The sequence below is a fragment of the Engystomops pustulosus genome, chromosome 1, assembly GCF_040894005.1.
Source record: "Engystomops pustulosus chromosome 1, aEngPut4.maternal, whole genome shotgun sequence".
In the NCBI taxonomy this organism is placed as follows: Eukaryota; Metazoa; Chordata; class Amphibia; order Anura; family Leptodactylidae; genus Engystomops; species Engystomops pustulosus.
The window spans coordinates 49,133,618-49,205,706 of record NC_092411.1 but is presented as its reverse complement, the minus strand read 5'-3'; the positions used below and the strand labels follow the sequence as shown (position 1 = coordinate 49,205,706).

The 72,089-nt window shown below is 41.2% G+C and overlaps 1 protein-coding gene across 3 annotated transcripts; it reads left to right on the top strand.

Annotated features, from left to right (window-relative positions):
• Window positions 1-28,431: 28,431 nt before the first annotated feature.
• On the top strand, window positions 28,432-61,120 carry CHD1 (chromodomain helicase DNA binding protein 1). Of its 3 annotated transcripts, none has more exons than XM_072140017.1 (37): window positions 28,432-28,591; window positions 31,539-31,699; window positions 32,967-33,159; window positions 33,297-33,431; window positions 34,493-34,563; window positions 35,237-35,401; window positions 37,191-37,441; window positions 38,313-38,538; window positions 39,229-39,329; window positions 40,056-40,234; window positions 40,594-40,721; window positions 42,247-42,463; window positions 44,115-44,204; window positions 45,168-45,358; window positions 45,470-45,658; window positions 45,925-46,087; window positions 46,552-46,704; window positions 47,696-47,767; window positions 48,367-48,516; window positions 49,439-49,587; window positions 49,696-49,792; window positions 49,884-49,979; window positions 50,108-50,281; window positions 50,392-50,555; window positions 50,819-50,860; window positions 51,241-51,368; window positions 52,067-52,205; window positions 52,346-52,496; window positions 53,643-53,762; window positions 54,154-54,291; window positions 55,109-55,342; window positions 55,437-55,574; window positions 56,568-56,746; window positions 57,286-57,382; window positions 57,463-57,511; window positions 58,916-59,129; window positions 59,583-61,120. In XM_072140017.1, the coding sequence occupies exons 2-37, from the start codon at window positions 31,653-31,655 to the stop codon at window positions 59,941-59,943; spliced, it is 5,391 nt and encodes a 1,796-aa protein (XP_071996118.1). In that variant the 5' UTR covers window positions 28,432-28,591; window positions 31,539-31,652; the 3' UTR covers window positions 59,944-61,120. The 3 variants fall into 3 exon arrangements, with proteins under 3 accessions (XP_071996118.1, XP_071996109.1, XP_071996127.1); XM_072140008.1 differs by having other exon boundaries at window positions 32,964-33,159; XM_072140026.1 differs by lacking the exon at window positions 35,237-35,401 and having other exon boundaries at window positions 32,964-33,159.
• Window positions 61,121-72,089: the final 10,969 nt, after the last annotated feature.

The following is a 72,089-nucleotide window of genomic DNA, read 5'->3' as shown; positions in this document are numbered from 1 at the left end:
ACTCCATATCCAAAACACTTCAGGCAATATTTCAGTCTCTTGGCAACCATTTGTGTCATTTTTCATGAGAAGACACTAAAATTACTGTACTTAAAAAGAAAAAAAAAGGATTGTGCAGCAGTGGAACAGGGCAATTTGTATCTGTAGGAACTGGGTGAGACAATCTAACTTGGGGCTCAGCGTGGTCTCCAAGCCATAATATTTGCAGATAGTGAAGAATACATTATAAGGACAGGAAAATAGAGCTTTCTGAGCACAAGTACACATTTGGAACTTCATTATGGAACCTATATGTAGCATTTGAGTGTTCAATACCCAAAGTGCTCTTTGGCATCTAAGTGACTGTGTGTACAAACTGAATTACAGAATACTTTAACAGTAAGGTCGTTCATATTGGATATATCGCTTTCGCTGCCGTCACACAGATACAGTGCTACATGTAGTCAACTAAGGTGCATTTTCTATGCTTGAAGCAATATTTTTGCTGCTGCTCTTATCTTGTGTGCATTTGAAATTCTTCTGATCATTATTGGGTAAGACAGTCAAGGGAGCAGCAATTCTCTACAACCATAACCATAATCCAGGCAGCTTGTTAACAGTGATGTGCAGTGTTGGAGAGGCTATTTTATATACTGTCACAAAAGCTTCTGCTCAGAACTTTACATTTAAGTGGAGGATTTGCAAGGAAAGACCAACGTCTTAGATAATTTTTAGAGTCTTGCATATTGACTTTCACAGATTTTTTAATATTGGAGGTCATGTAAAGTTTGTGATGTACCATATTTTTTGGACTATAAGGCGCACAAAAAATCCTTTGATTTTCTCCGAAATCAAAGGTGCGTCTTATAGTCCAGTGTGCCTTATATATGAACCGCACTTACAGACAACAGATATCTTGACCTGTGCACAGGTCTGCCACCTGCTGGTCATTCATCCTTATAATTAGGTGCACCTTATAATCCAGTGGGCCTTATAGTCCGAAAAATACAGTACCTATTTAATTTATTTTTTATTTACTTACCGCCTAGTCAGAATGAACAAGCAACCCTTAAAATTAGCCCATAGAAGGGATGGGCTGCAACAAAAAAGGTGTGTACTTAGTGAGCAATGGAGGAAGACCTATTTTCAATTTCTATATCACGCATATTATGGCTTCAACTTTCCTAAAATATCCTCTAGGCCAGATAGATTGATAAAATTCCCTAAGTGCTACATGCCTTACACAGACCTATAGCAAAGGCTTTGGATGTGCAAACATATTCATACTTTCTGAAATACCATCAGAAACCATATCCAAGCCCATTGGCATATACATTTGTCTCTGGAGCCCATACTGCTCATATTCCATGATGTAAAGTCAGAAGGAAGTCAAGAAGATATTCGCAGGGCACTTATTGTTACATTACAACTGTAATATGTAAGACAATTGTATTTAATGTGATACCAATTTTGTTAAGTGCCCAAATAGATAATGTTGTTCTTTTTGTTATGTTTGATTTGGAAACTTGGGGGAGGGCAACTACACTTATAAAGGGCAAGAAGACAGTGTACATAGGGAACTGGGAGGATTCATGGTACATGGGGGAGGAAGGGGGGGGGGGGGGATAAATCAGGGAATAAGAACAAAATGAATAGGGATAGGGAAAACCATATAAAGTGTATGTACACAAATGCCAGAAGCCTCACAAACAAAATGGAGGAACTGGAACTCTTGATGTTGGAGTGGAAATATGATATAGTGGGTATCAGCGAGACATGGCTGGACAGTAGCTATGACTGGGCTGTTACTATAGATGGTTATAGTCTTTTTTTTTAAATGATCATATAAATAAAAGGGGGGGGGGGTTGTTTATATGTGAATTCTTGCCTCAAGTCCGCCCTGCGAGATGACATCATTGATGGAAATGAAAATGTGGAGTCCCAATGGGTGGAGATAAGGGTAGGGAAAAAGAATAATAAAATATTACTAGGGGTTTGTTATAAGGCTCCAAATATAATGGAGGCAGCAGAGGAAATGCTGATAAGTGAAATGGATGCGGCTTCAAAGCAAGGTGAAGTACTTATCATGGGGGACTTCAATTACCCAGATATTGACTGGGGGAAGAAACCTGCAGGTCCTTCAAAGGTAGCAGGTTCTTGTCAACAACAAAAGCCAATTACGCAACGAGTCCTGGAGCGTCAGGTAATGGTCCAGCACTGCTGGACCTTATCCTTACCAACAGACCTGACAGAGTATCAAAATTGCATGTTGGGGGGAACCTGGGTAATAGTATTGATTTTATATTACGCTTTACTACGATGCTTAGTAGAGGGGCAGCGAACACTCTAGTCTGGGAGTCCTTCATGTGCACTTAGGAGAGGCTTCCTTCGGCACACTCTACCATAAAGCCCTGACTAGTGGAGGACTGCAGTGATAGTTGGCTTTGTGAAACTTCACCCATATCCCTACTGCATCTTTAGAGGTCAGCTACATTGATTTTGGGCTTCTTCTTTACCTGTCTTACTAAGGTTCTTCTCCTATGGTTTCTTAGTTTGGCTGGACTGCCAGGTCAAGGAAGCGTTGTGGTCATCTCAAACTTCTTCCATTTAAGGATTATGAAGGCCACTGTTCTCTTAGGAACCTTGAGTGCTGCAGAAATTCTTTTGTAACCTTGGCCAAATCTTGGCCTTGGCACAATTCTATCTCTGAGCTCCTTGGGCAGTTCAGTAGAACTCATGATTCTCATGTGCTCTGACATGCATTGTGAGCTGTGAGCCTTTCTTAATCAAGTCCAATCAGTTAAAATAAACACATCTCCACATCCAATGATGGAGTGGAACCATCTCAAGGAGGATCAGAAAGAAATGGACAGAATGTGAGTTAAATATGAGTCAAAGCAAAGGGTCTAAATACTCATGACTGTTTTATTTAAGTTTTTCTTGTTTAACAAATTAGCAAGAGTATTTATATTTCAGTTTTTTTTCTGTCAGGATGGGGTGCAGAGTGTTCATCAATGTGCAAAAAAGGAACTTTTTTATCTTACCAATAGACTGCAATGAAACAAGGAGCAAAAAAATTTGGGGTCTGAACATTTTCTGTACCTATTTCATATATGCTAAAGTAGGTACAGTCTCTAAACAGCAGTAGTGCTCAAATGTCATGGAAAATACACCAAAGCATATAATGCTTTTTAGGAGAGTTTTATCACGGATGTTATCAGTGTAATATACAGAACTTACTCCCATGTTGCTCCGGCATGTATACTGACTTTTTCACACCACAGCTGTCATTTAAATTGCCTATGCTGGATATAATGCAGTTTAAGATGTTTCTATAGCAACACAAATCACATGGAGAAAAGGAAACATTGTAAAACAAGCTTATTTGCTGAAATATGTTTTATCCTTGTATGATAAAATGAAGCTATGTTGTGCTGTCCAGGTTAGATCTCTCAGTGATACTCCGGCTCTGGTAAGAATGGATGATTGATATCTTGCAGATTTCTGTACAGTTAAGACCCCGGCTACCATCACTTTTAACAAAATTGTTTGCAAAAGCTATGATTATAAAGTTTTATCTAAAGTGTTAAAAGGGTATTCCCACTTTGGCAAATTAATGCTTTTGTTGTGTGACCCTGATCCGATTTCTGTCCACTGGAAATAAACACTTAAGGAGAGCAAGCAGAGATCTAGAAAACTGTAAGGAATTGATAAAGAAAGTATATTGGTAATTTGTATTACTTTTCATTATTCAAACTATATCCATTACCGTATATACTCGTGTATAAGCCGAGTTTTTCAGCACAAAAAATGTGCTGAAAACCGTCCCCTCGGCTTATACTCGAGTCACAAGCTAAAATACAACACTTAAAAAATACTTAAAAAATAATAAACTTATATACTCACCCTCCGGTGGCCCCGATCTGCAGCGCTGCTCCCCCGATGTCCGCGCGGGTCCTCTTCTGGCTTCCGCGCCCGTCTTCTTTCTTCTGTACATCGCGCTGGGCGCCACCATTGCTCTCTCCCGGGCGCAATGGCGGCGCCCAGCGCGATGTACAGGTGACGGTGCGGAAGCCAGAAGAGGACCCGCACGGACATCTGGGGAGCAGCGCTGCAGATCGGGGCCACCGGAGGGTGAGTATATAAGTTTTTTTTTTTTTAAGGCTGGGCAGCTCTGTATACTACTGGGGGCAAGCTGGGCAGCGCTGTATACTACTGGGGGCAGGCTGGTCAGCGCTGTATACTACTGGGGACAGGCTGGGCAGCGCTGTATACTACTGGGGGCAGGCTGGGCAGTGCTGTATACTACTGGGGGCAGGCTGGGCAGCTCTGTATACTACTGGGGGCAAGCTGGGCAGCTCTGTATACTACTGGGGGCAAGCTGGGCAGCGCTGTATACTACTTGGGGCAGGCTGGTCAGCGCTGTATACTACTGGGGACAGGCTGGGCAGCGCTGTATACTATTGGGGGCAGGCTGGGCAGCGCTGTATACTACTGGGGCAGGCTGGGCAGTGCTGTATACTACTGGGGGCAGGCTGGGGTGGCTGTATACTACTGGGGGCAGGCTGGGCAGTGCTGTATACTACTGGGGGCAGGCTGGGCTGTGCTGTATACTACTGGGGGCAAGCTGGGCAGTGCTGTATACTACTGGGGGCAAGCTGGGAAGTGCTGTATATTACTGGAGGGCAAGCTGGGCAGTGCTGTATACTACTGAGGGCAAGCTGGGCAGTGCTGTATACTATTGGGGGCAGGCTGTATACTACTGGGGGCAGGCTGTGGTGGCTGTATACTACTGGGGGCAGGCTGGGATGACTGTATACTACTGGGGGCAGGCTGTATACTATAGGGGGCTGGCTGGCTATATACTGGGGGGGGAGTCTGTGACCAATCCATTTCCCACCCTGGGCTTATACATGAGTCAATAGGTTTTCCCAGTTTTTGGTGGTAAAATTAGGGGTCTCGGCTTATACTCGGGTCGGCTTATACTCAAGTATATACGGTAACTGTTGAAATGGGAATTCCCCTTTAAACCCAATGTCAGGATTGCACCCATGTGCATTTATACACAATTTCTCCCATTGCCATAGATACTGCCTGGATAGGCAAGGGTTAACCTGATTTACCGATGTCATTCAATGATGTTCCACCTTTGTAACTGGAGTGTGATTGGAGAGTGAGACCACATGACCAGGGGCTGATGAGAAGTGACAGTTAGTGAGTGCGAACATTCAGTTAGAGGAGTTGGTGCTGAGCTCACACTTCATGAGCTGCTCTTGTAACCCAGCTCCTGACAGAGGAGCATAGCAACTCTACACTGAGTGACCAGAGACAGCGTGTGCCTCACACCTCCAGTGAACTCACACAGAGGACCCAGGACAAAGCTGCAGCTTCCAGTATTGGACACAGCTACATCCCAGCCTGCACCTACTACCAGGCTGGTGACCAAACTCCTGAGGTTCACTCTCCAAGATCACTCTCAGTAACCCGACCATCTGCAAGGAATCGTTTGGCCTGTTGCTGCTGTTGGTTCAAATAAAGAACTGCAAGTTTTTTTTGCACAACGTTGCCTCCGTCTGGTCCCTACTATGGCTGTCACCATCAAGGGCGCCCATATCAATCATCTAGGGAATCATACTACAGACACTAAGGGGTTGACCCAGGGAGAACCAGTACAACAGCCTCTCCCTCATCTAATGTATTGCACACACCACCTGCTGGAGACCTGCCAGGCTGTAGGACAGTCCTCCAGTCCCCAAAGTAAGCACCGTGACACTAGCGTGACTAGGCCGCAACCGCCAGCCACTCTGGTATTCTGGGCCCCGGCTGCCTCCAGGCCCCAAGAAAAAGGCTAGGCCCCAGTGGGGGATGTTGCAAACGGCTCCCACTGGCAGTAGCCATCTGTCACCTCTGAACCAGCACAGCCTGACAACAACGACCCTATGCTACAAATAGGTAAGCATCAAGGCTAGTATAACTTCTATATTAGTTTTATACCACATGGAGATAAATGTGAACAAAATAATAAACTGGGACAACTTCTTAAAGTAATGGAAATTGTTCCCTAAAATATAGTGCAATTTAAGGAAACCACCAAAGAATGTTTTCATGGTGTCCATGGGCAATTAATTAATTGTTAATGTTGTAATTGATACTGTTTACTGGAGGGACTATTGTTGAGGGAACATAACGTCCACTGGCTTCCTCCTGTCTACGATACCTGCTCGCTCCCTAACTGACGCTATACTTCTGACCAACTACACTTTACCAACTACACTTCCTGCCAGCAATTACCCAAATATGCCATGAAAGCCATATATTTAGTAATTTTCCTACCTGACTGAAGTCATTTATGCACATTGCATTGTATTGCTGTGCATTAGGAAGAATTTCTGGGATGTACAGTTCCTTGAACAGAAGGCTGTAAGTTTAAGTACACCTTAGGAAGGAATTAATAATTTGGATTTCTTCAAAGAATGAGGCTTGTTCCTTTACGGTCAGAAACTTGAGGGAGGGGGAGAGGAACCAGCATTGCAGAGGATTTGTCAGCTCTGTATCTCCTGCTGATTCCATGTGGATGCTTCTTCTTCCAGTGGATCCATGCAGTTTGTAAATAATACGCTCAGGAAGTAAGAGTTCTCTTACTGAGACTACCAATTAAAGGGGTATTCCAGGAATCAGCATAATTCATATACAAATGAGTCAGTAAAATATAAGCTAATATGTAATTAGTTGTTGTTTTACATTTTTCTCCTCTTAGCAGAAGATGCTGTGGACATAGACTGTAATGAAGAATTAAAATGCTAATGGACCTTTAATCAGTCTGTTAATTGCCTCCGCGCGGAGAAGACATAGGACAGAAGATGGCCGCTAGTCACATGTCCACATCACATGTCCTACAACTGCCTGGGCAGGTCATGTGATTTTCACTACATTTGGCTGTAGTCAGTTGGTTGCAGTGCATCCAGTATGGCCAGCATTTTGGTGATGGCAGTTACACATCATTACTATGGTAACAGAGCAGGACAGTCTGTTACATCATCACTGGGGGCAGAAAATAAGACGGAGGAGGAGTTACTGAGAACTAAAGGATCAAGGGACTTGTGGTTTCCCTTGGCGGCCATTTTGGTTACAACTTCACCTACTTTAGAGAGGCCATAACATTTTGTGAATCATAAAATCAAATTTTTTGAATTTTTTCTGTAACTAATGACATTGAGTTTTGTCATTTATTTATAGAATCATGGGTTTTTGTATCAGATGTTCATATTCCCGGAATACCCCTTTAAGGCCACCATGTAGGTGTGTGGAGTCTTATAGCCATAATGCTCCAGTATGGGGATTCTGGGAAAAAATGCAAAGTTTTCCAGGATAGGATAAGTAAAACCATGCCCCTTTACCTACCTTGTAAGGCAGTTCCCTTGACATCAAGTATAACCTACAAGAGGCCTTATGACATGATGTGGGATTAAAATCAAACCAGTATATTGATTCCAGAAGGAACAGATTCCCAACTGTAGACAACGCTAATTCAGTCTGATTGGGTGTCCTCTGTACAGCGTAGGCAACTGTTTTGGCTGGGTGAGAGGCTTGTCACCACGGTCAGGAAGTAAGAGTTCTCCTTACGGAGACTGCCACTTAAGGGCACCATGTGGGCATGTGGAGTCTTACAGCCATGGATGCTCCACCAGGAGGATTCTGGGAAAATATGCAGTTTTCCAGTTTGTAAATTCTCTCTTTATAAACTTGAGAAAGGGACCGTTAAGTTCCAAAACCTGTCTTTTTTCCCCCGAAACAAATAAATTAAAATCTACCTTTAAAAAGATGTCCATGGAGGTGAGAGCCATTCATTTTTATTCTCCCGGTATACATTTCTCATAATCTGAAGCGGTCAGACTACTGCATCCCAAGATTAGAAGAAGAAGGCAGCAACCTCCTGCCATTAGTGTTGATGACTGATGTCTCTCTGCACATGTGTAAATCTGTTAATATACTTATTCTTATAGAGAATAAATGTTTGTGTCTTGCATAATGAATCAGTAATATTCCTGCTAGTCTTGTGTGTATATTTATTAATATAGTATATCCCACTCACGTAGGCTGAATGCATGAAGTGAGGTTTGTTGCTTAATTAATTCAAATCCAGACACCAGAGAATTCACTAAAGTTTATGGAAGAACATTTTTGACACAGCTCTCCCCCAGGGCACTCCTATCCAAGTGTGAAACTTGCCAGTTGCTTGAGAGTCGCTCAGCAGATTTCAGCAAACTTATGTTACATAAATGTCAGCTCCCCAAATAATCTATTTTATGTACTTTGTAGGTTAAAATATTTTCTGAATATAATTGCCTTCATATATATATATATACAAAACTTTTAGTAGAATAATGTTGTCAGAATTCACTAAAGAACCAATACTTGTAAAACGAGGGTTATCATAACTGGAAATTAATAAGCAAACATCTTTATAGTGACTTGGTTGATAGCATTGCTGATTTGCTGGGGTTCTCAAATCTGTAAGAATTGCTCACCGATATGACTAATTCACATGTGCAGGAGATCCACACCGACATAGTGTATATCCAGAAATCTTGAAGAAAAAACAGAGCTCTGCACCAGTGATGGGATAAAACTTTTCTTGTCCGTCCAGACTTTATTGCAATATCATATTAAAATATACACAGCATATCCCCTAGACCAGTGATGGCAAACCTTTTAGATACAATGTGCCCAAACTACAACCAAAACCCACATAATTTTCGCAAAGTGCCAAAGCCACAATTTAAGCAGTAACTTATTACTCCCTGCTCTATCACAGGTTTAAATTGTATAGGCACCTGAGGACACCAATACAGTAGAAAGAAGGAGAAGAAGTTTGGATTATCATTGTAGCTTCCTTCTAGGGTCCTCAGCTGCCTGTGACTGCAAGAGGCTTTGAGTCCTGTCTGGAGAACCCTGCCCTGGGGTGATGGCAAAGGTGCCCATATAGAGGGCTTTAGTGCCACCTCTGGCACCAGTGCCATAGGTTCGCCACCACTGCCCTAGACCATAGATGAGGAAGGTTGCCTTTTAATATGATATTGCAATAAAGTCTGGACGAACAAGAAAAGTTTTATCCCAACACTGGTGCGGAGCTCCATTTTTTCTTCAAGAGTTCTCGAATCTGACCAAACACTACATCTGCATAGAGTTAGTATAATCTCCCCATGTGTGTATAGGCTTCCCACCACATTGCAAAAAAAATCATTGAGAGAGTGATTCCTTTAACTTAAAAAGCTGTGTTTATGAGGCAGGGAGAAGAGAAATCTAAGAATCAATTTGATGTTTATCAGACAGCAGAGGGAGCCGTAATGACAACAATATTTTCAGTGTTTAATAAATTACATACAGGGGCGAATTAAGACTGTCGTGGGCCCTGGGCTGTATGAATATTACATACCTACATATGGCACTAGAATCAAGCTTCTTGGTGAATGGACCTTAGGAGGACCTTCAAATATCCTGAAATGTCTCTTCTGTACATATATATTGAGAGCAGGAACAGATCTACAGGCGGTCCCCGACTTACAGATGGATCTCTATGACCCTGTGACCTCTGATGAATCTTTCTGGATGTTACTTTAGTCCCAGGCGGCAATGATCAGCTGTAAGGTGTCTGTAATGAAGTTTTATTGATAATCATTGTTCCCATGACAGCACAAAATATTGAAAATCAAATCTTTTAATATTCGCTTCAGAATTTTCTTTTTAAGTGGTAGCTGTTATTTGTACTTTGTACAAATAACTTATGAGCAAACTTTCTTCTTGCCCTGTTGATCTTTCCAGAATCCTTGAAGCTTCTTCTTTCTGAATAGCTATTTTTTCCAGGCTTATGTAAATCTTTATGGAGTCACAGATTTATAATAAGGTTTAAGATCAGAAGTACCACGAAGCCCTTGGTAAGTCCAATGGTCTATGGCACCCAGTCATGGTGCGGTGAGCACACGGTGTCTCATTGGACCATCACCGAGCTGGGGAGCCACCATGAAAGATAAAGGACATGTCCTACATTTTGCCGAAATACGAAGCCTTTCTATGGAGAGGGCTATGACTAGGTTATGGACCTAGGCAAGAACATGGTGCATGAAGGCTTTATCTGGTCAAGCTCATGCTAAATACAAATCTTCTTTGCTTGCAGTTTGTCAAATTACTTTGTAATCATTTTAATTTGCTCTGAAGACTCAGATACATCTAAAAACATCTTTATAAAAACTTTGAAGAGCTCTTTGGATCTGGGTATGGTGATTTACTTTTAAAATATTTTTATTACATCATCTCTACATTGTACAAGAATCATTTATTGACTATGAAAAATCATTACTTGACGTGTCATTATTTTACATAACTGTTTTACATTATGCTCTGGTCTGGAATAAAAAAAAATCTCATCCATATGTTTTAGTTTTTAACTTCCATGACAGTGTCACATTTAAGATTAGTATAATTTTTCAGGAAGTATTGAGGTCTTTGTGTAGAATTCCTTGCCAGAATACAAAATCAGATACATCATGTTCAGAAGTGCAAAATGTTAATGTTTAATATGAAAGAAACCTGTTTCAAGTATGGGCGGTTTTCATATGGAAATCAGTGGAGTGCTAGACTCTGAAACATGCTTCCCCCCTTCTACTAAGAATAACTGAATTTCATGAATATTCATCATGTTAATTTGAAGCTTTGTTCTATGTGACATGCCAAAAAGGAATTCAAAATGTCCCTAAAGTGAATGGGGAATGTAGTAAAAATAAAGTATAAAAAGTAGTAAAATAATATTATAGCAAAATAGAAATGAGTCTCTTTTAGGTAACATATAGAAAATATTTCTTATGATGCGCAATATATCTGGAAGCCCCACCAATCTATGTCATTTTCTACATAAAGTAGATGAATTATATTAAATGGGTATTCCAGTAACATCAAGCTGGGAGTTCCAGCAGTCCCCCACACCTGTGATTAGTAGGGATCTAAGGGATCTAAGGGATCTAACACCAAAGATCAGCAGGTTATGTATTATGTAAATTACAGTAATACAGTAGTAGGTAAGATAGAAGTCACTGAATAATATTAAACTTACTACTCGAGTATAAGCCGAGGTACCTAATTTTACAACAAAAAACTGTGAAGACATATTGACTCGAAAATAGACTTAGGGTGGGAAATGCAGTTGCTAGTCTAATGAAATTAATAAAATGCTCAGCAGAGTGCCCCCATAAATATAATGTTGGGAAGATTGCCCCCATAAATATAATGCCCGGTAGTAGGCCCCCATAAATATAATGTGCGACAAAGTGCCCCCATTAATATAATGCCCAGCAGAGTGCCCCAGTAAATATGATGCCAAGCAGAGTGCCCCAGTAATTATAATGTCTGTCAAAGTGCCCCCATAACTATAATCCCTGGCCGAGTGCCCCTCTAAAAAAAATAAAGTTATTACTCACCCTCAGGCGCTGACCACCGGCATCCTTTTCTCCACGTAGCACCTTTTCGGGTTCCCGGCTAGGTTGGCAGATGCACGTCTATGCAATCTGCAGGCACACAAACTATGACATCAGCACTGCCACATCACAGTTTCTGTGCCGCCAGATCGCACAAACTTGCATCTGCTGGTCCGGCCGGGAAACCGAAGCAGTGTAGGGTGGGGGAAAGCGCTGTAGGGTGAGTACTAACTTTATTTTTTTTATATAAACAAGTATAAACCAATTGGGGCTTTTTCAGCACAAAAATTGTGCTGAAAAGCTCAGCTTATACCCAAGTATATTCAGTATATTTATATAAACATATGCATTTTCTTGTGCACTTCTACAGCAAAGGGAACCTGTCACTAGGGACACATGTTGCTTTTTAAAATGCATCCAAACCAAAGTCCAACCCTTGTGACAACCCTAGGATTTTGTCAGGTTGCAAGGCAAGTTATAACACACAATTATACTGTAATGCAAGTGCTTATAAAAGGAAGAGAGGCAGATGTGCACTGCAGGTGTGATTGGCTTCTACAACCTATCATTGCTGAAAATGAGGTTCCTGATGACAGGTTCCCTTTAACTGTAACTTTAACACCTTAGGACCTTTTCACATCACAAGCGGATTTAACGTTTATGCTACGAAAAGGTCCAGATGTACACAATGTTGATTCATTAGAAGCTGTTCATTGACTATTTAATTATGTCAGTAAAAATATAAGGCGCCTTATCTTGAATATAATGTTCTATTACTCAGGGTGATGAGCAGTTTTGGCTTTCCTTCACACATGGGATTTCGCATGTCTAAGACTGGGGCCAGGAACTGAAACTATTTCAAGGCATCAGTACATCAGTACAAACCTTGATCAATCCCCCCTAAGGGTCTATACTGTGCTTCTATGTGACATAGAAGGAGGTCATAGTACCATTATTATTGTTTTCTTATGCCATATGATGTAGATGTTTTTCCTTATAACCAACCAATAGATGGACCATATGGCAGCAAAACAGCTCTGTAACATGGAGCTGTGGATAACAATCATTCAACACAATATTCAATTAATATTACAAATTTACAACACGTAATATGAAATACTCATTACAATGCATACGCAAATTTAGTATCTATTATACGGTAGGATAGATCATTGTAAATAAGCCTTTTATTAAGCACTGTTCATTAGTTTGTGTTCAAGTTACAAAGGTTAATAGTCCCATATCAGAAACAAGTGGTCTAAAAGTGCGCATATACATTTCATTCACATTCACATTATATCAAATTCAAGTCCTATTATAGACCAATATGCAAGGAGTGAAAGAGGGTGATCGAGTGTACTGGAAAAATCAACTGCCACAATTATATGGAAGACATTCAAAGGAAAATCCAAGAATAAAGTAAAAAGTTGAAGGTGAAAAAAGCTTTTGTGACCAAGAAAAAGATCATCAAATGTAGTGATAGAGATATAGAAGAAGAACAGATCAGAGTGCCTTCACTGGCTCCTTATAAAAGCTGGACATCAGAGAAATCATGACTTTGAATTTAAATAAAAGTCAAAAACTTAACAGACACAGGAAGGAATATATAAAGGTGGATACTTATCAATTCAAGCCAAATATTTCTCCCGAAACACAAATAAGCAGCCTGAACCAATTCTTATTAGAGGAACCAATAACCTAAAAAGTACAAGTAGACACCTAGGAACAGGGTAGAATGATACAAGAACTATAACTTACTAATTGTTACTGACTGTTTCATGTTTCAAAGACATAAAAGATCAGAAAATGTTAACTGTCATCATTCCAGGTGTCGTAGAGATTATTTTACCAGTGTATTGGAGTCTGGCCATCACCGGCAGTGCCCGGGTTACGTACAAGGTTCGGTAGATTTGTTCTTAAGTTGAAGTCGAAGCTGTTCTTAAGTTGTAAGTCGAAACTGTATATTTTATAATTGTTACCCCAGCCAAATTTTTTTTGGTCTCTGTGACAATTGGATTTTAAAAACGTTGGGTTGTCATAAGAATCAGGATTAACAATAAAGCTTCATTACAGACGCCATTGATAACAGCTATAGCTGTTTATTTTAGCCAAGGACTAAAGTACAGTAAATTACCATCATCCAGATGTCCATTTGTAACTAGGGGTCGTCTGTAATTCGGGTGTTCTTAAGTAGGGGACCGCCTGTACTTGAACTTAGCGTTCAAGCAAAATTACCCAGTTAGTATTGGCCATCCCACATGTCCTAGCTACTCAAGTGTATTCCTACTGTCCCATATTCAAAGAGGAGCTAAGATGCATTGATATTTTATTCCTATTCCAAGTGATTTAATTGCTGTGCCCCACTTGTGATGCGACAGTACAATCAAGTGGTAGAAATCAGCTAAATTATCTATGTATAAATGTGTACTATCTTGTACTCTGTAAGGGTTAAACTACTTTGTATTTACAATTTGTCTACAAGACATGTCACATATGCAAAATTAGACACTTGTCATTGGCTGGTTTCCCCAGAACTGTAGCCACAGACCAAGGCTGTAAAGTGAGCCATGTCTGAAGTTCTGAGTCTTTCTCTCTTCACCTGTATGGGGACAGGTTTTTTCTCCACTGTTCTGTTAGGAGACAGGAGTGAGTTAGTCTGGTGAGTTGTGCACAGCTATTCCAAGAAAGTGGATATTACATAACCATGGTATTGGTTTTTAACCACAGAAAGTAAAAACAGTTGAATGACAGCAATCAGAGTTCTATGAAACTGTGAGGGATTCATATAAAAAGCCAAACAATTTGTTTCCTTTACATAAACAATATCAATTATATGCTGTAAATCCTTTTTATTTTTATAATTTTCATTAATTTGTTCATTTTTAAACACTCCAGCCTTTTATTTGGTATAATAGACTTATAAAAAATGTAAACTTTCTAGATGGATTCTATTTTTATCAGGGCATAGGCTCTATAAATCTGGAAATTTAAGACTGTAATGAAAAGAAAAAGTTCTAAATGGATCTTTTCTTAGAGCTTAAGAAAGTTTCACGTTTTCCGGTCTACAGCAAATCTGCCTTTGGCTTTATCTGTCAGTTGAGCATCAGAGGATCCTTGTCTTATTTATGTTGTTTTTTACTTTGTTCAGGGGTTTATTTTATTGTCCTTCAAATTGTTTTGGAAAGCTTTTATCGATGCATTAAATACATGAAAAGGAAGATAGCTTTATCAGCTCGTAATGTTTGTCATTTTGTCACGGCAAATAGTGTGCCCTATTCTCATGACCACACTATTATTTTATTGTATTTATCATAAGATTTCCACATTAATGTAAAGATAAAATGGTCAAGCAGAGATTAATACACAGGAAGTCCAGTATTATCTGGATCTCTAAGTGTTCTTTACCCTAGGTCAATGGTTCTCAACCTGTGTGTAATGGCCCCTTTGGGGGTCAAACAAATCTTTCACAGGGGTCACCAATGACCATCGGAAAACATATTTTCAGTGGTCTTAGACACCTGAGTATTGGAACCAGATATGTTCTTCACCCACCAAGCTCTGTGCAACCTTTGGATCACTTTTTCTAATAAAAATTTTGTGATATAAAATGGCATAAAAGTGCCATATTTGCGCACATTGTGATGAATTTGCAGAAACCATACAGCATCGGGTCTTCCAAAGACTCCTCGAAGAGGTCACGGGGATGTCAATCAAAACGAAGGCGGTGGCTACCCTGTCTGCGGCTTTGGCAATCAGAGTTAAACACCCATGGTTCAGTTTTGGGGTGTTGGCAGTCGTACCTCTGTATGACAAGGACTCATCCTGTTTTTTATTCATCTTTACCAAAATATGTCATAAATATGTTAAGTGTCAAAGTATCTCCATTTTCTAGGTTCAGAGGCAGAGGGTGGGCTCACTTCAAACAGTCCTATCTCCTGAACACTGGCACCTAGAAACACAATTCTGGCAGCATATTAAAGGGAAGATATTGTTTCTATGTGAAACAGAACCAGAGATAGCCACTGTTGACACCCGCTCTTAGGACTCAAATTCTGTACTTTAAAATCACATTTTTACTGTAACATTAACAGTAAAGTTAAACTTTATCTCTGGTTCTTACCTTTAATATGACACCAAAAATGTGTTTCTAAGTGGTTCAGGAGTTATGACCTATATATACGAGCTATCTGCACGGGGCAAGTGCAAATAGGACGTATATAGCCGTATGGCAGTCGCAAAGGGGTTAACAAACAAGAATTTTGTCAATTTGAGGAGTAAAATGTTATGTAGACTACAACAGTAGAAATAGAGAAACAAATTTATCTGTGCTATAGATTCACAGGCTGTTACACGGTCTCACCTTACCATCTGCTCCTGCTCAGCACCTCCACCCTCAGTCTGATGTAATCTCACTGCAGCAAGGGATGTTTAAGCACACAGTGGGAGGGGGTGGTGCTCCTTGTAAACTGTAACAGCTTGTGAATCTGCAGTAACGAGAAGCTCTCGGAAACACCCCAGTGGCCTTCCAGGTTCATTAGCATAATTTTGAAGGTTTGTTTAAAAGGAAGGAAGCCATGGATAACAAATATAAGAAGATTACCACAGTCAAGGTGCCTGGATCTATGAGAAAGTGTCCCTGGTCTATCCATGCTTGATATAAATAGTACATTTCCTTTAAAGCTCTGCTTGGTGGGAGCAGACAGTCACATGCTCTCTGCGGTTACAACACATAACACTTTGGACTCCAAAACACCCTTTTGTAGTGCTATAGCAAAGAGCTCAGGAGCGATGTTATTCTGACCAGTCTGCTGTAGAGAGGTCTCTCTTCCAAAGTATCAAATAGAGCTCAGAAGCTTAATGGGAACACTGAATAATGTGTCTCACCGGGTCTATGATCAGTGTTTGAGCCTTCACAATGCACAACAGTTTACATAATATTATCTTATCACTTTATTGTTCTACTTAGTGAAGTGCAAGGAGCTATACTGCCATCTTGTGGGGAAAAAGTAGTTATACCCAGATTACCATAAAATGTCTAAAGACATTTTTGCTGAAAAAGATAAATACAATGTAATGGCTAAAATAATTACAAAACAAAGGCTAACATAACTATGAGCTATGAGTACGATCTGCATATACTAATACCAATGAAAGTTGAAAGAAATTCTCATAAAAAATTGCACCAGAATGTTGTATATAAAAATATGATTAAATAAAATTATATAATAACTGAGATGTGACCCTTCAAAGCCCCTGTCAAAGATTCCTTTGCTGATTGTTGCTGCTAATTGTTGGGAAATAATTATTCATGAGTTAGAAAAAAAAGTTTATACCAGCCGAATCCCATTTACGTAAAAATCTGTCCCTCGGGATCCATTGTGGTTACATTAATTTTAAGGAAACTTACCAAAATCATGATAAACCAGGGACATTACTAATAGATCCAGGCATGGTGACTGTGGTAATCTTCTTATATGTGTTATCCATGGCCTACTTCCATATCTAAAATCAGCTTTTATAATTATCCTAATGAGCCTGAAGGGCTCCTGGGTGTGTACCCCTCTCCTCTGCTCTCTCAGATTATACTGCTCTCATTTTCCTGATGTGATCTCACATAGTGGGATGGGGGAAATGCTCCTGCACAGTGTAACAGGCTGTGATGCTACAGCCCAGAGGGCCTCTGGTAATGACCCCCCCCCCCCTAGAGACCTTCTATCTTATTAGCATAATTTAAAACGTTGATCTTAGAATGAAGGAGGCCATGGAAAACAAATATATGTATATCATATATCATATATCATATTATCCTGTTTGATTTTGAGGGTAGAACTTAATTTAAGCCCACAAGTAAGTTTGGTCAGACAAATTCGCTCTGTGCACTTGTGGGATTTACCAGAACAAACTAGTTAAATCTGGTACATCCAGAAAAGCTCACAAGTTTGTCGGACCAAACTTGTTTGTTTGCAACAGATTCTAGATGTGTTACGTGAAACATTTTGAATTGCCATCATAGGATTTTATGGTGATCATGGTCCCAAACCTCAGGTAACTCAGGCAGTGATGTCTAATGTGGCCAGAAAAAAAATGCTCCACTGTCTGCTTGACAGCTTACTCCTCATGCAGTTAGACCAGGAAATCTGGGGCAAACCTAGTATCACTGAACTGAACTAAGCATGTCCAATCAGTTCACTGATTATAGGTTCGCTCTGGTAGGAGCTCTGGTAACATCCTGAGGAGCCCTTCTGGCTCATCAGCATAATTATAAAGGTTGATTTCAAAAGGAAGAAGGCCATGGATAAAAAATATAAAAAGATTACCACAGTCATATTGCCAAGGGTCATTGTCTTGTTGGAAGGCGAACCTTCGGCCCAGTCTGAGGTTTCCATCCAGGATGGTTTTCTCCGCTTAGAATTAACACCAAAAATGTAAATCTTTGTCTCATTAGACCAGAGAATCTCATTACTCATACCCTGTATGTAGCTTTCATATGTGTCGCACACTCTTGTATTGTATGTAGCTTCAGTCAGCAGACTTTGCCATAAAGCCCCGACTGGTGGAGGCTGCAGTGATAGTTGACTTTGTGGAACTTTCTTAAAGTAAAAAAAAACTGGGAAAACAAAAAATATATACTCAAGGATCCAGGCACTGGTAAACTTTGTTTGTCATCATTAGACACCTTCCTTTTAAAATCATCTTTTAAAATTATACCAATGAATCCAAAGGGCTCTGGTGGATGTTACCAAAGCTTCACAGGCTGTACACAGTGCAGAGCACTTCCCTCTCCAGCTGTATGCTGAAACTTTGCTGCTGTGACATTAAACCAGTCAGAGGGAGAGGGAAGTGCTGAGGGGAAAGGTGACACAGTGTAACAGCCTGTGAAGCTGGAACATGGAGGGGTTCTGGTAAATTTTATGAAGATTACCACAGTCACGGTGCCTGGATCTATGAGTGTCACTGAGAGAAGGTTGTCCTCTACCAGCGACTGCCAGAGCACCCAAAATAAAAAATGTTTCTAGCCATTTAACCCCTTAACGCTCTTCACCATACTAGTACGGTGCAGGCTTCCGCAATTAGCGCTCAGTGTAGTACTGAGCCGATGGCAGTTCGGCTCTGCACCGGAGCCGAGCCAGCATCATGGGTTGCAGGGTGACATCCCCGAGTAACATCCGCGGTCTGAGTGGGCTCCAATCGCAGGTGTTTAACCCGTTAAATGCTGTAGTCAGTACAACCGCAGCATCTAACTTGCCTTTGGGGGGGTCTTTCCTACACGATAGCCCGGGGCGGCGATCCTTGCTATGACAGCCCTGGGGTCTGATCTATGACGTCATCTTAAAGGCACAGTGTCAGCCTATGCATGTGCTACATACACTATTAATACCCTGCAATACAAACGTAAGAAACCTGCCAAAAGTTATGATTTTTACCTATTTAATCTCACAAACAATGCAATTAAACGTGATCAAAAAATCATATGTACTCCACAATGATATTGTTGCAAAGTACTGTACAACATGTCCCACAAAAAAAAAGCCATCAACCAGCTCTGTAGCCAAAAAAGTAAAATTGTTATGCCACTTGGAAGACGGCGATGCAAAAATGATAGATGTTTCCCCACATTAGGGTTTTATTTGGCAAATTTAGTAACACATAAGAAAAAATATTCATGTCTGGTATCCCCGTAATCGTACTGACCCATAGAATAAAAATATGATTATTAGTGAACACCAAAAAAAAAAAAATAGTAAAAAATCCAGTACGGAATTGACGTTTTCTACTGCTGACCTAAAAAAAAAGTTCATAAATTTTCAACAACAGGGGATACCAACCCCAAAATGGTAACATTGGGAAAAGCATCTCATCCCACATGGCCCCAAGAACGAAAAACATAACATTTTATAGCCTACAAAAGGAGCCAATGAGGAAACTAAAATCCTGACAACTGCAGGGCGCTCCATCCCTCATGGCCTCAAGTAACGACCACATGAGGGAGAGTCTCCGTACACAGGAGAAATTCCAGAAAAATTTTAAGATGGGGTTTCTCTTTTTATCTTTTGGAAGTGTGTACATTTTAGGGCTAAACGAACGTATAAACGACAAAATTTGACCATTCTAAATTTCACCTTCATTTTCATTCAATTACTATGAAGATCTCAAGGGGTTAACAATTATCCGAAAAGCTTCCTAAAATAGTTTGAGAGTGCAGATTTGAAAATGGGTTGATTATATAGCGGGTTTTGGTGTTAAATGTGTAAAATTTCATTCAAAACTGTATTTATCCGCAAAATAGTTAATTCTGAAAATACGGAAAATAAGTATTTGATTTGTAAGCCGCGCAACATCAAAATATATTATCCAGACATTTCAAAAATTATGAAAATGTATAGTAGACATATGGGAAATGTTATTCAGCAACTTATTTAGGTGGTAAATCTATCTGCCTGAAAATGCAATGATTTCGAAGTTCGAAAATGGCAAATTTTTCAAAAAATATATAATTTTTCTTTTTCTTCTGTAAATAAATGCAAAACTTATCTCAGAATTGCTTTGATAACTGACAGTGTTCAAAAGTTATAACCATATAAAGCGACGCAAATCAGAATCCAAAAAATGGGGCTGAGCCTAAACCTATAAACTGGCTGCGTCCTTAAGGTTAAACCTTTAACATTCTCTCATTCATAGCAATACGATCAGTTCAACAGGTTCAAGTTTCTAAATCCCAAAGAGTCAGTTGGAACAAAGGTTGGGAAGTAAGACCTCTCCTTAATGAAACGTTGCCAATTAAGGACGCCTCCTCAAGCTTCTTAACACTTAAAGCTATTAATGCTCCATTGGAGGATTCTAGGAAATATGCAAATACATTTTCCAGGATGGAATAAGGAAAACATTGGCTACCTTGCAAGTCAACCCCCTAACATCAAGCATGACTTTACTGAAGCCTTATTGGGTACATCCTGCCTAAAGGAGTATGCACACACAAAGGTATAAAGGCCTGTTAATCCTGCTGTAAAAAAGGCTGCTTCCCTCCAGTGGAATGTATCTGAGCAGCCACAGTCCTATATGCTTTGCATTCTCATATTTAGATTACTCATTACAGATGTCTTTATCAACTCTTCTGGTAAAAGCTTTCCTGCATCTGTGACACTCTTATCTACATCTCTACTTGTAACCTGCTTAGGCTCATAACTGGCCTGTATTTTGGACCCTGCTATTACCCATCTTGCCTTGACTTCTTGCAATTTTTCTGGCCATTCTTAACTATGGCTTGTATTCTAGATTGGGTCTGACTGTGGTAATCCTCTTATATTTATGAGGGTAGGCAGGTTATAAGTAGGGCATCACAGATACAGGAAAGCTTGGTACATTTCCTTTAAATATATTGTGCAATGGTCTTCTAATGCGCAGAAAACTAACTTTAAGATCATGATATGATGGTATATGGTGCCCACTAGGCTTAACACACTGTTCCCAGACTCTCCGCAATGCTGCTGGTGCTGTAGAGCATCAGACGGCAACATGTCCTACATCTGGTGGAGCTGCCCAATTAACCGTTTCTGGTAGAGAGTCATAGACCTTAAGACCTGACCCGTGTCCAGATCAAGAATTCCGTGCAACCTTTTTATTGTCCGTGTTCCCCCATCTGTACTGAAATCCAAAAGGTCATTACTGGGCTTTTTACTCATCACAGCTCTAAGAGTTATACCCAGGCTGTAGAGGGCTCCTACAGTGGTTTCAGGAGTTGCTTCATCTGCAACTTACGGAGCAAGCTCTGAGCACACCCTAGAAACACATATAAAAATTTGTAAACCTTGGCTGTCTTTTCAAAATTTCTCCCATTTCACCAGTCTTACTGATTAGCTGTGGATCCTCAATTCATTCTGCCCTATACATTGTATGGAAGTAGGTATTTCACAATAGACCCATTCACTTGAAAGGGGTAGTGGGGGGGTCCACAAACAAATAAAATGACCCGAGAACGGAAGTCGTGTTTACTGTAGCACTGGTAATGCTTCAAGCTGCTCATTGCTGTGATTTTGGGACCCACACATATCTTATGATTTATTCTTATTTACGGTTTCCTGAATATTGGTTTAACTATTGCACTCTGAAATAATTACAGTCATGGCCATACGTTTTGAGAATGGTACAAATGTTAATATTCACAAAGTCTACTGCATCAGGTTTTATAATAGTAATTTGCATATACTCCAGAATGTTATAAAGAGTGATCAGCTTAGCGGAGTCTCTTGGAGCAAGGCCTGGTGTCAAGAAGGGCAGCAAAGAAGCCACTTCTCTCCAGAAAAACATCAGGGACAGACTGATATTCTGCAAAAGGTACAGGGAGTGGACTGCTGAGGACTGGGGTAAAGTCATTTTCTCTGATGAATCCCGTTTCCGATTGTTTGGAACATCTGGAAAACAGCTTGTTCGGAGAAGACAAGGTGAGTGATACCACCAGTCTTGTCTCATGCCAACTGTAAAGCATCCTGCAACCATTCATGTGTGGGGCGGCTTCTCAGCCAAGGGAATCGGCTCTCTCACAGTCTTGCCTAAAAACACTTCCATGAATAAAGAATGGAACCAGAATGTCCTCCAAGAGCAACTTCTCCCAACCATCCATGAGCAGTTTGGGGATCAACAATGCCTTTTCCAGCATGATGGAGCACCTTGCCATAAAGCAAAAGTGATAACTAAATGGCTCAGGGAACAAAACATAGAGATTTTGGGTCCATGACCTGGAAACTCCCCAGATCTTAATCCCATTGAGAACTTGTGGTCAATCATCAAGAGACGGGTGGACAAACAAAAACCAACAAATTGTGACAAAATGCAAGCATTGATTGTGCAAGAATGGACGGCTATCAGTCAGGATTTGGTCCAGGAGTTGATTGAGAGCTGCCAGGGAGAATTGCAGGGGTCCTGAAGAAGAAGGGTCAACACTGCAAATAGTGACTTGCTGCAGTAACTCCTTCTGACTGTCAATAAAAGCTTTTGTTACTCATAATATGATTGCACTTGTATTTCTGTATGTGATGAAAACATCTGACAAACACACATAAAAACCAGAAGGCAACAGATCATGTGAAAATATAATATTTGTGTAATTATCAAAACTTATGGCCATGACTGTAGAGAAGTTCTCTAGATTACAGGGTGCATCCCCTGAAGGCTCTTGTTACTGAAGTGGAGCAAATAATGTTTCCATCCTTTCCCTGCTCAAATTGTGGAGCGCCAGCATCAAATGTCATCTGCCATAGACTGTAAAAATCAAAATAGTAGAAATAACCTCTGTATTGCAGGCCTTCCTGAAAAAACTGAGGGTCTGATCCAGTGGGGCTCTTAGTAACATGGCTGTGTGGAATGGTGGCTGAGACTTGCCCTATGCTCTTCTCCTTTGAAAGGATACATCAAGTTCCTCCTCGACCATTGGTGGCTAAACTGCTTCATTAAAAGGGGAAGTAACTTAAAACAATATCCAGAACTCCAATGCACTCAATTCACAGATGTCCACAAAAAACTGAAGAATAAAAGGATATAAATATTCAAGCTCTGGTTGACAGATGGTCACACTATCAGATTTTTCACTTCTTCTGTTGAGGCCTTGGAGTGGGCAGAGACAGCCTTCTCCTGAGGCTCATCCTCTAGACTGATCTTGCAGTTCTGGTCTGCCTCAGACTCTGTCAGCAACTGCTCTATGCTGGTGTGGGGGTAGTTGGATAGTTCAGAACTGATGAAGTCTTTGGAGAAACTTCACTAAAAGTGCTCTTTCCGTGTAAAAAACATACTGGTATGTTCATTAGATTGTGAGCCTCATTGGGGAAAGGAACCAATTTGGCAAGCTCTGTGCAGTGCTGTGTAATCTGTGTGCTATATAAATAAAGAAATTATTATTATAATGTTGCAACCACTTCAGTAAAAACGTGCCAGAAATCATGAATCTGTCACTTCCCCGCACTGGTCCTACAGAGTTCACCAGCTTTTTTTGTGGTGCACCTATAACATAGGGGTGCGACAGAATTTGCATGTTAAATAAGGCACTCGGTCCAAAAACCAGTCGACCGGTGGCACACCCCCTAATTTGTGACACTTCTTAAATACCTGTGCAAGCCATTTTAGCCTACTAGAACATGCAAAGCCCCTAGAAAATGTGCCCCATTATATGCTGTTCTTTATTAAAATGCACTTATCCATTCTTTCTTTACAGGCTAAATCCATCAGCTTAGCTAATCAATGTCACGGGTGCTCCCGCGATCCCTGTCTCGGATCTCTCCCCTGGCTCCAGCGGCGATCTCCGCTGCTCCCGCCTCCTAGCTCCTGCGATTCCTGACATGAGTCCTAGTGTGCCTTCCTGTGCTATTCAACTGCTGTCACCCCGGGTACAGACTGTCTACTGTATTACTACCTTGGCAGCCACCGCGGGCTAGTCGCACCTGTGGAACGACCTGGTGGTATCCCGCCGCAGCAAGCCCATCCCGCTTTGCTGTGGGCTCTGGTAAAGACCGGGTGCCACTTAGACTCTGGTCCCAGGTCGGCTAGTACCATCTCCCGCCGTGGTCCAGAGGGTCCACAGACTCCCAGTCCTAACAATCAATAGTTGCACTTAGTTAGAAGTTGTAATCTTGACAGATGCCTAATATAGGGTCTAGGTCTGCACTTTATTCTGTTTGGTGTTACACTGAGGTTTACAATGTTTGCGGATAATGTTGGAAGTGAATTCTTCCTTTATCATTTACTTTTTCAATTATTCTGTCGGTTGTGTGAATGTGTGTGTGTGAATGGTCCCTCCTTACTCAACTTCTGCTATTCACCCCAGCTATTGTCTGTGGGATGCTACCTGATCTCATTTACTTTGTCTCATTATGGCCTGTAACAGTTTGATGTTGAAAAGCCAAGGGCTAGCATATGGTCGCCATACACGTCGTCTGAAAGGGTGCATCATTCTCTATACTCCTTTGTGCTAATATCTAAAGCCTTAATTATACAGGTCTGGCAGTTAGATACATTATTGTACAGTGCCATTTATGCTCCTGCTTTAGACGTAGCTCTTCTTGATAGGATCTCGGACAGCCATGCTAGTATAACTGCTGGAACTATTCTATTTGTAGGTGACTTCAATGCAGTTCCTAAAATAACATTAGATGGTGCTGGTAGCTCAGATCCAGCCTTTTATTCTATCGTGTGTAAGTTGCTATCTCACATTGACCTTGCCTTTGGTTCCCCAGATATTTTGCCTTTTATCTCCTCGGTAAAGCTTACACCTAGAGACATTTCATACCATTCAGCTCTCCTGCTGACTCCTCCTCAGGACTGCTAGGCATGGAGTCTTCACCCTGCCTTATTGGACTCAACCGAAATGATGGGTGAGATTAATTCTACCCACTGCACCTAATAATGCTGATTAACCAAATCCTTTAGTAGGCTGGAATGCATACAAAGCTACAAATGGGGGGGTGGGCATTTATATTAGTGATTGCATAAGCAGCACTTGAGGAAAATGAACTATCCATGACAACCTCTGTACAAGTAGCTGAGAGCTTAAATTGCAGACGCTTCTGTGCATCTAAAGGGCAGAAGGATCCATGCAAAGCACTTTCCATTTAGAACAAAAATTCTAAATTAAGGTCACTTGTATATTGAGACTTCCATTTTTGAATTTGGTGCTAAAAAGTGTGAACTATAAGGCTATCTGGCAAGAGCAGATCGTCCCTGCACATCTATCCCCTTGATTGTAGAACAAGAAGGTTCTCAGACAGTATTCCACAAGAATTTTATTGGTAGGGTAGCACTCCAAAATTCAATTTTGCCAAGCCCTTCAGACTCTAGGGCAGGGGTAGGGAACCTATGGCTCGGGAGCCAGATATGGCTCTTTTGTTGGCTGCATCTGGCTCTCAGAAAGATCTTTAATAAATAGTGATGGCTGCTGTTTTTGTTACCGCTGCCTCCGTCCTTTGTACAACTGAGGTGCCATCGCCATCATCGTCTAAGACTGGGTCAAAGAGAAGAGCGTTGGCGCGATGAGAAGCTGGCCGCAGGGAGCACTGTTACATGAATATTATTTTTTTTTTCTGTGGCTACCCATCTACTGGGGGGCATGTGCTGTGGCTACCGATCTACTGGGAGTATGTGCTGGGGCTACTTACCTACTGGAAGTATATGCTGTGGCTACCTATATACTGGGGGGCATGTGCTGTGACTACCTATCTACTGGGAGCATGTGCTGTGGCTACCTATCTACTGGGAGTATGTGCTGTGGCTACCCATCTACTGGGGGTATATGCTGGGGCTACTTATCTACTCGGAGTATGTGCTGTGGATACCTATATACTGGGGGGCATGTGCTGTTACTACCTATCTACTGGGAAGCATGCACTGTGGCTACCTATCTACTGGGAGTATGTGCTGTGGCTACCCATCTACTGGGGGTATATGCTGGGGCTACTTATCTACTCGGAGTATGTGCTGTGGATACCTATATACTGGGGGGCATGTGCTGTTACTACCTATCTACTGGGAAGCATGCACTGTGGCTACCTATCTACTTGGGGGCATATGCTGTGACTACCTATATACTGGGAGCATGTGCTGTGGCTACCTATCTACTGGGAGTATATGCTGGGGCTACTTATCTACTGGGAGTATGTGCTGTGGCTACCTATTTTCTTGGGCACATGTGCTGTGGCTATATATTTACTGGGAGTATGTGCGCCCAGATAGAGTTCTTGGACAATGAAGTGAAGATCTTTCAGAAATTAATGAAAAGAAATAGAGAACTTCTTTCTCTCTTGGGTAGTTAATGCCAAAGATTTTATGATACTTTCCGGTTTATTTTACACCTGTTCATCTCTGCCCTATAGGGGAAAGGGGGTGTCTTATCCTCAGACACTTGCTTTTGTATCATGGAAGGGGAGTTGGGACTTTCTTCCACTGTTTATGGTCATACTCTAAGGCGCAGCCCTTTTGTACTTGAATTTTTGTGGGCTCACAAGAACTTCCCTAATATTTTGATGCCAAACATATGTCTGCTCAGTATTGTCAGTTACTTTATTCCAGGCTACTATAATAAGGCCTTCTACAGATATGTCCTTTTTGGTGCTCATAAAAGTATCATGAAGGATGTGGAGGTTGCCCCCTTACCCAAGTGGCTACAACTGATGAATAGGTCCTCATATTTCAGATCATATACAGGCAGCCCCCAGATTACATACAAGATAGGTTCTTTAGGTTTGTCATTCAGTTGAATTCATATGTGCATTTTTCCGTGTACAGAGCTGTGCGAGGGATTATTTTGTGCGTAACATTTTACTTTAATTTTTCCTGTGATTTTATTTATTATTCCATGCCGTGTACTGGGAAGCAGGAAAAAAATTCCAAATGTGGAAAAGTTAAAAAAAAAAATGCACGTGTGTAACATTATTGTGGGCTCAGTTTTTACGACTTTCACTCAGCTCCAAATACACCTCAGCTTTATTCTTTGGATCAGTGTGACCACGCTGCTACCCCATGTACCGGTATGTCCCCCCCCACACGGCCCGCACCCACATGTATCGGCGTGTCTCCCCCCACACGGCCCGCACCCACATGTATCGGCGTGTCTCCCCCCACACAGCCAGCTCCCCCATGTACCGGCGTGTCCCCCCCCTCGCACGGCCCGCACCCACATGTACCGGCGTGTCTCCCCCTCGCACGGCCCGCACCCACATGTACCGGCGTGTCTCCCCCTCGCACGGCCCGCACCCACATGTACCGGCGTGTCTCCCCCTCGCACGGCCCGCACCCACATGTACAGGCGTGTCTCCCACTCGCACGGCCCGCACCCACATGTACCGGCGTGTCTCCCCCTCGCACGGCCCGCTCCCCCATGTACCGGCGTGTCTCCCCCTCGCACGGCCCGCTCCCCCATGTACCGGCGTGTCTCCCCCTCGCACGGCCCGCTCCCCCATGTACCGGCGTGTCTCCCCCTCGCACGGCCCGCTCCCCCATGTACCGGCGTGTCTCCCCCTCGCACGGCCCGCTCCCCCATGTACCGGCGTGTCTCCCCCTCGCACGGCCCGCTCCCCCATGTACCGGCGTGTCTCCCCCTCGCACGGCCCGCTCCCCCATGTACCGGCGTGTCTCCCCCTCGCACGGCCCGCTCCCCCATGTACCGGCGTGTCTCCCCCTCGCACGGCCCGCTCCCCCATGTACCGGCGTGTCTCCCCCTCGCACGGCCCGCTCCCCCATGTACCGGCGTGTCTCCCCCTCGCACGGCCCGCTCCCCCATGTACCGGCGTGTCTCCCCCTCGCACGGCCCGCTCCCCCATGTACCGGCGTGTCTCCCCCTCGCACGGCCCGCTCCCCCATGTACCGGTGTGTCTCCCCCTCGCACGGCCCGCTCCCCCATGTACCGGTGTGTCTCCCCCTCGCACGGCGCGCTCCCCCATGTACCGGTGTGTCTCCCCCTCGCACGGCCCGCTCCCCCATGTACCGGTGTGTCTCCCCCTCGCACGGCCCGCACCCCCATGTACCGGCGTGTCTCCCCCTCGCACGGCCCGCACCCCCATGTACCGGCGTGTCCCCCCCTCGCACGGCCAGCTCCCTTATGTACCGGCGTGTCTCCCCCTCGCGCACCCGCTCCCCAATGTACCGGCGTGTCTCCCCCTCGCGCACCCGCTCCCCCATGTACCGGCGTGTCTCCCCCTCGCGCACCCGCTCCCCCATGTACCGGCGTGTCTCCCCCTCACACGGCCCGCTCCCCCATGTACCGGCGTGTCTCCCCCTCGCGCACCCGCTCCCCCATGTACCGGCGTGTCTCCCCCTCACACAGGCTGCACCCCTCGAGCAGCCCGCTCTTCCCCTGTGTGCTTCCTCCTCCTCGGGCGGGCAGCCCGCTCCCTCCTGCCTCCCGCTTCCTCCTTCCGTCCTCTCTCCTGGCTTCCCGCCGGCCTCTTCCCATGTTGCAGCACTTTCCTGTACGCGGCACTCTCCTGACTCCTCCTCTCTGAGGAGCCCGGTCACGTGGTAATGACGTCACCGCAGGTCCTGTAGCCCACTAGGAAACAGCGTCTCCCCAGCGCGCGCGCACGTAGCGGCCTATGTCCACCCGCGGGCGGCGGTCACTGCTGACTGGAGGCTTCTGAGGACGGCGCCGCTCACTCGGCCTCGGCGAGGTAAGAAAGAGCCTTCGGGGTGCTTGCAGTTTGGGCTGCGCGCCTTCTGCGTCCCGTGCGGGTGACTAGGCCGCGGGTGAATGACTTCTCCCAGCACACACTGGAATGCGGGCGGCGGGGCCTGTTGTCCTGGGATGCCCGCCTCATGGTGGAGCAGTGCGTGCGCCGTGTCCCGGACGGCTCGTGTGAACTCGGCCATGTTATGTAAAACACCGGAGCCTGAGAAACGTCCCGGCACAGGACACTGTTCACACACGCGTCTGTTACACTGAGATTGAGTGCTGTAACTGTAAGAGGCGAAAGCCTGTCAGGATAAGGGGGTGAAATGGCTCTGTACTATCATCCCTGATCATGTGAAACTGCAAGCGTGGTGTCGGTGTGAACAGAACCTTACATTTATTAGAAATGAGCCAATAGTTCCTGATCATACGGGGTGATGTTATGTTCTGCTGATGGATCAGGGAACCTGATTACCCCCCCATAGTAAATAAATGGGTCTGTTGGGTTCTTGATGAAATGTCTGTGACTTGAGCACAATAGCACCCCTTGTTGTGAGATGGTGGCCCCCAGCAGACCCTCAGGACTGTAAGTGACCTCTGTGCACCCTGTTATACTCCAAGGGTCCTTAAATTTTGTGGTGACTATTGGGGTCTATCCCTGCTGCCCACACTTGGAGCTTATACTTGCACTGATGGGTTATATGCTCCAGGTAGGGCTCCACTCACATGAAAAATCTGGAATGTGTTGTTAGATTGTGTCCTTATACATAATATACCATGTATTGTAAGAAGCAAGTCCATCACCACAGTCCCGGCCACATTGGTGCCATCCGCTGGCAGAGATCTCACGTCTGTGCCAGCTCATTGCAGAGCGCCCCTTTATATCTTCTATTGTGTCTGTAATGGCATTAAGAGAATAGGAGAAAATTATGTGCAAACCTCGAAAGAGATGTCTTTACTACAGCTGGGTTCTTGCTGTCTTGTGAATCAGGAAACATCTCGTGTATTTGCATGTCATGCTCTGCCTGTCCGCCTGCTAGCTCTAGTAATGGCCTAAGTACAGAGCATTGGAAAGGCATTGACTGTAAATAGTATTGTAACTATGATCTTATTTGAGAAGCAGTGTTTATAAAGTTTTTTTCCCACAATATATCACTTCCCTGGATGGATAAGTGAGTGCTTAGTGCCCAACCGGGGACCCCTGCATAATTGGGGTGTTGTGACCCCTATCTCAATTATGTGGCGGTCAGTAATGGGCACTTCACCTCCATTCAGGCTCTATGGGACGTCCCATCAGCCCAGTTCTATGCTCTGCCATGTTAGACCCAGTTCACATCTGTGATTAGGCCTCCAACTTTAACTTTAGACCAGTGGTGGCTAACCTATGGCACTGGTGCCAGAGGTGGCACTCAGAGCCCTTTCTGTGGGCACTCAGGCCATCACCAGAGATGACTCCAGGCATCTTCCTGCAGTTCCAGACAGCCCAGGACTTGCTGTGCACAGAGCTATTTTAAAGCGACAGGACCACCTGGACTACTGGAGGGGTGGGAAGATGTGGACAGATCTGGATCATCATTGAAGCTCCTGCTCCGGCCCTGACAATTCTTCCTGTTTATGGGTCCCTGGAGGGAAGCTACAACGATCATCCAAATTTCTTCTATTTTCTGCTTTATTGGTGTCCTCAGGGTGCCGGTATCAATGTAAGCTGGGACAGAGAAGGGAGTATAAATCACAAATTAAACTTCTGTGTTGGCACTTTCCGATAAATCAGTGGGTCTTGGTTGTAGTTTGGGCACTTGGTCTCTAAAAGGTTCGCCATCGCTGCTTTAGACGCTCTGATAGTGTCCGTGTGACAGCTGTGGTCTGTCCAATTTTCCGCTCACATGACGGAACGTTTAATGGAATTGGTGCTAAAGGACTCTGACAGAAGCCATTAAAAACCCAAAGATTTGTCAGCTTTTCATTGTCAATATAATTTCAGTGTTAATAAGGGAAGTTAAAACCCAGGTGTGAACTGGGTCTTAGTCCTGGAGAAGATGCAAGAAATGACACTAACAGAATCTACTGGATCATGCATAAGCTTAATGGAAACATGAATCATAAGTGCCCTGTTCACATTGGACAGGTTTTATTTAAATATGGCTCCAATACCATGAGTGCAGCCCATCCATGTCATATGTATACTGTAACCCTATATATGATATAGGTAAGTAGGCGTCTGACTTGATTTCTGCACCCATGAGCACATCCAAAGTCTCAGAAATGTGGTGCTTCCTTGGGCTTCAAACTGTTGTAGGTGGTCCATGTGTCATTGGTGTACAAGGTCTTCTCCAACATTGATGGTAGAAAAGGCTCTCTGAAACTACAAACACGGACAGGAATAGGACCTACACTATCATTTGGGATGTTGGCTTTTACTTAGGGCGACGGATACCAGTGTCAGGTGTATGAGCCCATAGAAATGAATTTGTCCATGTGCTATACATTGATTCAGCTGATAATATACACATAAAATCGATGTGCATGAGGTCTTAGTCCAAGGAATGCCATATTGTAGTTCTTCTGAAGCCAGAGGGGAGAATATAATATGTAATATGGTGTATTGAAGTTTCCCCATACAGGCGGTCCCCTACTTAAGGACACCTGACACACAGATGACCCCTACAGACTAATTTGCCCCTGTTACCAATCCAAATCAATTGTCACTGTGACCAAAAAAAAAATTGTCTCGAGCTGCAAATTCCAAAAATATACGTTCTCCAACTTGCATACAAATTCCACTTAAGAGCGAACCTAAAGAACTTATTTTGTACATAACCCTGTAGTTCTCCAGTACAGAGCTGGAGGGGCTCGGGTTTTACCATATCTATTAACTTTATCAAATTCTGCAAGAAAATGTTTTTTTTGTACTACAATTACAGTGTTTATATATTTTTATCTTATTTCAGGCTCCGTTTATGGTGTTTTTTTAAAGGATCAGAAGCTTAATGTTGAAGTATTAATAAACCAGCCCCTCTTCTGGAATTTGTACATACTAGTTTTAAGTCTGTGAACATTCGACAATGAACGGGCAGAGCGATGAGGAAAGCAACAGCAGTGGGAATTCAAGGTGAGATTTCATCTGTTACATAAGCCTTTATTTAGAGAAGCAGAATAGTTCCTTTTGGACATACTGTAGTTGGAACATTTCTGTAAAGTATTTGCTACTCGGGAGAAATATTCTCCTAAGCGAATGGGACGGTTCATCTGAAAAGCTTCTTCTTGAAGGACGATCTTATTAGTATAAACAACATCTGGAGCCATTGTAAACAATGGAGAGACCACAGCTCTTGCTCTAGCACCATGGATGATCCACTGAGGTCTTGGGAATCAGACATCACCGATTTAAGATTGATGGCATATACTAACAATCAAAAGCCGGGATCAGACTTGTGGAATCGGCGGTGGCTAAACTGCAGCAATTTACTTCAGCAGGATGTTGATGGAATAAACGTGTGGTAGAAAAACATGGCCAATATGTAGGGTTTAAATGCAGATTTAAGGTTAAAAAACTGATGGAAACTGTGACATGGCCCTTAGGCTATTTGCAGGCTATTTTTTCTCTATTTCATGGCCAATATGCATCAGTATGGCATCTGTTATTCACTGTATTAAATGTTGGTACTACTGTGAAATTCGGTTCTGAATAGGACATGATGTACTTTTTAATTGATCTGACCATCAAAATAGTATTGCACTTAGTGCAGGTGTGCGCCATTCATTCTGACAACTGATGGCACCAGCCCATGTTTCACTGTCGTGTTCACCTGCAGAGGTAATTCTGCATCCGTTCTACAATCATTGAAATCCAGACAGAATGGACTGGTTTTAGTCTTGTCATATATTTGCAGGAAAATCTGTTGTAATATACATAGCGTGGAGACAGCTTGGGCAGCATTCACATGTGGCATTTATACTGCGGTTTGAAACACAACAGCTGAGAAATTTGCCTAATTACGTTTCTGTTAACATTTTATGTTTACAAACAGCAATGTTAAAGTTACCATCACATTACCTCATGCTTTTTGATAACGCAATGTGTCAATGATTGTTTGCTGTTAACATTTTATTTACTATGTAATTGATCAAATATCCTCTCCTCGGCTGTTGTATTGCGTTTTAAAATGCTATGTAACCGCCAATGTGTGAACACAGCCTTAAAATTCACAGTCTTTTGATTAATACCATGGATTCTATTTGGTTTGTGCTACACTTGGACTCTGTAGGTTGTCCACTGCGGACATTTCTCTTTATGTATCCTCAGTCGTTAGGTTTTGTAACGGTGTGGAATTCTGATTATTATGTTAACTATTCTTTTTATTTCCCTTTATCAGTAGCCGTTCAGATGATGAATCTGGTTCAGGATCTGGTTCCAGTTCAGGGAGCAGCAGTGATGGTAGCAGTAGTCAGTCGGGAAGCAGTGACTCCGAAAGTGGCTCCGAGTCAGGGAGCCAATCAGAATCTGAGTCTGACACCTCAAAAGAAAAGAAACCCGTCCAGGCCAAGTCCCCGGGAATGGATGGAGCAGAGGTAATATTACATTGTGTAACAGGGGGCCTCAAGAATTGTATTCATTCATTTATTTCATTAAGTACACACACCGTGTATTAATTGCTTTTTAAACATAAAGTAAATCATGTATATCTGTTATCACTTTCATTCTCCAGTTCTGGAAATCTAACCCCAGCATATTAGCTGTACAGAGATCTGCTATGTTGAGGAAACAGCAGCTGCAACAGCAACAACAGCAGCAGCAATTGCAGCAGAGGCCACCAGCGTCTTCAAACAGCGGCTCAGATGAGGCAAGTGTCTTCTATCCTATGTCGGAAGTTACATCCGCCCTCTTACTGCAGGAGAAATCATTCATGTTTACCTCTAACTAGAATATCCCTCTAGCAAATTTATCACAAGAAATGTCGCCGTCATACACATGGCTGAGCAGTTTACCAAAGCCTCTACTGATACATTGATTTGTATTGCACAATACATTGCTATATTTGGGAATCGTTGTACCCTATAAGCAATGTTTAGTAAATTGGTATTTGATTTAACTAGGACTCGTTATCTTTCTGTTGACTTGCACGTTTTAACATACTCTGTAGCAGTTTGGGCGTGGATTTAGACTAGTACCACCTTCTATACTTTATTTTGAGCAGTCATTATGAATTTGTAAATGAGACAATTTGTCCCCATATAGTTTACTTTATTGTCCACCGCACATTCTGCTTCTTTACGGGGTCCATATAAGATTAACGACCATTGAGATTTTATGTCTTTATTTCAGTGGTGGACACGTTAACACAGGGCAGTGACTGGGAATGATTGTCATGTCCCTGTGTAAATGGGCTCCAAAGGGATTGTCCAGGTTGACCTGCAGGAACGATAGTGGGTGGGGTGGTTAACATTGGTTAGGGCTAAAATAGATAAGTATGGGAGGTCCATGAACGCAGGCTGCGTAGTGTCCTTTTTCATGTGCCGAGTCAGGACTCATGGTGATGTAAGATTCACGGAGTCCCTTCTTCTCCACAAAACAGAACAAGCTATAAAACAGTTCAACCCTGCTGATCCATGGGAACGCCTGGTTATCATATCACTATGATTGACAGTCCTATCCCTGGCACTGTGATCGGTCTGTGAAACCAAGCACTGCACTGTGATCCACAGACCCCCACCACACACTTGTCACTGCCCTTATTTTTCTGCATGGAGCCACAAAGTTACCCATTTTGATGTATTTGTTTCTGAAGGCCAGGTCGTACTGATTTAAAACCTGTGCTGTACAGATCTCACAGGGCTCTGTGAAAATAATACTTGTCAACAATTTGACAGCACATTGATGTTGTAGTGTTTTTTTGTTCCCCAGGATTCGTCTAGCAGCGACGATGACTCGGATGAGGACTCCTCAAGTGATAATAAGAAGAAAGAACCCAAAGAGTGAGTTTTGTGTTGTGTGACAATTTGTTGCTGCAGTAGTTAATATGTGCCAATGCCTTGTCTGTCCTTTCAATGCTTCTTGGTGCTGGTGTTATTTTCATTGCTCTTTCCAAAGTTTGTGTCAACTTCTGAATTCAGTACTTGTTTTATCTTGTCTAGTTCTCCCTCTTTAGTGTTTATAAACCTTCCAATATGAGCAGATTCTGTACTTGCCTTACTTTAATCGACTTCTCTTTCCATTATGGGAATAATTGGAGGGTGGTTGTTGAATTTGATGTCCTACGGGTTTTATTTTTCTTCCTGGTACTAGTCTAAAGTTTCCAGCTTAAGTATTTCTCTGGTATCGCAGCTTCTCTGTCCCAGTCTTTGTTCTGCTAGTCCTAACCACCAGTTGTGCTTGCATTACTATGGATAATTTTGTAGCAGCTTTTTGCAGTGTATGTCTTGTTCTGCTTTTTGGTATAATAGTATGTGACACCACCTCTCCCCCCCTTACACTCTATTCTTTGGAATAGGAAAAGTTAAAATATGTTGGCTACGTCTATGGTTCAGTGTGACGGATCAAGGGTGGGGGCTTATGTGTGGGATACTGGTCCCATTTTTAGGCTTTTGTTTGTGAGGCAAACATGCATGTTGTAACTTTTCATCATTTCCACCCTCTCAATATATCCAGTGAAGATTGGCAGATGTCCAGCTCAGGTTCTGGTAGTGCATCATCCTCGGCCAGTTCCAGTTCAGATTCCGACACAGGGGGGGATAGACAGAAAAGCAGCAGTAGGGACAGCGAATCTGACTATGAACCGAGCCATAAAGTAAAAAACAAGAAATCACAAAACAGGTAAGGGCTAGAATCTAACTTTGGTCTTCTTTTAACAGTACATCCTTTCTGCACAGGTAGTCAGCCGCAGGGCTACCATGCAGATTTTGGGTTCATACGGTGTTAAGTAATGTGAAGAGTCTTGTGTTTCCTAATTCACTTTTCTCCTAATGAAAATACATCAGCACATGGATGGAGCAGACGTTTTCTTCTTTCTTCTGGCTCAATATTTTCTTAATGCACATTATTCGGTGTTTATTCTTTTTCTTTGTTCTGAAAAATATTAGTCATTGTGGTGAGCATTGAATAGTATATGTCTCTAATGGCTTGGTAATTGCTTAACGTTAGGGGTTTCAATTGTATTTTTTTTTTTTTATTTTGCAATATTTTTAAAAGGGTTATCCAAAAAACTGTAAAGGGAAGAGTCCACAGATCAGTGATCTCTTCACTTCTACCAAGTTCAGTGTCTGCAGCTGGGTCCCGTGGATCTGAATGGGACTTAGCTGCACACAGGCCGCAAGGTTAAATAGATGTGGACACCCCTTTTAGAAACTTCATTATCGATGTAAATGTTTTTGGAGAATCTGTGCTTATCAGAGAATTGCACATGTACAAAATGGCCATTATGTTTGCCCTTTTTCCAGTTGACTTGTCGCAACCAAAAAAAGCAAAATATGGGTAATAATAATTACAGTCACACCCCCATATAATATATATACACAGAAATAAAGGTGCAAAGTCATAATCTTCATTTCATCACTGTATTAAAATTAAACTATGCAGACAAGGAAACCTAGAAACACACCTAATCTCTCAACCCCACCGGGATAAATGCTGTATAGAATGAATAGATGTATTGAATATTGCACAATGCCCAAAAGGAATCCGAAAGACCTCTTGTTGCCACACTATTAAACATACATTTGGTAGTAGTAAAACCAATACAGGACAAATACAGCAAAATAATACAAAAGAAATTATGCAGACAAAAACACTGGGAGAGGGGTATGCAATATCCCTGTGGACTTGTCAGCAGAATCCATAAGCACCATTTCAAAGGGGTCTGCTTACCAAGGCTACATTCACACCTACGTATTGGGGGCCGTGATCTGGATGCAAATTGCAGCCCCAATAGAGGTCTATGGCATCCCATCACAAGGTATCTTGACGCACTACGGCTGGCCCGCAAAGGACCTGATTTGTGGCACAGCCTTCTGGCTACTTATGGAGAGGGAGGTTTGAGGAGCGCAGGAAGTCATCTTTATACTTTATACAGTTTTTATAGTAATAATGCTATGCTGTTCCTTTATTTGCGGATAAACTTGTACTCTTTTTAAAAAGGTAATCCAGGAACAAGGGCTGTGACAGTGATAACAAAGAAAACTGTTCTTGCCCTCCTGCTGGTTCCACTGTATTCAGTGAAGTGTATTCATGAGATTCAGACTCCACCTTCCCTTGTCACTGAAGGCTACAAGTCTATGATGTGTCCATTGCAATACCTTATTGTATTTGATGGTGATCAGTGCAGCCATATTGATGCCTTATACACCTGCTCAGCCACCCAGCAGTCTGAACCAAAGCCTGAATTCATGGCCCTGCTGCGTGAGGAATAAGCTGTGAAGCAGAGACAATGCTGCATTTTTACTGACCACATTACACATCATTGCCTGATTTTCAGACCAAAGTTGCTTGTGGGCTTTAAGGATCATACCTCTGTTTGAAAGAATTTAAAAAAGGGTTGTACAAATTTTTTGATGCATAATAAAATAGGCTTTATTACTTGTTTCCTAAATCTTTACTTTTCTTTCAGGTCCAAAGCTAAAAATGGGAAGAAAATGACTAGTCATCAGAAAATGGGCGCAGATTCCTCTGATGAAGACTTTGATAAGAGAGGATCCAGGCGGCAGGCCACGGTAAACGTAAGCTACAAAGAAGACGAGGAAATGAAAACAGACTCTGATGACTTATTAGAAGTATGTGGAGAAGACGTCCCACAACCTGAGGAAGAGGAGTTTGAAACAATTGAAAGAGTCATGGATTCAAGATTTGGTCGCAAAGGAGGTAAAGTTAATAATACACCATGAATTCCAATCGGTTTCTTTCATTAATTTTATCATAGACAAATCACAGGAAATGAGTAGCCATTTTACTTAGAAATCTGCTGATGGCACCTCATTAAAGCCAGTTCACACTTGTTTGGGGGTTTCTGCTCATCAATACAGAAGGTAAATGGATGATGTGAAGTTTCCATCATACTTCCATTATGCTATAAAACACAGTAGGGCATGAAGGAAGCAATTGAACAGGTGTTAACTTAGCCTTCTTTTTCTAAGTGGCTTATTAAAGATGAAGCAAACAAAAATGTCCCCTTCTTCCTGTATAGAAGCAACTGGCACTTGATATTTTCATCTAATTTCTAACATATCAGAGAGGTTTAATGGGCACTTAGAAATTATCAATATCAATGGCAGGTTGTGAATAGTGTGTGTTAAAATTACTCAGCTTTTTTTTTTTCTTTTAGCTATTTATTGATTTTTAGGGTGGGTTTCCAGTGCAGTTTTCTGAGCCAAAGCTAGAAGTGGATCCAGGAGGCAGAAGTACAAGTTCTTCTTTCATTCCTCCTGAATCCACAGCTGGCTTTCATTCAAAAAATGTGTGAAACCAACCTTTAGTCATGTAATGGAGGATCAGGTTATTCACTTTAACTTGGCTGCACTTTTGGTCCTTTTCCCCACCACCTACACAGCGTATAGAGCAGTGTGAGTGTCCAGCCCACTTCAATGAAGTTCTGGTCCTATTTAAACGTTTCAGTATTGATTTTTTTTTTTTTCCCCTCCTTTTGCAATAAGTACTATGTATGTATGTATGGAAGGAAGGAATGAAGGCAATCTCTTTAGTTTGCACCATGTAATTCTTATTCATCTATTGGCAGTGACTGGCGGCACCACAACTATCTATGCTTGTGAGGCTGATGGGGATCCCAATGCTAACTTCGACAGGACAAAGGAAGCTGGAGAGATACAGTATTTAATAAAGTGGAAAGGTTGGTCCCATATCCATAACACTTGGGAAACAGAAGAAACCCTAAAACAACAAAACGTGAAAGGCATGAAGAAACTGGACAATTACAAGAAGAAGGAGCAGGAAAAAAAAAGATGGTAATGTCTGTGCACATGACTTGTGTGTATTCTAACACTCGGTAGTCTCCCAGCAATGTAGATGCGGTCGACCAAATGACATTGCACATAAAACCGTGCAAACTGCTGGCAGATATATTTGATGAGTGATTGCGCCATTTTTGTGTCTGACCAGACAGAAAATTGTGCACCTTAAGGGGCGTGTTACTGCTGAGTTGCAGTTTTGCGGCACATTACATACTCGACAATTGTTGCACACTGTTAAAGATGCAACTAAAATAAAGATGTTGCACACTTTCCGAGCAGTGCCAGATATTGAAAACCGTGCACCAGTATTCTGGCGCACCCTCCACAGTCGCAATGCCAACTACATGCACATTTTGCACTATTTTTGATAAATCTGGACCAGTATCTATATATGTGTGTTTACACTGTACACCTATATAAGGGCAAAAAATATGTATGTTTTAGCAGCAGAATAAAGTTTTAAAAAATTTGCAGGGTAAATCCCATATGAATCTGCACAGAAGTTTTTTTTCGTGGTAAAGATTATATATATCTATCATCTCTATTTAGGGTGTGGATATTACGTAGACAAATCAATATCAGCTTTTTTTACTATTACAAGTTATGTCCTATGTACATGTACTCTTAGGAGTCTTCCAGACGTTTTGGTAAAAGTTGAAATATTTTGTGCTTTTCATTTTACAGGTTGAAAGCTGCTTCTCCCGAAGATATAGAGTATTACAACTGCCAACAGGAACTTACCGATGACCTCCACAAACAGTATCAAATAGTGGAAAGAATCATAGGTTAGTCTGCAGTCCTGCCCTACATGGCTTGCATACATAGATATGTACCTTATCCTCTACCAAATAGTGACACAATGACCAATGCTTTTCTATACAGCTGCACACAATACGTGTGTATGTATTCATCTCAGTACAAGTTGCTATGAGTATATGCCTGTGGACCATTGTCAAGCAGCTCCTAGTGCTAAAAACTCTAACGCTGCTGTGCTGTACACTCCAAATGCTCTCAAAGCGTTACAGCGTATTCATGAGGGGGTGGAGTGGGTGCTGATCCCCAGCAATCCATGTTCCGACTTCATGCAAAGGTGAAGTAGCTGGATAAGTATCCATCCTGCTGCTCTGGTCACTGTCCTTGTTAGTAGTCGGAGACACCTGAGTGCTGTGCTCGGCAATTTCCATAAATCCTAACTTAATGGACCTCGCCCATCTGTGACAGCGGGGTCACAGGGGTCCCATTCCTGTGATGGGTGGGATTCCCAGAAGTTGGACACTCACCAATTACCTTTTGGTTTTGTCCCCCATCTTATTGATAGGGGATAACTTATACACTTTTGGTATTTAATGTGTATGTTTGTGTGTCCCATGTTTGTAGGTCATTCCCATTACATAGCACAGCTGTCATGCTATGTGTAGCAGGAATAGAAGAGACTGCAGCACACATGTTCTTCTACAGCTGATGTATTAACATGTTGAGTTAAAAATGTATTATATTTTTTTTTTCTTCAGCTCATTCCAATCAGAAATCTGCAGCAGGATACCCAGATTATTTTTGCAAGTGGCAGGGACTTCCATATTTTGAGTGCAGTTGGGAGGATGGTGCACTTATTGCAAGAAAATTTCAGGCACGCATTGATGAATACTTGAGTAGGAATCAGTCCAAAACCATTCCTTTTAAGGAATGTAAGGTAAGTGTCCATTGACTATATTATTAGATGTCTTATTGCATTTAGTAAAGGGTATCTGTCACTGAGAGCTAGCCTGTAAAGGAAACCCTCCTGTAGCACTCTAGGGGCAACGATGAGAGGACCCTCTAATCTTTGACATTTTAACTATTCATGATTTTCTGTATGCTGGTTGTGGCCCCCATACTGAACCGAAGCACCTTCATGATTTTACTAAAAAGTAGTGTCCTAAAACTTACTGCCATAGAAATTAGTTATTCCAATCCTACATTATTTAATCGATTACAATGCACCTGTGCTTGGTATTGTTTCTGCTATCTGTTGTATTATATTGACTGTAATGTATGTGATATTTGTCATAGGTTTTAAAAATGAGGCCGAGGTTTGTAGCTCTGAAGAAGCAGCCGTCCTACATTGGTGGAAATGATGTAATGGAGTTAAGAGACTATCAGCTAGACGGCTTAAACTGGCTGGCACACTCCTGGTGCAAGTAAGAGCTTCTGCTTCTTTTGAATCCCTATTTTATTACCCCCTTTACATTTGGCGTATTGAAACTTTTATAGTGCAGCAAACGATAACTGCAAAGGTGATGCTTTGATATGTATTATGTGACTATACAGTATTTATCTGCCTTTGCCTACAATGGAAACTCAACCACACTCAATGATTGTGTTAAAGGGAACCTGTCACCAAGGAGCTCATTTTCACTAAAGACATGTTACAGGAGCTCATCACACCTGCATTGAAAATATGCTTTATCTAAGCATTTGCCTTCCAATATAATTGTGTGTTATAACTTACTTTGCACCCTGACAGAATACTCTGTGTAGTCCTGGGGGTTGGGCTTTGGTTTGTATGCTTTTCAAAAAACGTGACTATGGAGCTTTAAGCCCCCACCTTTGTGCTCCTGTACAGGAACGCAAAGGTGGGGGCTGAGATCTAAATGGTCTTCAGCACAGACAAGTCACATGTTGTTTATTTGAAATGCATCCAAACCAAAGCCCAACCCCTGGGACTACACAGAGGATTTTGTCAGGGTGCAAGATAAGTTATAACACAATTATATTGCAATGCAAATGCTTAGAGAAGGCAGAAAGACATATTTGATGCTGTGGCCAGTATTGACCCTAGCATTTAGGGAAGTATTCTTATCCTCTGTGTCACTTGCTGCCAGGCTGTTGTTTCTACATATGGAGGCACGCCATGGTGCGTGTGTGTTTATTTATATAACATTCCCAGTACTATGAAGGGGTTTTCATATAATAACATTATTATTCCATAGGGTAGGGATAAGTGGGGCTCCTATTGTGAGAAATAGCCACACGAGGATCAGTAGTGCACATGTATAACCCTTGCTACATTCCCTTTTGTGGGACTGATTTACTCAGTTGTCTAGCCATACTCTTCTTTAAAGGAGCTTTATCAAGTGTGAAAGTGATTCTCTATCCACAGGATTGGGGATTAGAATCTGATCAGTAAGGCTCTGACATATGGGTCCCCCCCCCCACGATCATTAGACTGGACCCCTCTGCGAGAGAATGTTGATTCTGTTTACGCTAATGTATAGTGGGTTGGGCATGCGTCCTGCTGTTTGTAATAGACCAGCCCTTGGCTTGGCACTTGCCTGACTGTTTACAATTTTCTGGCATTCCAATAGTTTTGAATAGAACAGCAGGATGATTTTCAGGACCCCTGTTTTTTTGGATTGCTGGGGGTCCCATTGGTTGGACCCTCACGATCAGCTAGCTATCCACTATTCTGTGTTAAATGGAGCCTGTCACTAAGTGTCCCAAATCCCCCTGGATCATTTTTAAGGACCTGTAGTTGGTTTAAGGTCCCAAATCGACTTGACAGGTCTTTAAACTTGTTGAAAGTACAAGGTACTGTAGGCCGCATTCACACAGTGAGTGCTTTTTGCTTCTAGTTGTTTTTTAATTTGTTCAAAAGTTCTTGGTAAATGTAAATCTATTATTGATGACACTTAAAAGACTAAATGTGTGTTTTATTTTCTCCAGAGGCAACAGCTGTATTCTGGCAGATGAAATGGGATTGGGAAAAACAATTCAGACCATTTCTTTCTTGAATTATTTGTTCCATGAACATCAACTTTATGGACCATTTCTTATTGTGGTTCCCCTATCAACCTTAACCTCCTGGCAAAGAGAAATTCAGACCTGGGCTCCCTTAATGAATGCTGTGGTGTACTTAGGAGACATTAGCAGTAGAAATGTGGTAAGTTGCACATGATCTTTCGGATTCCTCACATATTAGATCCCCCCCCCCCCTACTATGACTTTCCTTCCCTACTTTCTTGACTATATTTCTCCCAAGAGTGCAGCCAAATAGCAGTTGAGCGCCTATAGATATGTGCGGTTATACAACTCACTCACATTGCCCAAATTCTGCCATCTATGAGTATTGTCACTTCACATCGATACTTCTTACCTCCAGCTTATAAGATAGAAATCTATCACAAGCAGGAAGCATTGGAAACACGACTGGAGCTGTATAATGGAGAATAGCTATTTCTCAGACTAGAAGGTGCACCCCAGATTTAGACATCAAAAAAGCAAAAATATGTTTGACATAAATTACACTCACATCTCTGCAACACGCATGCAAGCACAGTACTGCTACACACGCTGCATTCATTCACTCCTACACAAATGGTTTTAACAGAACACCCGTCTTGAGACAATATGTGCTGCAGATGCAAATGCATTAAGGAAACCACAATCATTTGGAAGAGCTAAAATGGCAGGTCAGATAATGTGGCTATAGACCTCGCACACACGCCAGCCTCTGGTTTATTATTTAATAATGATCTTTGCTTCATTAAACTTTCAGCTTGTTGAGTGACGTGATGCAAGAAATTTGATATATACTGTGTGTATATGTGTGTGTGTGTATATATACATGTTTATATATAATATCTCAATGTAATCTTTAAGCTAATCTTTAAAAAAAAAAACATGTACTCGAACAATTTTAATGGGTACTTGCTCAGAAACATATTTTTTATAACCGTGGCAGGCAATCTACTCTAGGTCTGCTATTACAGCTTAAAGGCTGTAGGAAATTTCTTTTTGATGTGTAGATGTGTTTTTTAGAGTTTTAGCTATAATAAAATGAACAATGTTCCTCAGGAACTTCTTAAGACGCTTATTAAGACTATTTTTATGTCCATAACCGTAATACATAGACTGCAATTGTGAGCATTTGATTACAAATCCACCAAATAGGTTCCGATTTATTTGAGGACTGTTTTTGATCAATCTAAATATACGGACTATGTATGGCCCCTGCTAATTACTTTTATACCCGTAGATTTATTACTAACAACTCCTGAATCTTCATATACACTTCTCTATTTGTTTACTTCGTTGTTCCTATACAGATATAATATTATCTGATGCAAGGGCCCTGCATTAGTTCATTCTTATTTTCATTGTGTTTTTAATGAATTTTTTAGTATTTTTAGTCTATATGTGTTAGACTGATATTAAATATATGTGATACCTCCATCCTCTATTGCAGTGCCAGTTTACATTTTTACTTTAAGACACCTCTACCATGAGTAAATTGATGGTACATGTGCTTTAAAATGACTAATACCAGTGATGGGATGAAAATAATAACTCCTTTTAAAGTAGTTGTACTACATCTTGTTGTTATCCCCTTTTCAAGCAATGGGGACAACTGAGCAGGCATCAAGTTATAGAGCAGGAGGAGCTGAGCAGATGAAACTATTCAACATGGAGTTTTGCACGCATGGAGATAATCGCCTAAACTAAGTTTATATTTTGGATCTTCAGTACAATTGTCAGTTTTATTTACATGTAGATGTGCTGCTTGTTACATTAACCGGATTCTTTGTATTCAGATCAGGACACACGAGTGGATGCACATACAAACAAAGCGATTGAAGTTCAACATTATATTGACGACGTATGAGATACTGCTTAAGGACAAAGTAAGTTTTAAATTTGATTCAATACACTCTGTGAATGAAGAGTTATTACAATATTGGAGTGTAGGATATATGAGACATAGATTTATGTATTTGTCATACAAGAATTGAAGCAGTTTTATCCTACGTCTTGCTATGTAAACCATATTTTTTGCAATAAGACACTATCAAGTGGTCATTTTAAGTTTGGATATCATATCCATCTGTTTCCGTTTAAGGCACCATAACAGATGCTTGTTCTCTTACCATCTGCCAGCTACTGATCTCCTGGATGGCTAAACATATGTCAGCTCCTAAACATCACATCCATTTGAGCATCAATATAGAATTCATTCCTCTGTATGACTATTAAAGGACTTTAGAAGTTAATAGCTTAGGATGAGCCATTAATATTACGTTAGTGTTAGCCTCACACGTTTTGATCAGCCAATTAACATCTAAATGACCATCCATCGACTTTTTATAGCGGCTCTATGGCGCCACATCAGAAGATGATTTCGGGACATTGTGTCATGTTCGTGCCAGCGTTGGGCTGTGTTATCACATCCCAGCTCCTGCACTAATACTCAGTATCAGAAAAACTCTGACCCCAGGTGTTTAACACTTTAGACATTGCAGTAAAACATGGACTGCAATGCCTAGTTGGGTGCATACGGAGCACCCATGGGCCCCCTGCAGCTACGATTGCAGGGTGGCAATGGCATTTCTCAACAACCCAGGGCAAGTCCGCAGGCCAAATAGATGTCGCTAGCTGACGGTATAATGCACAGGGAAACACAATTAGTGCAGAGAATTATACAATAGATCAAGTGATCTCCTATCAGTGTCATCTTGTGTCACAAAATAATTACAATAATGAGCAAAAAAAAAAATTCTTAATGCTTTGTAAGCAATAATACAAGAGCCCATAAAGGTCTGATCTCAGTCATGGCTTTAATTAAACATTAACCATATGTTTTGCTTTAGTCTTTCCTAGGTGGTGTGAACTGGGCCTTTATCGGTGTTGATGAAGCCCACCGGCTGAAAAATGATGATTCCCTACTGTACAAGACCCTGATAGACTTCAAGTCAAATCATCGTCTTCTCATCACCGGCACACCTCTGCAGAATTCCCTTAAAGAATTATGGTCTTTGTTACACTTCATCATGCCAGAAAAGTAAGGAATATTTATATTCCATAGAAGTACAATATCTTCCTATTGATCCTTTTTTTTATTAGCCGTTGAGTAAATTAAACTTCAAATATATATTTTATTCTTTTTTACAAGGTTCTCTTCATGGGAAGACTTTGAAGAGGAACATGGGAAAGGTAGAGAATATGGCTATGCCAGTCTGCACAAAGAACTTGAGCCATTCCTTCTAAGAAGGGTGAAGAAAGATGTGGAGAAATCCTTGCCAGCTAAAGTGGAACAAATTTTGCGTGTTGAAATGAGTGCTTTGCAGAAACAGTACTACAAGTAAGTATTCACACCAAGCCATGCAAACAACAATTTGGCTCGTTATACATATTGCAATATGTATATTGTATAGATGGTATCTGTATACATAGTTGACCACAGTACAGGGTATTATAGCCCCATACTGTCACTACTGAGTAAAGTCTTACGTTGAAAAGTTGTGGAATCAAAAAAAAAACCCTGGAACACTAAATTCAGCATATAGCCAATATCGTCCTTTGGTATAACAAACATGAGTGCAGATATAATTTCCCTGCTTTTCTCAGGTGGATCTTAACACGGAATTACAAGGCCTTGAGCAAAGGCTTGAAAGGAAGTACCTCAGGATTTTTAAACATCATGATGGAGCTTAAAAAGTGTTGTAACCATTGCTACCTCATTAAACCGCCGGAAGATAATGAATTCTATAACAATCAAGAAGCTTTGCAGGTGAGTTGAAGTTCTTTTATTACTTAAAGGGGCTTACCACTTTTACAACACTTTACTACGGTAAGCCTAAGACCTTAATCGGGTAACCCATATAATATTTAGCCTGGTTCTTCGGAACCACTGAAAGCTGCGGATCACCCAACTTCTGTAAGAAGAACTCGACTTCCTGTGCCGTCCCTCTAACTGCTATGATGTTATGATGGAGGGGTGTGCATGCAGTAATGACTTTACAGCCCCCTCCATCCGCTGGAACCAGCAGGATTATGGCCATCACAGAGAGTCTCAAGTCCTGCTGTACACAGTGATCTGCTGATCATGCACTTGATGGCAGCTACTTCAAACACACTATTCAGTAAATTTGAGTCACCAACACTGTTTTGAGTATTTTAGCTGCCTCGATATATTTTGTAGTTCTGTGTCTTAAGGTTCTAATAAATTTTTCATTTATGTATTTTTCTCTTAAGCACTTAATAAGGAGTAGTGGGAAACTCATTCTCCTGGACAAGTTGTTGGTACGTTTGAGGGAACGTGGAAACAGAGTGTTGATATTCTCTCAAATGGTTCGGATGCTGGACATCCTTGCAGAATATTTAAAGAAACGACAGTTTCCTTTTCAGGTAAGATTTAGAATTTTGGTTCCTTTCAGTTGCAGGGGGATATCCATCTTGGACATAGATGTTAAATCCATAGCCACCTTTCCTGTCACTGTCTTTAAAACAAGGGTGACGCTGGGTTCGTGATATGATTCCCAGATATCCTGGGGCGATGCCAAAAATATGGGATCGAACTTCCACTATACAGGCAGTCCCCGACTTAAGAACATCTGACTTTCAGACAACCCCTACTTACAGACTAACTTTTCCAGATTTGAAATCTCTGAATACTATTAATATAGTGCCAGGATGCAATGATCAGCTGCAAGATGTCTGTAATTAAAGGGGTTGTCCGAGTTTAAAAAATATATATATATATGTTGCCGGGAGCGGGCTGCCTAAAGCAATAAAGCTGTACTTACCTTCCGGCGCCCTCCGGTATCCAGCGCTGCTGTCACTCCGGTCCGGGCGCCATGTAAACAAACATGGCCGCCGGAGCAGCGCTGCATTCAGCTGCCGGCCGGCCGTGGCCGTCTACGCCTATCCGTCCCTATACACAGCATTGTGTATGGGGACCGGAAGGTTGTCGCGTCCGGCCGAAAGCTGAATGCAGCACTGCTCCGGCGGCCATGTTTGTTTACATGGCGCGCTGGATACCGGAGGGCACCAGAAGGTAAGTACAGCTTTATTGTTTTAGGCATCCCGCTCCCGGCCACATATATATATTTTTTTTTTCAAAACCCCGGCAACCCCTTTAAGTTTTATTGATAATCCTTGTTCACATGAAAGGTAAAAAAAAATGTTAAAATTCCAATTGTGACAAAAATTTGTCTGGAGCTACAATTTAAAAAAAAAAAAAAATACCCATTTTGACTTGCTTACAAATTCAACTAAAGAACAACCCTTGAGAACGTACGTAACTTTTACGTAACTCAAGGACTGCCTTTACAATAATAAGGTTTTATTTTACAGATATTTGGCAACTGCTTAAATTTTGTGGTGTTATTTTTTTTAGAGATTAGATGGATCCATCAAAGGAGAAATAAGAAAGCAGGCCTTGGACCATTTTAATGCAGAAGGATCGGAGGTAAGGATGCATCAGAAAAGTGTATTGAAATTATATTTAAATGTATAAGAGAAAAGCAACAGAACATTATATTTTATTATAAACAAAATCCTTTCCCTTAAAGGGGTTATCCGGGTTTAAAAAAAAATTTATGGCCGGGCTGGGGAGGGCTAGTTAAACATAATAAACATGGACTTGCCTCCTCCGGTGCCGCCGGTGTCCCGCGCCGCGGTCACTTCGATCCGTGCCGCTGTAAACAAACAGGGGCACGGATGCCGCGCACAGGGAGCTTCCGGTCCGCGTTGTGGACGGCTCCTCCCATCCGTCCCTATCTCTCAGCGTTGTAAGCGCTGGGAGATGGTGCGCATGGGAGCATCCGGCCGTCCGGAAGCTCTCTGTGCGCTCTTGTACTGAAACCGGCGCACGGAGAAGACTGGCCGTGGCGCGGGACATCGGCAGCACCGGAGAACGTGTTTATTATGTTTAAATAGCCCTCCCCAGCCCGGCCATAAATTTTTTTTTTAAACCCGGATAACCCCTTTAATTTTTTTTTTTTTTGTAGTCTCTACTTGCTGCTGTGAGTTGCAAAACAAATGTGTGTTTGGTTTTTTTTTTAACAGGACTTTTGCTTTCTGCTCTCTACCCGTGCTGGTGGGCTGGGAATAAATCTTGCTTCAGCAGATACAGTCGTCATTTTTGATTCTGACTGGAATCCACAGAATGATCTTCAGGCCCAAGCAAGAGCACATCGAATAGGACAAAAGAAACAAGTAATGTTGGGTTCTTCTATCTTTGTAAATAATTTTAGAATTGTAATGTTTGTCACACTTTACTGGCATACTAATTCTAAATGTTTGTGCAAATTCCTGACCCCATCCTCCTTGCATAGGCAGATGAGCGGTTTGTGCCGGAAATCTTCCTAGATATAAGACATGTCCTATAATTTGCGGTGTGGGCACCCGACTCTGTTGTACCATAGAGTTCTATTGGGCCTGTGATCTGCTTGCAATTGAAGTGGCCAGATCACAGCCATAGTTCCGGCCATCGGAACGCAAGTCAGTGTTTCAGCTGGGCTCCTTTGCATTTGTCTTATTTTGCCTTTAAATGTGCCTTTCTGGGGTGTCTATTCATAGAAGTATGTCCAACCTGTCAGCTGATAATGGAATTTCTGCAGTAATTTGGTATAAGCAGAGTTCTATATCTTCTTGTAATTCACTTCAAAAGCTGTAGTACAATTCTTGGGCCCGGTTCACATCTTCACATTTGTCTTCACTAAAATGGTAATATCGGAAGTCTAACTGATCCGTTAAACTGCCCATTAATTTTGGTGAACTCTTCATTGTGTCCGTTTGGGCCGCCTATAATTAGTACTTCCATTTTTTTGAGCGGAAAGTTGGACAGAATATGCAGAGCTTTTTTTTTCCCGCAGAAGTGCTGCATATGGACACTAAAGGAAGCCATTAAAGGCCCCTTAATGGATTTATTAGACTCACAATTTAGGTGATGAAAGAGAAGGTGTCCAAATGCAGGCCTGAACTGGGCCTTAGACGCAACACAATATTTGTACCTTCACAGCTGATTGTTAAGCTGATGACAAATCCTTTGGATAACCGATCATTAATATTAAAGTCCTTATTAAAAATGTGCATCTAAGTGTTACACTCATAAACTTATCAAATCTTCTGGTTGTAGGTGAATATTTATCGCCTTGTTACTAAAAGTTCAGTAGAGGAAGATATTATTGAAAGAGCAAAGAAGAAGATGGTGCTGGACCACCTTGTAATTCAAAGAATGGACACCACTGGCAAGACTGTGTTACACACTGGATCAACACCATCTAGGTATGACAGCGTGTTGTAAAGTCAGTCCAACTTTTTGCGCTGGTATTTTATCCTTGAATTAAGTTAACCTGGTGTCTTTTTTTTTTTTTTTTTTTTACACTATTTTAGCTCTACACCATTTAACAAAGAGGAGCTTGCTGCTATTTTAAAGTTTGGAGCTGAAGAACTTTTCAAGGAACCCGAAGGAGAAGAGGAAGAACCTCAGGTATGCGTATATGCAGATCTTCTTGTATTACCTGTGTTGTGTGCCTTATTCATTCTCGCATACTAAATTCTATATCTTATATTAAATCAAGGAAATGGATATTGATGAAATCTTGAAGAGGGCAGAGACCCGTGAAAATGAGGCTGGGCCATTGACTGTGGGTGATGAATTGCTCTCGCAGTTTAAGGTATTTCAAGTTTATATTGTTCATTACCATATTTTCCATAAGAGGCTCCAATACTATTGTAAGTCAGAATGCCCTTGCCCTACTTACATTGTGTTTCCATGTAAGAAACTTGAATATGTTCTTTTAAGGTCGCCAACTTTTCAACAATGGAAGAGGATGATATTGTTGAGCCTGATCGAAATTCCAAATCCTGGGAAGACATTATTCCCTCAGACCAGAGAAGACGAATGGAGGAAGAGGAAAGACAAAAGGAACTACAAGAAATATATTTGCTTCCCAGGATGCGAAACTGTGCAAAGCAGGTGAGCGTGGAACTATATAAGCTTTGTAGTTTTCCATTCTGCATCGCTGCAGCTGTCTACATGTAATCTAGGTGACGATTTATATTTAAGAAATATTTTGTGACTCTTAGGCAAGCTTTAATGGAAGTGAAGGTAGACGAAGCCGGAATAGAAGATATTCTGGTTCTGATGACAGTGATTCTGGCTCGGATCGAAAGCGACCCAAGAAAAGAGGCCGACCACGGACCATACCAAGGGAAAACATTAAAGGGTTTAGTGATGCAGAGATACGGAGGTAGGGTTCTATATGTCTGCCAAGGGTGTGTAAAGATGTGCAAGTTATAATAAAGCTGTAACATTTCAATTGGTTATAAGTTGGCTAATAGTTCCAGAGCTGTCAGGTTATTGTTAATTACCAAAGCAATATTTATCATAAATTCCTCTTCCTTATATCCAAATTTAATAATAATAATTCCTTTATTAAAATTGTAACCCTACTACAGTATTGCACTACTCTTCTGTACCACTGATTACTGAACTCTATTTATTGTTCTCTAGGTTTATCAAAAGCTACAAAAAATTTGGTGGACCTCTAGAAAGGTAAGTGCTTATCTATTTCATTTGATCGGTTACTGCATTGTGGCACAAAGCTGTACTTGCACCTCACAGTTCACGTTGGAAGTCTTGTCCCATTTGTGAGAAGTGACAGATGTAGCCAATTGTAGTAGTGAACTCTGAATGAACAGTTAGTACTCACTAACCATTGAGAAGGTCTGTGATTGACTGCAGAGGTCACCTGGCACAAAGGGGGTGTCTCTGACAATTACAACGATGGATGGGTGCTGTTGGAAATGCTTCTTTTCTGAAGGACAGTTTTGCATAAATAAGTTGTACAACCTCTCTTAACAATTATTGTATTTTTGTTGAGACAATTATGTTTCATGCGATTGATTTTATCAACACGCGTATTTTGATTCTAGGTTAGATGCTATAGCTCGGGATGCCGAGTTGGTGGACAAATCAGAAACTGACCTTCGTAGACTTGGAGAACTGGTACACAATGGCTGTATCAAAGCTCTTAAAGATAGTTCCAGCAGTGAAAGGGCAGGTAGGTGAAACATCAGCATAAAGCCCTGTCTATATATAGCCAAATATGTCCGTTATCATGTACATCTTCTAGCTAATGGGCAGCAATACCTGTGGATTTTCTATAATAAAAACTTTTTGAAACCTTGTAATGAAAAAGAATGAAGAAAAGAACAGAGTACATTAGTGAATTGGTAAGCAAATAAAAGGGCGTGACAACAAAGGGGTAGGATGTCTATGAAAAATACATCTAACAATAATATGAAGTTGAACGGCTCAGCCCGGAGATGCTATGGAGTCAAGGTTTATGTTTAGGGACTATGATATTAAAACTCATGCTACCAAAGAATTTGCTTACTGATGATTTAGGGGGGTTGGCACTATTTACCTCAAGCCTTTCATTTTTAGGGGGTATGTTAATTTAAAGTGTTAATAGTGCAATTGTAGGAGGCCCCTACATTAACCTTTCTTTTTCATGCCAAAATAATGAAATCTTCTACCCTTCCCATTAATTGGTTCAGATTTCCAGGCCAAAATGTGGCATGTGGAAGCAGTGGGGCCATGTAATTTCATAAAGATGCCAAAGAGACAATTCTCTGGATGGCTGTGTGAATATTTATAACAAAGCTCACAATAAGGGGGGACCCTGCATTTCAGACACGGTATAGTAGGAATCCTATGGATTGTAAAGCAATATTAATTTTTCTTTTTTCATTTTAGGAGGAAGGAGAGGGAAAATGAAAGGACCAACTTTCCGCATCTCAGGAGTACAAGTTAATGCAAAGCTGGTCAGTTCTCATGAAGAAGAGCTGCTTCCACTGCATAAATCTATTCCTTCAGATCCTGAGGATAGAAAAAGGTGTGTGACATTGAATAGAGAGCTCATGTCGCTGTAATGTTATGTCTTATGATAAAATTTAAATTAGTATTTAAGCAAATATTTAAGACCTTTTTAGGATTACCCGTTTTCTTCATGTTTGTTTTTTTCTGAATTTTTAGATATGTTGTTCCATGTCACACGAAAGCTGCACACTTTGACATTGACTGGAACAAAACAGACGACTCCAATCTTTTAATTGGCATCTATGAATATGGCTATGGCAGCTGGGAAATGATAAAAATGGACCCTGACCTCAACTTAACCCAAAAGGTAATGTCTCATGGCTCGTAGTGTATATGTGTTGTTGATAGAAATAGATAGGATCTGTATCCTGAACAGCTCATTTAGGGTTTATTGACTACCAGAAATTGACAATTTAAAAAAATCACAAAATTTTTCCCATTGCAAATCGTTTTCAAGATGAGGAAATATGACTGTTCTCACCAGATTTTTATTTGAGATGAGTTAAGTTTATTGGTTGCAGGTGGAATGTCATTTCAGGAGCCGCTATCTTCTATTCCACTGTACCTAGAAACGTGCTTAATGTGTCATATTGGAAAGTCAAACTGCAGATAAAGATCTAGTTCCCGGCCTACTACCTATATGTCAAGCTCACAGAACTGTAAGCTTGATGTGATCTGAAATGATATTTCTTACCTTTTAATATGACACACAAAGGGTTGTTTTATAACCAGAGGCTTCTGGAAGGACACTACCCCATTAAATTTGACTCCTCTCATGTGAAGATGGGGTGACGAGTCATATTTGCCTGACTCTAGAAAACTAGAAACGACTTTTCATACTCTACCTGAGGGGACTAGTAGTTTAGTGGGTGACATTCAATGCCTACAAATCTAGAGGTGACACGAGAATCCTTTGTACTTTTGTTTCCCCTACTCTAGAGACTGTCAAAGCTACGTAGGGGGTGCGCCACTTGTGATCACAGCAGCACCTTAGACTCCTCATAGACTTTGATTGCAAAATACTTGGGGCAGAAAGGCCTATTCCCACAGCTGCTTAAATGGAGAATGTGTGGTCAGCCTGACCATCGTTCCAAATAATAAAGCGAGACTTCCGTTCTAAGGTGTAAGCTATTCATAACCCGGGTCATAAATACATGAGGAGGGACAGCCCTTTTAGGACTCATTCACACTGCCGTCTGCTGGGCCGCATTTACGTCCCCATAGACAACAATAGCGGCACGGCGGCGCAAAAAGATAGAGAAAGCTCTATCTTTCGGCGGATGTGCGGCCGTGTGCCTCTATTTCCTATGGAGGGAGGAGGGGTCACCTCCTGCTCACCTCCAGCGCACGGCGGAAGAATGTACCCTATTGCCCCATAAACAAACTCCATAAAAAAAACATATTTGTGAATTCTCAAGGTCATTAATGGTGTTTTTTTTTAATCCCCTTTTAGATATTGCCTGATGATCCAGATAAGAAGCCCCAAGCTAAGCAACTACAAACCAGAGCAGACTACCTCATTAAACTGCTGTGCAAGGACCTTGCTAAAAAAGAAGCACAACGACTTTCAGGAGTAAGTAGCATCCTTGTGGGGTTTTTTTCCCTATTATTTTACAGATTTTGTACATTTAGGAGCAGATTTAACAGAAGTGTCTTAAAGTAAGACACTGCAGAGTCCTGCTGCTGCAACAGGTCTATCACTGTCTGTTTCTGGATGATTAATCTGGTGTAGTACAAGACTATCTTTTTTAGTACGTTATACTAGTTGGCTTAGGCAGCAGAAAGCTGCGCCAAAATTTGACCGCATTTACAAAACTTTATCAAGGCAACTGCTCTTGATAAATGTGACACAATTTGTTGCTGCAAATTCTGTTGGAAAGTGCCTGATATGTTCTGCCCCATTTTTTACATGTGAAGAAACTGTATCTTTTGCTTACGGTTTATCACTGTCAATTGTATCTTAGGGGAATTCAAGACGGAGAAAAGCTAACGCCAAGAAGAGCAAAACAGTAAAACCTGTAAAAATTGAAGTAAAAAGTGAATCCTCTCCTCCGACTTCAGAGAAGTCAGAGGAGGAAGAGGAGGAGGAAGATGAAGACAAGGCAAGTTTACCTAATAAATACTAGTATCTTAGAGATCGTATCCAATAACTAGAGATTATTGACGTATTTAACTGTGGAAAATCCCTAATATAAACTTGTCATTCTGAATGTCTTGGTAAGAGCTTTGCCTATAAAATGTGTGTCACAATTCTCCTGTGTTAAAAGGTATATTAAGTCTGTTTTTAAAGAGGTTGTCCGACAAAGTAACTTCAAGGTGATTTTATATAGAGAGAAAGGGGAAATTTATCACTGCTTCTACGCCAGATTACAATCGCGAATACTTCACCTCCACACCATTTGGTGGTGTGGTGGACGGTGGAGTGTGTGGGCACAGGGTTGGTATTTGTGCCAAACTGTGACCGGTCGGATCTGGCGTAGTTTTGCCCAGTGGCTGCAATCAGAGGGTGTGTGACCGCAATCATACACCAGCGCTTTATAAATCTTCCCTCAAAGAGACCATAATCAGGGTGACCTATCAACATGACCTCATCGCTGAACCTCTGTATACAAAAAGAGGTGCCATACTGTAATAGTATAATGGAAGGCTTTTCATTCTTGCGCATTCACAGAAGGACTTTCTGATGGTTTTGGAAAGTGAAAAAAATACATGTATTCTACTCATTTTCTGGTCGTTCCCAGCACCACACACCACTTGATTTAGACTTGGTGAACATCTATGTGGAAAGGATCATTTGGTGGGGTGTTATTTTCCTTTTATGGTGATTTGTGGTTGCAAAATGGATATCGAGGTATTTTCATATTTGAATATTCATTGCAGTTTATGACAGTGAAAGTTACAGAGTAGTTTTTATTTCAGGAACAAGAGGCTCCTGTGAAATCAAATTGTAAAAAGAATAAAGCAGAGAAAGAGATTGAGGAGCGAGTAGAGCCAGAAGTCACTGTAAAAACGGAGCCCGAAGACAAAAAGGAAGCAAAGGAGATCAAGAAAGAGGTAAAGAAGGAAAGGAAAGATCGTGACGAAAAGAAAGAAGAAAAGGAGAAGAAAGAAACAAAAACAAAAGAGCCAGTCAAAGAAATCAAGGAAGAAAAGGTAATTTGCATCCGCTGCAGTACATTGTATATGATGCACAGGCTCCATATGGACAATGCCTAATGACTATATTCAATTTTCTCATGATGGATAGGTAAATGATGTGAAACCAGAAAAAGAAAAAGCAAAGAAAAATATTTCTGCTGAAACCCCTGTGCACATAACTGCAAGCAGCGAACCAGTCCCAATCTCTGAGGAAGCAGAAGAACTTGATCAGAAGACGTTCAGTGTTGTAAGTTTCTGTAACTTCTTCTGAGTAACTGGGTTTACATAATAAATTCCCTAGAAATGTGCAATTTTCAACTTTACATCCATCCCTGACAATTTACAGCTTCAGCGTTCTTTATATTCATGTATGTACATATGTATTATGTACACCAGTGGTTCTCAACCTGTGGGTCGTGACCCCAGCGGGGGTCGAACGACCAAAACCGGGGGTCGCCTAAAGCCATCGGAGCCGCAATTTTAATGTGTTTTTACTGCGAGTTGCATGGTTTGGGGTCACCACAGCATGAGGAACTGTATTGTGGGGTCACAGCATTAGAGAGGTTGAGAACCACTGATGTACACAAAAACGGTACATTCAGGCTGCTGCCAACCACTGAGCAGGAGAATAACTTATCATTCAGACTTTTATACTGTAAGTATTGTAATGTTTAGGTTGGTACAGTTCTGTAGAAAATGTAGTATATCACTTGGGCCTCATGCACATGAACATATCTTTTCCATAGAAAGCAGATCAGCCCCATGGTGTCTGGGAGACCGCATGCTTTTACTGCATTGTGACCGGCTACCCATAGACCTCTATGGGGGCATTGATCCAGCCACATCGAGGATTGACATCATGGGCCCCCATAAATTCGTGTGCCTGAAGCCTAAGGGCTTATTCAGAAGGACATGTTCGTAGCATGTCGGCAAAAGTGTGCAGCTTGTACAGTATCCGGTTTTTCTCACCTTATGTCCGTAAAAAGAAAAACTTTCTGCCCCTTTTTTTTTTTGTTCATTGAATATGGAGGGTCGTGGTCCACATATGGGAAAAAATAGTGCATGCTGTTATTTCTTTTTCTTATTGTGCACCTCAGTGGAAATAAAACAAATAAAACATAACATGACCCATAACATTCAATGGGTCAGTATGGCATCCGCAAAAAAAAAAAAAAAGATGGCATACGGATGTCAAAACCGCCCCTCTGAGCTCGGTCATACTATTATATGTGTCTTACAGTGTAAAGAGAGAATGAGACCAGTGAAGGCTGCGTTAAAACAGTTGGATCGACCAGAAAAAGGACTCTCTGAGCGCGAGCAGCTGGAGCACACCAGACAGTGCCTGATCAAGATTGGGGATCACATAACAGAATGCTTAAAGGAATATGCAAACCCAGAACAGATAAAACAGTGGAGAAAGTAAGTGGAATCCAATTTCCTTCCAGAAGTTAGAATGGAACAAAACATCTAATAATTATCCTAAAGTGTCCCTGCAAAACATGTAGTTTGTTGGACCTGTTCAGATTTGCTTGATTGCAGTACAAATACCAGGAATTGTATAAGGTTTGCCTGGTTATGAAATCATTGGTGATTATTTTTGCTTTCAATGCATTAATCTGGTCATTGACATTATGAACAGTGTTTAGCTCTGGGGGGATATTACACAGAACTGGGTTTGGACTTAAATCTAATTGTTGATGAAATGAAATTAGTTCTTATCTGTCCTAACCCAATGCTGCTGAAAAAAATTAAAAATCCCCATCATTCTGCTGATGATAAAGGCTTGGTCTCCACTGATGTATTAATCTTTATTCTGATCTTTGGTATAGTTTGTTGTATTGATTTGCCTTATTACACTTTATTGTGAGCAGAACATTCCAGTCATGTAACATCTGCTCTATATAATAGATGTGGTTTTATTAACTGAACCCTTTGTATCTTTTTTTTTTTTTCTTAAGAAACTTGTGGATTTTTGTATCCAAGTTCACTGAATTTGATGCCCGTAAACTGCACAAACTGTACAAACACGCCATCAAGAAACGTCAGGAATCTCAGGTAACTATACACTTATCTTGGCTTGTACATGAGAATGCATTGATTTGCTTCACTTCATTGATTCTCTTCCTTCTCCACAGCACAATGACCAGAATGTCAGCAGCATGAACACAATCATCCGACATCCAGGTAAAGAGCTGCTCTATTTAACCATATCATGTCTTTTCTTCTCATAGCATAAATTTTTTTTTTTTATTAATTTTTGAGTCCGTCTGCATGATACATTTCTTATCGCCGAATGCTATGGAAGGGGTTGGACTCTTTACTCTTTTCTGACATATGTTCTGCACTGATTTACCGTATTTTCCGGGCCATTAGGCGCACCGGAATATAAGGCGCATTAGTCCGATGCGCCTTATATATGTAATAATTCCATATATAAGGCGCATCAGACTATAAGGCTCGGGGGCGTGGCGGAGGTCCAGGGGCGGAGCGGAGACCCGACGGGACGCGACGTGGGGGAGGTGGAGGAGGGCAGCGGACCATACTTACATAGGTTCCCGCTACCGGAGACAGCAGATCTCCAGCGGGAACTGCAGACCACGCGGCAGAAGTTGTTCGTGCCGCGTGGTCTGCAGTTCCCGCTGGAGATCTGCTGTCTCCGGTAGCGGGGACCTATGTAAGTATGGTCCGCTGCCCTGTGCCATACATAGGGCGCACCGGACTATAAGGCGCACTTTGGATTTCCAAGGAAATCCAAGGCTTTTAAGTGCACCTTATAGTCCGGAAAATACGGTATTTAGAAGTGTGAAGAAAAGCCCCTGGTTCAGAAATGTCTGTCACCTCATCAGCTGCCATTCCTGTCCATAAAACGGCCAAAAGGAGGGTCATGTAAATGTCCATGTCCAATCTCCCTTCCAGGACCTTAAACTTGTATTCATGAATATGATCATAAGGTCCTGGAGGGTAGATTGGCCATTGACGATTAAAATCCACAGGGACAGTGCTCCAGGCATAGGCAGAGTTTATTCACTAAACTTTAAAATGAATATAGACATTTCAATTGCTTCTAAAAGGAGCTGGAATGTTGCACTTCTTACTTTTGGTGAATACATTTTTCCAATTTTTAGAGTGCTGCAGGATTAATAATCCACTATTAATCCAGGACTATTAATAGATGTTCAGGCAGTCCCCAGCTTTAGGACACCCGAATTACAGACGGACCCCTCTGCCCACTGTGACCTCTGGTGAAGCTCTGGATGCTTTACTTTAATCCCATGATCAGCTGTAAGGTGTCTGTAATGAAGCTTTATTGATAATCCTTGGTCCAATTACAGCAAAAAAGTTTGAAACTCCATTTGTCACTGGGACAAAAAAAATTAGTTTCTGGATCTACAATTATAAAATATACAGTTTCGACTTGCATACAAATTCAACTGAAGAACAAACCTATGGAACCTACCTAGTACGTAACCCGGGGACTGCCTGTATATTGTAAATTACCTAATATCCTGCCCCCACACTTACACAGACATTACAAAACACATGAGGTGTAAAGTGAGATATTTTATGCTTTATTTTTTTTCTTTTCAGATGTGGAAAGGTTAAAAGAAAACACAAATCATGATGATAGCAGCAGAGATAGTTATTCCTCCGACCGACATTTGTCACAATATCATGATCATCATCACAAGGACCGGCATCACAGCGATTCCTACAATAAGAGCGATTCTAGGAAACGACCTTATTCCAACTTCAGCAATGGCAAAGACCATCGAGACTGGGATCATCATTACAAGCAGGACAGGTCAGTGCTGCTTATTAAAGAAACTTGCTGGATAGTCACCTGTTTGTTTTACTTGTAAGGCATAAGCTTAGTGTGTGTGTAACAGGGCTAAGACCTTTATCCCAAGGGGTTATCCCAAGTATTTAGATCGGATGTGACAGTTGGGACCATTGGTGATTCCGAGAACGTGACCCCTAGCTCTCCAGAGAACGGTCACATCCATACACACTCACTGGGGGAGATTTATCATCAAGTTTCTGAGGCAAAACTGTTCTAGTTGTCCATGGAAACCAATCAGAGCTCAGCTTTCATTTTATAAACAGATGTGGGAAAACCGCACCTGGCAGCTAGTCCTCCCCCTATCCTGCAAATATGGGACAACCCATTGAATTATTTACGTTGCTATTTTTATTAAATAGGTTTGCATATCATGATCCATGAAGATAAATTCTGTGTGTGTTTTTATTTTGCTAGGTACCACAGTGAAAGCAAACACAGAAAACTAGATGACCACAGGAGCAGAGATCATAGGTCAAACACTGAAGGAACTATAAAGGACAGGTCGCTCTCAGATCACAGATCACATTCTGACCACCGTTTACATTCAGATCACCGATCCAGTTCTGACTACAGCCATCACAAATCATCCAGGGATTACCGGTACCATTCAGATTGGCAGATGGACCATAGAGCTTCAAGTAGTGGGCCCAGATCTCCATTGGACCAGAGGTCTCCTTATGATTCTAGATCACCTTTAGGCCGTAGATCACCTTTCGAATGTTCTTCGGATCACAAAAGTACTCCTGAACATTTATGGAGCGGCCGCAAAACATAACACAGGGACATCAGTCCTGGACATTAGCCATATTCCGTGAAAAAAATAAATTTATCACAGTGATTGCCTTACATGACTTGAAAGAAATAGACTGGATCTGCCCAGCGCAGACGTTGCTACTTTCCTGAATGCAAGGTCTAGTATCACCAGATCAGAGAATATTTTTCTATTTAAGGTATATGCTGCACTGTGCTGCAAACGTGGCATTTTTTTTTTAAATGAACTCTAAGATGTTTACTATGTCGGAGACCTCAGCACTGCCCATTTTGACTGAATTTTATTATAAAGAAAAATATAAAAAAAAAAATATGATTATCTTTTGAACTTCTAAACTTCCCACCTTGTTGACCTATGATCTTGATGACAAGTAAATTGGAGAGGATTTTATTGTCTGGGAAACGCTCTCAAGGACGTCGTTCACTTTCCAAAGCTCTTTGTTTACATTGTTCACTGCAACCACCTTGCCGCTTCTCATCATTGCTTGAATATTTAAGGACCTGTACCTAAAAGTGTAAAATAGCCAGTTTTTTTTTTTGCTTTTTTTTCTTCGTGATCAATTGTAATATTTTTTTTATACGAAAACTGCTGTAAATTATTGTATATTAATTAAATGGACATTTCTTCCTTCCTCAGGCTTTTTCTTTGACTGTTCCTTTCCCCACCAACTCAGGCCTTCTCATAAAGTGTGGATATATGTATATTCATTGCATATTTTATTTTTTATTTTTTTAGTAGTTTGATGGAATAAATGTTCAGAATGTAAAAAAAAAATAAATAAATGGGGGAAAGGGAACACTAATTCCATGTCTTTTAGTGTTACAGTTTTTATAGGACACTTTTTTTTTTTTCTGGCAATTTTTTTCCCATTTTTTCATTTTAAGCAAATGTCAGTGTTGTGATGAATTCTATGGAGAAATTTTATGCATCCCGAATAAGTTCTCTTATTGTTTTTAAAACCAGGCAACTTGTCAGACAAGCAGCTCAATTGTCCAAACCAGCCAAAATTTTATTGTGAATCCATTTGTTTTCCCTTTTTTAAAGAAATGGGCAATAATGTCAAATGTGCTATGCAGCCAGTATGATTTCCAGTAAATTGAATTTATATACTGTTTAAATGCACACTGATTGTATATAGATTTCTTCTATATAAGGAAATTAAAATGTAAGAACTTCTGAATTGTCTGATTTCTCCAGCTTATTTTAGTGGTATTGCTTCTGTGTTCACTCCAATGGCTCTATGTGTTCCCAACATACAGGAGAGAATTTATCCTATCATTTATAACCCGCACTTCCCCCGTGTCAGATATATCAGAAGGCTCCGTTATATTTGGTGGTCAATTCTATACCAGACCATACCTAGCGTGATACAGGAGAAGGATATAGCTAGTAAGCAAGCATGGGCCCACTCCTTCACCTGGCACAGCCCCCTTCACGCCCCTTGTATTGTTTTGTAGCAGAAAAATAATATGGGTGGAAAGCTGTGCTACCTGATGACTCCAGAAAATTAAAATTTCACTTTCCTGTTAGTCTTCAGGCAGCACACACACAGATTTAGACAGCAGTGCAATCATTAGGGAGGGGGGAGGATCCTTTCAACACTTGACTGTAAGTGGTTGAATCCTTTTAGATGTGATTATGACCCAGGACATGACTGTTCACCAGACACCAGAGTTCTGATGGGTGATATGGATCTGGTAGGTACAGCAGCTAGTTGATAGATGGAGAGATTCTCCTTCATCCTTATAGTTTATACGGTTGAAAAAAGACACTTGTCCATCAAGTTCAACCAAGGAAGGGAAGGGATTGGATGAGGAAGGGATTTAGGGGAAATAATTTTATATAACATAACCATCAATGTTATTTAGGTGTAAAAAGGCATCTACACCGTTCTTGAAGCTCTGCTGTCCCTGCTGTGACCAGCGCCTGAGGCAGGCTATTCCACAGATTGACAGTTCTCATAGTTAAAAAAGCCCTGTTGTCGCTGGTGATTAAACCTTGATTTCTCCAAACGGAGACAGTGCCCCCTCGTCTTTTGATTTTATTTAATCTGAAACAATTTACTACCATATTTTATGTATGGACCATTCATATATTTATATAACTTAATCATGTCCCGTAGTAGTAGTAGTAGACTAAATAATAATATATCTAGACCCTCCATACCCCTTATCATTTTTGTGGCTCTACGTTGAACCCTCTCCAGCTCCAGGGCATCCTTTTTATGGACCGGTGCCCAGAACTGGACAGCATATTCCAGGGGAGGCCGGTCCAATGCCTTGTATAGTGGTAATATTACATCCCTATCACGAGAGTCCATACCACTTTTGATACATGACAAGATCCTACTGGCTTTGGAGGCAGCTGATTGACATTGCATGCTTTTATTCAATTTATGATCTACTGGTACCCCCAGGTCCTTCTCCACAAGGGACTCTTCCAGATTTACTCCCCCAAGGACATATTTTGCCTTTGGATTATTAGCCCCCAGGTGCATAACCTTACATTTATCCACATTAAACCTCATTTGCCAAGTGGACGTCCATACAGCCTATGAACATCCTCCATAGACTGTATTACACTACACAGCTTGGTGTCATCTGCAAAAATAGACCCAGTGCTATTAATTCCTACCTCTATATCATTAAAAAATATATATTAAATAGTAGTGGGCCAAGCACAGAACCCTGAGGTACACCACTCATAACTGGTGACCATTCCTAGACTGATCTACTATATCAGTCTAGTATAGACACTGACACCACCCACATCAGAAGTTTTTTCTTCTATCGTATAAACGGAGCTAAAAATCCTATTGAGTATCTCCGCATTCTCTTGGTCTCCAGTCACCGATTTTTATTTTACATTGATATACTTAGCAAAACAAATCAAGACATTTTTTATCTTTAGTCACCTGTCTTTCATTTTGTCGTTTGGCTGATTTAATTTCCTTTTTACAGATTTGGGTAAGTTTTCATTGGGAGAGATCCATAAGAAAAGTAAAGATCCTGCTTGAAATCTTTGTTGATGAGCAACCAGTGTAGGAAAACCTCCAAATATTTCCTTTACCTCTTGCCGCTCCAGGATGTACTATTACAGCATGGAGATCGGCTTATCGCTGTTGACACCGTTATAGTATGTCATGGACCCAATGAGCGTTTAGCTCTTCACCGTTCTGAGCTTAGGACCCAGGGCTGTCCATAGTAGATGCCTCTAAGGTCCTGTCTGTGACAAAATAAAACATTTAGACATTTTAAATGCTGGTTATGTCCTAAGACCAAGACTTGTATTATAGTAGTTATATTCTTTTACATAGGAGCAGTATTATAGTAGCAGGACCAATCTCCATAAAAGTCTATCTTTATTTTTACATGTTAAAAGTTCATGGCTAAACACGGATATTTGAAATACACACCAGCCAATCAGTGTTATTGTGGTAAACGTCATATCCCTTAAACATATGGTTCAAATTTGAAGGAGAAGGAATACAATTTCAATATTCTCAATAATATATATTGATGAGATCATCACGAAAATTCATTCCTTTTGTAGTTCTGGTATTCAAAGGAGGATCCATAAAGCTTCACATTTTGTGAAGCCGGTCGATCCAGGTTGCTCTCGTCAGGTCTATAAACCCCTTGCAACCCACAGAAAGAAAAGGAATGAGTAAGTCTTTTGTTTGTCCATAAAGTGTTTTGTAGCACCCGACACACTACTATCCTTTTTTTTTTTTTTTTTAAACACATTTTATTCGGTTTTAAATACACATTAATAACATATTATATCATCAGTATGGTATAAATGGATATACATATTTTTGAATGCAAGAAAATAACAAGAAATAGAAACAAATGCCAACATTCCAGCTGTTATGAATCACTGTGTTAGTATTTAGAAGGTGTTGCCCCAGGGGGAGGCGACCTTATTAATCGTGTTTGGACCCACTACTTGTTTCCTGAGAGGAGGGCGGTAAATTTAAAAACTCACCTGAACCTGGTCTCAGGTTGCACTCTGCCATCAACCCGGACCCCTCTGCTGCTGTGGTTAGTACATGGTGAGGGGACTGTGCACCTTTATTGTGGATTTATGTGCATAATTATCTCTGTGGTACTGTCTATGCTTTTTTGTTAGATGTCAGCCTCTAACTCAGGCAGGAAGAGATCCCGCAAGTCTCATCATAGACTCTGCTCCAGCTGTCAACAACCCCTGTCAGATGACACGGACGGTGACCTATGTATCAGCTGCATTACTCCACCACCTCCCACTGGTAACCTATCAGCAGATTTCTTTGCATGGTTCAAGCATCAACTTGCGGGAGCATTCGGAAGATTCTGATTCGGAAGATCCAGAGGATTATTTTTTGTTGGGCAAGGATAAATTCCCGACTTTGCTTAAAGCGGTGAAAGATACAATTGAATCGGACAGAAATGTAGATCATAAATCCAAAAAGGAGCAATTCTTTTATTTTCGTGTACCCAAAAATAAGCTTCTCCCTAGTCATCCGGTCCTATCAGAGTGGATGGAAAGGGACTGGTCGAAACCGGACAAAAGGATAGACCTAGGTCCGAGATTTAAGAGTCTCTACAGACTGGAGGAGTCCGCATACAAAAAGTAGGAAAATATCCCTAAAGTGGATTTAGCAGTCGCTCAATTATCCAAAAAAGCTATCTTCACTTGAGAAAAGTCTTCCCTCTTGTCAGATCCAATGGATCGCAAACAGATTCTAGTTTAAAAAAATCATACACATCTATGGTGGCCGCTTGTAAAGCTTCCCTGGCTTCCATTCCAGTAGCCAGAGCCCTTAGAGTCTGGCTAAGTGATCTCACAACAAATATTGATGAAGGTACCCCCAGAGAGGTGTTATCAGACACTATGCCGATTGAAATCTGCAGTTGAATTTCTGGCTGATGCTCATCTCGAGATTCTCAAATGTTCCTCTAGAGCTTTAGCATCCTCAAACGCAGCGAGAAGAGCCTTATGGCTTAAAATGTGGAATGGTGATACTGTATCCAAGGTTAATTTCTGCAATTTGCCTTTTCAGTCAGCTTCGATGTTTGCTCCTCAGCTATCCAAAATTCGCTTGAAGGCAATAAAGGAGCAAAGTTTCCTGAGAGAAAGAAACAATCTGGTAAATTCTTCCAGGCACAAAGGAGAAGATCTCCAAAGTCCAAACCAGGCAAGTTCCCTGCTAAACAGCCCTCCTTCAGGACAAGGAAAGAACCTTCATCAGGCAAGAAAGCCAGCTTCACTCCAAAGCCTGATCTTTGACGCCAGGAGTCCCTTACTGAATGTAGGGGCAAGGTTGGGAAACTTTTGGCGTCAATGGTCCGAAACATCATCGGACGCCTGGGTTTCCTCCATCATACGCAGAGGCTACCAGCTCGAGTTCAAACGGTTCCCTCCGGACAAGTACGTCTGCAACACCTGGACCAATCAGGTCCTAGGTCAGTTGATCCTGGATTGTATCCACAAAGCAGCCTTAGAACCAGTCCCTGTGTATCAACAGGGTCAAGGGGTATATTCTCACGTTTTTCCAGTACCGAAGTCAGGAGGCAAGTGGAGGCTGGTCATCGACCTTTCATTTCTCAACAATTTCCTAGTACAGAAATCCTTCCGGATGGAGACCATTCGTTCGGTGATCACGACTCTGCAGAAAGGAGATTTCATGGCCAAAATCGACCTTCTGGATGCGTATCTTCACATCCCTATTTTTCCTCCTCACAGGAAATAGCGAGGTTTCAGGATACTTGTACAGTCGGACAATCTAGTCACAGTTTATTATTTAAACAAACAGGGCGGCACCAGAAGCTCATCCATGATGTCGATGAGTGCAACCAAATTATGAGCTGGGCTTAACTCAATGTCCCTTCCATCTCAGCGGTCCATATCAGAGGTCATCTGAATCACCTGGCGGACAGTCTCAGCAGAAATCATCTTCCTCAAATGGAATGGTTACTGAATCTTCAAACATTTTCCCTATTGACGAACAGATGGGGTACACCGCTGATAGATGTGATGGCAATAGAGGAGAACTCGAAATGCGTTCATTTCTGCACACTACATCGCTCTCCAAAAGCCCTAGCTCTGGAAGGTCTGTCGATCAGTTGGTCACATCACCTAATACATGTGTTTCCCCCGATTGCCCTCATTCCGAAGGTCCTAATGAAGATCAGAGAAGACAGGGCAGAAGCTATAGCCATTCTTCCCTTTCGCCCACGCAGGGCCTGGTTCTCACTCGCGTGGTCGCTTTCGAAAGAAGATCCTATCAAGCTTCCGGTATCCCACAGCTTACTCTCTCGGGGAAATCGTTTTCACCCGAATCCAGAAGTACTTCAGCTAGCGGCCTCAGGGAAAATTTGAGAAATTTAGGTCTCTCAAGAGAAGTTATAAGTATTCTCCTGTTATCAAGAAGACCAGTGAAGGTCTACAATAGAGTTTGGTCTCTGTTCAAGTCATGGTGTCATCAAAACTCATCTATTCCAGGCTCCCTGAACTCAATACTTCAATTCCTACAGGAAGGATATCAGAAAGGCCTCAAGGTTAACACTCTTAAGGTTCAATTCAATGCGATAAATGCGCAATTGCAGAGTATCTTCTCTGGTAATCCCTTGGTTAAAAACTTCTTCAAGGCTCTTTCAAGACTGGATCCAAATCCTCATCCTCCAGCTCCTTCCTGGGATTTACCTATGGTCCTAGAGCAACTCGTAGGTCCACCATTCGAGCCTTTGGACAAAGCTCCAATCAAGTGGTTGTCAGTAAAAACCCTCTTCTTAGTAGCTATCTCCTCCGCAAGGTACATTAGCGAGCTACAAGCCTTGTCCCATAGGGATCCATACCTAAGGGACTTAGGAGAATGCCTTATCCTTAGGACCATGCCAGGATTTCTACCCAAAGTGCCTTCTTTCAAAAATATTACACAAGAAATCTGTTTACCAGTCCCATATCCAGATCCCCAAAATGAGGAGCAAGAGAAAGGACATCTATTGGACGTCAGAAGAGCAATTCTGATTTATATCCAAAGAACGAGCTCCTTTCGTAACTCTGAAGTTCTCTTTTTACAGCTAAGGGGCCCCAACAAGGGGTAGAAAGCCAGCAAAGCTACGCTAGCAAGGTGGATTAGAGCCGCCATCGAAAAGTGTTTTCTTCTAGCGGATTTACCATCTCCTCTAAAAATCAGAGCCCATTCTACTAGGTCAACAGCGACCTCATGGGCCGAGATGGGCCATATTCCTCTGGATGACATCTGCAAGGCTGCAACTTGGTCAAACTCCTCTACGTTTATTCGTCACTACAGGCTTGACTCACTAGCGGCAAAGGGGTCTAAATTCGGCAAAAGAGTGTTGCAGTTGGCGTGCTTGTCCCACCCTTCATCATGAACATTGCTTTGGTAAGTCTCATTGTTCCTTGTGCTGCCTGAAGGACGATCAGGAATGATAAAATTTACTCACGAAATTTTCTTTTCCTGGAGTCCAAAGGCAGCACAAGGCTCCCTCCCTTCTCATTGTGTATCACAAAATTATTGCTGTTCTAACAATACGAGGTGTCCACGCTCCAGGGGAGCTTATATGGGTGGGGTTAGCCTCACTCTGAAGTGATTGGTCATTGCTGTGCTAACCTATCTCTATGTGATTAGATCTAGGGGATCCTAATCTCATTGTTCCTTGTGCTGCCTTTGGACTCCAGGAAAAGAAAATTTCATCAATTTTTATCAATGTTGGCTGATCTGATCCTTGATTTTTCTTTTCGTGTGACCTATGTATCGGATGTTACATTCTGTGCACCAAATAAACTGCATGGTCAGTTTCACAATTCATAAAGGATTTCAACTTTTTGGTTTAATTTTTCAGTTTCCAATTGTTTCTTAGTATATTTATACATATTACATATGTTTCCTCAACAGGGAAAAAGTGTTCTGCCTCTTCTAGAAACTATATATCAAATGTCCTTGTTACTCACTCCTTATTATCGGTTGGTGTTTCTGGAAGTGATCCTACCCAATTACATGTATAAAGAATATGCAGACACACAAAGATTAAATTGATGAACAAAGTTTTATTGCGGTAATCCAAAGTATAACGTTTCGGCCAAAATAAGCTTTTGTCAAATACTGTGAAAAGACAAAACAGAATTATAAATGAGTCTTAGTGATCTGACAAAAACAGCTGTCATGACATACAAGTTTGTCCATATAAAATATGTGTTCACCAACCATCTTATACAGGACTGTATTAGTGTACATCATATTATGTGTATGATCATATCTCTGAATCAATTAAGAACATCTCAGAGTTAAACAATATCTCAGAGTTAAATGATAACATACTCTGTTATACTAGGTTATATCTATAGACGGTTTACATAATTGCAGAAATGTCTGTGATATCTGTCAGTTTCTATTAAATTGAAAAGAAATTTATCAACTTTATTCCCGTTTAAAATAGTGAAAAAGGGGTTTACATATTTAGGTATTTTTATAGCAAATAATCTAGAGAAAACATTAAGGTACAACTCGGGAGATCTAATAAAACGCATTAAAATTGAAATACAAAACTCAGAAAAAATGAATTTGTCTCGGATTGCAAGAATTAATATAATTAAAATGAATATCCTACCCATAACACTATTCTATTTTAGATCTTTACCACTACAGTTCTCTAGTAAAGTAATAGGGGTAATACAAAAGTTAACGTTAAATTTTATAGGGCAAAAAGGTAAACAAAGAATATTAAAAAAACTGTTATATATACCACTGACTAAAGGGGGCATAGGCGTGCCATGCTTTGAATTCTATTGGATGGGATGCCTACTGGACTTTGTTAAAGAATCTTGGATAAGATTAAGAGCCAGAAATTGGAAATACTTAGAAAAACAATTAAATAACAACAAAACAACTAAAGCCATATTACTTCATCTTCTGCTTAAATTAAAATCGAAACAGATTATAAGTGATGTTACCAAAACCATTTCCTTTGTTTGGCTTAGATTTATAAAATTAAGAGATGGTATTAAGATTAATTATTCAGATTTTAGACTTGAATATTTAGTAGGGGAAATTTCGAATTTTAGTTTACTATCTTGGGCATCTTGGTATTTTTTCATTAAACGTAATCTTTGAAAAAGGTAAATTACCTTATATACTCGAGTATAAGCCTAGTTTTTGAGCACAAAAAAGGTGCTGAAAACCCCAAACTTGGCTTATACTCGAGTCAAAAAAATAAATATATCTAAACTCACCTTTCCGGCAACCCCTGTATATCTTCTGTGCGATCTGTCCGTCAGCGGCGGCAGGCTATATACACTGGGGCAGGGTCTGGCAGGCTACATACACTGGGGCAGGGTCTGGCAGGCTATATACTGGGGAGGCTGTGACCAATGCATTTCCCACCCTCGGCTTATACTCGAGTCAATAGGTTTACTCAGTATTTTGTGGTAAAATTGGGGGCCTCGGCTTATACTCGGGTCGGCTTATACTCGAGTATATACGGTAATGAAATTTTCAGATTTACAAAATAAATATGGTATACCAGTCAACTTTTTCTTTGAATATCTCCAAATCAGAGAATACTTCAGAAATAATAAAATACTTGAAAAAATAAAAAAAAGCTTACAAACAATTGTAAATATGGTGACTTTCTTAATTATAATAAAACTGCTAATAGAGGTATCTCTACTATCTACTTGAAGTTAATATCCACCAAAATTAAATATAAGTTAAGCTATATGGTAAAATGGGAAGGATATCTTAACAAGCAATTCTCTATCGAGGAGTGGAGGAGAGCCCTGTATCAACCATATAGAAAATTCAGTTGGGTTGGTACCTGTCACCCGCTAGAATATCAAAAGCATTTCAAGCATACAGTGACAAGTGTTGGAGGGGATGCGGGTGAAAAGCCGATATCTACCATGTATTATGGTCTTGCCCCCGAATAAAATATTTCTGGGACAGTATTTTTTTCATCATTACTAGGATTTCTGGCACAGCAATCTGCCCAAGCCCAGAATTAGCATTACTGAATCTGACTGCAGAGATAATTCCAGTAAAGTAAGATGGATAATCGACAAACTACTTATAGCTACATGTGCTGAACTTACCTCAAAATGGAACAGTGCGAACCCTCCGCTACTGGAAAAGATATGTGAGAGACTCTACTTATTATAGATACGAAGAGATAAAATTTAACGTTAACTATTGTATTTCCCCTATTACTTTACTAGAGAATTGTAGTGGTATAGATCTAAAATAGAATAGTGTTATGGGTAGGATATTAATTTTAATTATATTAATTCTTGCAATCCAAGACAAATTAATTTTTTCCGAGTTTTGTATTTCAATTTTAATGTGTTTTATTAGATCTCCCGAGTTGTAAAAATACCTAAATATGTAAACCCCTTTTTCACTATTTTAAACGGGAATAAAGTTGATAAATTTCTTTTCAATTTTAATAGAAACTGACAGATATCACAGACATTTCTGCAATTATGTAAACTGCCTATAGATATAACCTAGTATAACAGAGTATGTTATCATTTAACTCTGAGATATTGTTTAACTCTGAGATGTTCTTAATTGATTCAGAGATATGATCATACACATAATATGATGTACACTATATACAGTCCTGTATAAGATGGTTGGTGAACACATATTTTATATGGACAAACTTGTATGTCATGACAGCTGTTTTTGTCAGATCACTAAGACTCATTTATAATTCTGTTTTGTTTTGTCTTTTCACAGTATTTGACAAAAGCTTATTTTGGCCGAAACGTTATACTTTGGATTACCGCAATAAAACTTTGTTCATCAATTTAAGCTTTGTTAACTGCTGTTAACTGTTTGTTAACAGGTTAACTGTCGTGATTGGTGCCAGCACTGACCGCGGCAGTGACAGGCGGCTGTTGGCTGTTTTATACAGCCGTTACCCGCTGTGTATGGAGAGAGCTCAGCTCGTGAGCTCTCTCCATACACCCCTTGCCGCACGAGGACGATATAGTTCGTCCTCGGTTGGCAAGGTGTTAAAGTGTGGCTGTCACTTTAAGATGTTTACACTGTTGATGGTAAGCACTACTTCACATCTGCCTTAGCTAAAATAGCACCAATCGCCAAAAGAATGTACCAAAACAACCACCTGCTCAAAAGATGCATAGGTAACAGAAGCAGAATCTTTATCAATCTCATCGTTCAAAGATGAAACAAATGGGAAAGACAAGTGATGTAGTAACCTGAAAGAATTGGACCTCTTTTTGGGCACTACCCCCAAAGGTGAAATATCCAAAATATTTGAAAGGGAGGTGCACACCACCCTAATGGCCTGAATCTCTTTAACGATTTTTTCTTCAACCACTTCAGGATACACAGAAAAAGGAGATAAATTATTTAACACAACCAGAACACAACCAGAACCAGCGAAAACAAGTTTTGGAAAAACAACACTAAAACCCTGAACCAGCAAATCAGCCATCCTGTAATTTGGGTAGCGATTTAACCAAGGCATTAAGATTTGAAACTTTACTGGACTCTTTTTCCAACATTTCCCTTGCAGAGGGGGCCGAGGGCAAATGAGCCCTTTTGGAGCAATGGGTCATTGGGTGATTTCCCCACAAAAGGAACATTCATGCTTATATTTGCAAGGGGCAGGGCACTTAAAATGACTTTCATTAAACGCAAAACAGGCTCCCTTCTTTAAAGGATAGGAACACGCTCCCTGCAGCTTTTGTGCTGAAGTGGGACATTGTGGAGCCATGAGATTTAACCATAGGCCAACGTCCTTGACTTTTAAGCGCAAAAAAGGGTTTACTGCCAACTTATGGCGAAAACCTTAATCGTAGTAATTCCATCCAAAACAACCAAAACCCTTATAGGCTTCAAGGACAATATCCTGATGTTGGAATGAACCTGAGCATTTTAATCTATATAGTGGATAGGATTTACCGCTTTAAAAACTCCTTAGGGGCTCTAGACTCCATGAACATCTATGGAGGCCGGAGCCCCTCTGGATCATTTGCATAATTTTGAAGGCCTTTTTTTCTAAAAGGAGCATAAGAAGTTATGCATAAGAAGCAAAAAGAAGAGAAGATCCTGACAGAGGAGACACACACCAGTATGTCAGTGTTATTAGTTTACAATCCTTCATTCTGATGGTAGATGT

Coding starts and splice junctions, on each gene's coding strand:
- CHD1 (XM_072140008.1), top strand. CDS start 31,653: ATGAACGGGCAGAGCGATGAGGAAAGCAACAGCAGTGGGAATTCAAG. Junction 50,556..50,818: donor AGTGATGCAGAGATACGGAG/GTAGGGTTCTAT, acceptor ATTGTTCTCTAG/GTTTATCAAAAGCTACAAAA. Junction 59,130..59,582: donor CATCATTACAAGCAGGACAG/GTCAGTGCTGCT, acceptor TTATTTTGCTAG/GTACCACAGTGAAAGCAAAC.